The 72,089-nt window shown below is 47.7% G+C and overlaps 1 protein-coding gene across 4 annotated transcripts; it reads right to left on the bottom strand.

Moving 5' to 3' along the window:
* Nucleotides 1–13,475: 13,475 nt before the first annotated feature.
* On the bottom strand, nucleotides 13,476–41,136 carry LOC134945185 (fibroblast growth factor receptor substrate 2-like). Of its 4 annotated transcripts, none has more exons than XM_063934315.1 (6): nucleotides 41,073–41,136; nucleotides 39,595–39,665; nucleotides 36,481–36,667; nucleotides 34,085–34,198; nucleotides 15,252–15,391; nucleotides 13,476–15,164 (listed from the first exon to the last, which is right to left on the bottom strand). In XM_063934315.1, the coding sequence occupies exons 1-6, from the start codon at nucleotides 41,119–41,121 to the stop codon at nucleotides 14,298–14,300; spliced, it is 1,428 nt and encodes a 475-aa protein (XP_063790385.1). In that variant the 5' UTR covers nucleotides 41,122–41,136; the 3' UTR covers nucleotides 13,476–14,297. The 4 variants fall into 4 exon arrangements, with proteins under 4 accessions (XP_063790385.1, XP_063790386.1, XP_063790387.1 ...); XM_063934316.1 differs by lacking the exon at nucleotides 41,073–41,136 and adding an exon at nucleotides 40,120–40,236; XM_063934317.1 differs by lacking the exon at nucleotides 41,073–41,136 and adding an exon at nucleotides 40,002–40,065.
* Between the last annotated feature and the right edge of the window lie 30,953 nt (nucleotides 41,137–72,089).

Here is a 72,089-nt window from a genome sequence, read left to right as displayed (position 1 = left end):
GACAAAGAGATCCCTCTTTGTTTGATACGAAGGGTCAGACAAGGGTTATACAGTGGTGTTTAGTATCCATCGGAAGAGTATTTGATTAGCAATATTCCGGTGTTGGTTTGAAGCGGATTAATCGCTCGTGCGAATAGTTATGGACATAAGAAGTTTATGGACTTTTACTATTATTTGCACTTTATTATCCATGCGGCGGAAAACTTAGTTTCCCACCCACCTGAGCAGTTGGAAATAGTCACAGCCCACCTGTATGAATCAACCTATGACCTTTTGTTATAATGCGAAGACGAATTCCTGTGTCCAATGAACAATGAGATTGTAGGGACCATTGTATTGTATTGTATTGTATTGTGTGTGGTGCATAAATAGACAAGCCGATCTGATCCAGCTCATTCTCTTCAACGGTTCTCACCACTGATAATCGGGAGCTGGATATCCAGAGGCGCATGCGATTGTTTCCTTTGTGCGTAAGTTTTCTCCGCAATCATATTGTCTTTATTGTTATTGTGAGCCATATCTCTCTCCTCTCCTCTTTCTCTCTCATTTTCCCTTAAACGTAATTGTATTGTATTGTATTTCATGTGTAGTTATCTGGTTAGTTAGTCTATGTTATATTGGTAGTGTATGACTTGTATTGTATTATTCTTTTGCAAATATAACGTTCATATAGGGTGTTAGAACCTAAGGTCGGTATCAGTGTATTTCTTATATTTCTAAGTATTCTCAGAGCGTCGGAGACGCTCGAACAGCTTTTAAGTTAATAAGGTTACACTGTGTTACATTTACACTTTATCACTACACCAAGGTTTACTGCATAATACACTGTTTTATGGTATAAATATAAAGGTTTTACACTGTGAGCGTCAGCGCCGCTTGTGATCTCCTCGTGGTCCCGAGCGTTCGCTACGCTAATAGCGTATCATTACGTTAGTCGGCAGCCAATAGCGTGCCTGCCTGTGATCTCTTGGCCGTGAGCGAACGTGACGCTTGAGCGTCTCGACTACGGCTAAGCGATTGTTACGCAACGTGCGTACCCTTACGGTATTCCATACGTCAATAGTGTACAGTGTTCTTAGACCTCTTAAAGGGTTTTAAGTAAGATAAATATTTAGCTTTAACACAGTACTTCTGACAGGCTGGCAGCTGCTGCCCAATGCCCTGCAGAGGCCACGCCATTATTAAAAATAAACAGACTGCACAAGAGGAGCAACATGCTCCTCCACCTCCTCCTTGCCTGGCACAGTGACTGAGAGAGCGCGGGGCGGGCGGGCGACGTGACGTCAGCGCGTCACATCGGAGCAGACATAGAAAGACACTGAGGCGGAGCCAGAAGGTTGAGCTGCAGCCATGATTGACTCAGTCACTGCAGGCGTGTATGAAGAGGGGACCGGCGCCGGTGTTTTGCTGATGCAGCGGGGAGCCCCCCCCGGCTGCGGGGATTGAGGGTTAGGATTAAGCAATAAGTGAGAAAGGTTAGGGCTTCGGGGAGGGTTAAGGGAGTAGGGTTATAATACTCACCTAGCAGGTGTTGGTATTCTGACTGCCAGCATTCCAATACCATCCCTTTATATGAACGTCTGGACAATGGCCTAATTAAATGGGATTCATTTTGATGGATATTCCTTGCGGGTATTGGTAAGTTATTTTAACTAATGAAGTAAAAGTTATATTTTAGAAGTAATTTATACTAAAATAGTACCTCAAATATGAGTCTTTTTTTTATCCTTAGACTTACTTGTATAATACAATTGACTCTAGGTGTACCAACAACTGTAGCAGAATGCTCTGTTACTAAGTTAAGGACTTATTACCTAATTATTGTTCCTCCTGAATAATAAATGCTAAATGTTCAACTGATCCTTTTGGGTTTCATTTGAGGTCTTGTGTGGTACAACCCTTCTTCACCTACAGTATCAGACAAAGGGGGTCATTCCGAGTTGTTCGCTCGTTATGTTTTTATCGCAACGGAGCGATTAGTCGCTACTGCGCATGCGCAATGTCCGCAGTGCGACTGCGCCAAGTAAATTTGCTATGCAGTTAGGAATTTTACTCACGGCATTACGAGGTTTTTTCTTCGTTCTGGTGATCGTAATGTGATTGACAGGAAGTGGGTGTTTCTGGGCGGAAACTGGCCGTTTTATGGGTGTGTGCGAAAAAACGCTACCGTTTCTGGGAAAAACGCGGGAGTGGCTGGAGAAACGGAGGAGTGTCTGGGCGAACGCTGGGTGTGTTTGTGACGTCAAACCAGGAACGACAAGCACTGAACTGATCGCACTGGCAGAGTAAGTCTTGAGCTACTCAGAAACTGCACAGAGAAGTCTTTTCGCAATATTGCGAATCTTTCGTTCGCAATTTTGATAAGCTAAGATTCACTCCCAGTAGGCGGCGGCTTAGCGTGTGCAAAGCTGCTAAAAGCAGCTTGCGAGCGAACAACTCGGAATGACCACCAAATATAGCAGTGAAGGGGTATGGGTCGTTGGGTCGACATGCATTGGGTTGACCACTAATGGTCGACATGCACTAGGTGACAGGGTCGTTAGATCGACATGTGCAAGGTCGACAGGACAAACGGTCTACATGGTTTTTTTTACTGTTTTTGGTGTCGTTTTCTTTGTACAGTGACGGGGAACCCCAAATAGTGCACCGCTTCACTCGCCATGCTTCGGGCAAGGTGCCTCGCTGCGCTCAGCACAGATTACCCTTCCCATTAGTAGTCCATGTGGATCGTAAAGTATGACAAAGGTCAAAAAATGAAAACAAAAATAGTGAAAAACTCATGTCGACCTTTTGACCTGTCGACCTTGCACATGTCGACCTAATAAACCTGTTGACCTAGACACCCTGTCGACCTAGTGCATGTCGACCTTTAGTGGTCGATTCAATGCATGTCGACCTAACCCCAGTGAAGTTGCCTTTTCTTTGTCAGCAATTACAATTATAATGTGGGCGAGGGTAGCCAAAGTAACACTGAGTGACAGTGTCATTATAAGTATTTAAAATGGGGTGGGTAATTACAATGTTGACCACAAAGTAATGCATTTTCCGCACACTGGAGGAGGCATAAGTCTTGCGCCATCTCTGGCTTTATTAGTGATGAATAATTACAGGTTGAGTATCCCATATCCAAATATTCCGAAATACGGAATATTCAGAAATACGGACTTTTTGGAGTGAGAGTAGATAGTGAAACCTTTGTTTTCTGATGGCTCAATGTACACAAACTTTGTTTAATACACAAAGTAATTAAAAATATTGTATTAAAAGACCTTCAGCCTGTGTGTATAAGGTGTATCTGAAACATAAATGCATTCTGCGCTTAGACTAGGTCCCATCACCATGATATCTCATTATGGTATGCAATTATTCCAAAATACGGAAAAATCCGATTTCCAAAATACCTGTGGTCCCAAGCATTTTGGATAAGGGATACTCAACCTGTATTTCTCTGACGTCCTAGTGGATGCTGGAAACTCCGTAAGGACCATAGGGGAATAGCGGCTCCGCAGGAGACTGGGCACAAATAGAAAGCTTTAGTACTACCTGGTGTGCACTGGCTCCTCCCCCTATGACCCTCCTCCAAGCCTCAGTTAGATTTTTGTGCCCGAACGAGAAGGGTGCACACTAGGGGCTCTCCTGAGCTTCTTAGTGAAAGTTTTAGTTTAGGTTTTTTATTTTCAGTGAGACCTGCTGGCAACAGGCTCACTGCATCGTGGGACTAAGGGGAGAAGAAGCGAACTCACCTGCGTGCAGAGTGGATTGGGCTTCTTGGCTACTGGACACCATTAGCTCCAGAGGGACCGATCACAGGCCCAGCCTTGGAGCTCGGTCCCAGAGCCGCGCCGCCGGCCCCCTTACAGAGCCAGAAGCAAGAAGAGTCCGTCAAAATCGGCGGCAGAAGACATCCTGTCTTCCACAAGGTAGCGCACAGCACTGCAGCTGTGCGCCATTGCTTCTCAGCACACTTCACACTCCGGTCCCTGAGGGTGCAGGGCGCTAGGGGGGGGCGCCCTGAGCAGCAATAGAAACACCTTGGCTGGCTAAAAATACATCACATATAGCTCCTGGGCTATATGGATGAATTTTAACCCCTGCCAGATTTTCACAAAAAGCGGGAGAAAGGCCGCCGAGAAGGGGGCGGAGCCTATCTCCTCAGCACACAGGCGCCATTTTCCCTCACAGCTCCGCTGGAAGGACGTCTCCCTGACTCTCCCCTGCAGTCCTGCACTACAGAAACAGGGTAAAAAAGAGAGGGGGGCACTAATTGGCGGGTTATTAACAATACAGCAGCTATAAGGGAGAAACACTTATATAAGGTTGTCCCTATATCTATATATAGCGCTCTGGTGTGTGCTGGCATACTCTCCCTCTGTCTCCCCAAAGGGCTAGTGGGGTCCTGTCCTCTATCAGAGCATTCCCTGTGCGTGTGCTGTGTGTCGGTACGTTTGTGTCGACATGTATGAGGAAGAAAATGATGTGGAGGCGGGGCAATTGCCTATAATCGAGATGTCACCCCCTAAGGAGTCGACACCTGAGTGGATGGCTTTATGGAAGGATTTACGTGACAGTGTCAGCTCCTTACAAAAGACGGTTGATGACATGAGACAGCCGACTAATCAGCTAGTCCCTGTCCAGGCATCTCAGAAACCATCAGGGGCTCTAAAAAGGCCGTTACCTCAGGTGGTGGATACTGACGTCGACACGGATACTGACTCTAGTGTCGACGGTGAGGAGATAAACGTGACTTCCAGTAGGGCCACACGTTACATGATCACGGCAATGAGAGAGGTGTTAAACATTTCTGATACTGCAAGTACCACTAAAAAGGGTATTATGTGGGGTGTGAAAAAACTACCTGTAGTTTTTCCTGAATCAGACGAATTAAATGAGGTGTGTGATGAAGCGTGGGTTTCCCCCGATAAAAAAACTGATAATTTCTAAAAAGTTATTGGCATTATACCCTTTCCCGCCAGAGGTTAGGGCGCGTTGGGAAACACCCCCTAGAGTGGATAAAGCGCTCACACGCTTATCAAAACAAGTGGCGTTACCGTCTCCTGATACGGCCACCCTCAAGGAACCAGGTGACAGAAAACTGGAGAATATCCTAAAAAGCATATACACACATACTGGTGTTATACTGCGACCAGCAATCGCCTCAGCCTGGATGTGCAGCGCTGGGGTGGCTTGGTCGGATTCCCTGACTGAAAATATTGATACCCTGGATAGGGACAGTATATTGTTGACTATAGAGCATTTAAAAGATGCATTTCTATATATGCGAGATGCACAGAGGGATATTTCCACTCTGGCTTCAAGAGTGAGTGCGCTGTCCATTTCTGCCAGAAGAGGATTATGGACGCGACAGTGGTCAGGTGATACGGACTCTAAACGGCATATGGAAATATTGCCTTATAAAGGGGAGGAGTTATTTGGGGTCGGTCTATCGGACCTGGTGGCCACGGCAACTGCTGGGAAATCCACATTTTTACCCCAGGTAGCCTCTCAACATAAAAAGACGCCGTCTTATCCGGCTCAGTCCTTTCGTCCCCATAAGGGCAAGCGGGCAAAAGGTTCCTCTTTTCTGCCCTGGGGCAGAGGAAGGGGAAAAAGACTGCAACAGACAGCCACTTCCCAGGAACAAAAGCCCTCCCCCGCTTCTGCCAAGTCCTCAGCATGATGCTGGGGCCTTACAAGCGGACTCAGGCACGGTGGGGGCCCGTCTCAAGAATTTCAGCGCGCAGTGGGCTCACTCGCAAGTGGACCCCTGGATCCTGCAAGTAGTATCTCAGGGGTACAAATTGGAGTTCGAGACGTCTCCCCCTCGCCGGTTCCTGAAGTCTGCTTTACCAACGTCTCCCTCCGACAGGGAGGCAGTATTGGAGGCAGTTCACAAGCTGTATTCCCAGCAGGTGATAATCAAGGTACCCCTCCTGCAACAAGGGAAGGGGTATTATTCCACGCTGTTTGTGGTACCGAAGCCGGACGGCTCGGTGAGACCTATTTTAAATCTGAAGTCTTTGAACACTTACATACAGAGGTTCAAATTCAAGATGGAGTCACTCAGGGCAGTGATCGCGAACCTGGAAGAAGGGGACTATATGGTGTCTCTGGACATCAAAGATGCCTACCTCCATGTCCCCATTTACCCTTCTCATCAAGGGTACCTCAGGTTTGTGGTACAAAACTGTCACTATCAGTTTCAGACGCTGCCGTTTGGATTATCCACGGCACCTCGGGTCTTTACCAAGGTAATGGCCGAAATGATGATTCTTCTTCGAAGAAAAGGCGTTTTAATTATCCCTTACTTGGACGATCTCCTGATAAGAGCAAGATCCAGAGAACAGTTAGTAGTCGGAGTAGCCCTATCTCAAGTAGTGCTACGGCAGCACGGCTGGATTCTAAATATCCCAAAATCGCAGCAGATTCCGACAACACGTCTTCTGTTCCTAGGGATGATTCTGGACACAGTCCAGAAAAAGGTGTTCCTTCCGGAAGAAAAAGCCAGGGAGTTATCCGACCTAGTCAGAAACCTCCTGAAACCAGGGCAAGTCTCAGTGCATCAATGCACAAGAGTCCTGGGAAAGATGGTAGCTTCCTACGAAGCGATTCCATTCGGCAGATTCCACGCAAGAACGTTCCAGTGGGATCTGCTGGACAAATGGTCCGGATCGCATCTTCAGATGCATCAGCGGATAATCCTGTCCCCAAGGACAAGGGTGTCTCTTCTGTGGTGGTTGCAGAGTGCTCATCTTCTAGAGGGCCGCAGATTCGGCATTCAGGACTGGGTCCTGGTGACCACGGATGCCAGCCTGAGAGGCTGGGGAGCAGTCACACAAGGAAGAAATTTCCAGGGCTTGTGGTCAAGCCTGGAGACATCACTTCACATAAATATCCTGGAGCTAAGGGCCATCTACAATGCTCTAAGCCTAGCATGACCTCTGCTTCAAGGTCAGCCGGTGCGGATTCAGTCAGACAACGTAAACAGACAGGGCAGCACAAGAAGCAGGAGGGCAATGGCAGAAGTTGCAAGGATTCTTCGCTGGGCGGAAAATCATGTGATAGCACTGTCAGCAGTGTTCATTCCGGGAGTGGACAACTGGGAAGCAGACTTCCTCAGCAGGCACGACCTCCACCCGGGAGAGTGGGGACTTCATCCAGAAGTCTTCCACATGATTGTGAACCGTTGGGAAAAACCAAAAGGTGGACATGATGGCGTCACGCCTCAACAAAAAACTAGACAGGTATTGCGCCAGGTCACGGGACCCTCAGGCAATAGCTGTGGACGCTCTGGTAACACCGTGGGTGTACCAGTCAGTGTATGTGTTCCCTCCTCTGCCTCTCATACCCAAGGTACTGAGAATCATAAGAAGGAGAGGAGTAAGGACTATACTCGTGGCTCCGGATTGGCCAAGAAGGACTTGGTACCCGGAACTTCAAGAGATGCTCACGGAGGACCCGTGGCCTCTACCTCTACGAAGGGACCTGCTCCAGCAGGGACCCTGTCTGTTCCAAGACTTACCGTGGCTGCGTTTGACGGCATGGCGGTTGAACGCCGGATCCTGAAGGAAAAAGGCATTCCGGATGAAGTCATCCCTACCCTGATCAAAGCCAGGAAGGATGTAACCGTGCAGCATTATCACCGTATTTGGCGTAAATATGTTGCGTGGTGCGAGGCCAGGAAGGCCCCTACAGAGGAATTTCAACTGGGTCGTTTCCTGCATTTCCTGCAAACAGGACTGTCTATGGGCCTAAAATTAGGGTCCATTAAGGTTGAAATTTCGGCCCTGTCGATCTTCTTCCAAAAACAACTGGCTTCAGTTCCTGAAGTTCAGACGTTTGTCAAAGGGGTGCTGCATATACAGCCTCCTTTTGTGCCTCCAGTGGCACCTTGGGATCTCAATGTGGTTTTGGGGTTCCTAAAATCACATTGGTTTGAACCACTCACCACTGTGGACTTAAAATATCTCACATGGAAAGTGGTAATGCTATTGGCCCTGGCTTCAGCCAGGCGCGTGTCAGAATTGGCGGCTTTATCCTATAAAAGCCCTTACCTAATTTTTCCATACGGATAGGGCAGAATTGAGGACTCGTCCTCACTTTCTCCCTAAGGTGGTTTCAGCGTTTCACCTGAACCAGCCTATTGTGGTACCTGCGGCTACTAGGGACTTGGAGGACTCCAAGTTGCTGGACGTAGTCAGGGCCCTGAAAATATACGTTTCCAGGACGATTGGAGTCAGAAAATCTGACTCGCTGTTTATCCTGTATGCACCCAACAAGCTGGGTGCTCCTGCTTCTAAGCAGACTATTGCTCGTTGGATTTGTAGTACAATTCAGCTTGCACATTCTGTGGCAGGCCTGCCACAGCCAAAATCTGTAAAAGCCTATTCCACACGGAAAGTGGGCTCATCTTGGGCGGCCGCCCGAGGGGTCTCGGCTTTACAACTTTGCCGAGCAGCTACTTGGTCAGGGGCAAACACGTTTGCTAAATTCTACAAATTTAATACCCTGGCTGAGGAGGACCTGGTGTTCTCTCATTCGGTGCTGCAGAGTCATCCGCACTCTCCCGCCCGTTTGGGAGCTTTGGTATAATCCCCATGGTCCTTACGGAGTTCCCAGCATCCACTAGGACGTCAGAGAAAATAAGAATTTACTTACCGATAATTCTATTTCTCATAGTCCGTAGTGGATGCTGGGCGCCCATCCCAAGTGCGGATTGTCTGCAATACTTGTACATAGTTATTGTTAACTAAATCGGGTTATTGTTGTAGTGAGCCATCTTTTCTAGAGGCTCCTCTGTTTATCATACTGTTAACTGGGTTCAGATCACAAGTTATACGGTGTGATTGGTGTGGCTGGTATGAGTCTTACCCGGGATTCAAAATCCTTCCTTATTGTGTACGCTCGTCCGGGCACAGTATCCTAACTGAGGCTTGGAGGAGGGTCATAGGGGGAGGAGCCAGTGCACACCAGGTAGTACTAAAGCTTTCTATTTGTGCCCAGTCTCCTGCGGAGCCGCTATTCCCCTATGGTCCTTACGGAGTTCCCAGCATCCACTACGGACTATGAGAAATAGAATTATCGGTAAGTAAATTCTTATTTTAGTACCCTCCTAAAGCTGAGTACACACTAGACATTATAATGGATGATGTGGCGGATTCAGACACATCGTTCACAATATCGTCTAGTACATATGCACTTTGTCGCTGATGATGCGCACTCCTGCACGTTGTCAGCAGCCGTTAGCTGTGCATGCAGCTCAATCCAGCGATATTGCCAGCGAGGCACCTGCCATAGTTCGTCGCTGCTGACATACACACTTGCCGATGCCGGCCCTGCTGCTGTGTCCCATCACTAATGAGATTGTGCTGGGTATACATCGTCTAGTGTGTACCTAGCATAGTGCACCGTTTTTGCCCCATCAACTTATCCATGGTTGAAACTATACTTCTGTCACCCTGGGCAAAGGCTCAGCTATCAGACCATCCAGATGCCCTTTATTTGCTATGAGACTCCTCCATATGCCCTCACACTGTTCTACGTGCCCCTTATATACCATCACACTGCCTGGTGCTGAAAATGATCAAGGGACTATAGCAGGCATGTCCAAACTGCGGCCCTCCAGCTGTTGAGAAACTACATATCCTAGCATGCCCTGACACAGCTTTAGCATTCTCTGACAGCAAAACTGTGTCAGGGCATGCTGGGATATGTAGTTTCACAACAGCTGGAGGGCCGCAGTTTGGACATGCCTGGACTCAGAGGTGGATTGGCCATAGGGCTTACAGGGAAGATCCCCGGTGGGCCGACGCACCCACGGGGCCTGTTTTGTTTGAGGACATGTGGTCCTATTTATAGACATAATGAATAAGAGGCAAAATAATTTGCATATATGAGAATGATTTTGCCACTTAGCCTGTGATTGCAGATGATCTAGTGCAGTGGTTCTCATACTCGGTCCTCAGGACCCCACACAGTGCATGTTTTACAGGTAACCCAGCAAGTGCACAGGTGTATTAATTACTCACTGACACATTTTAAAAGGACCGTAGGTGGAGCTAATTATTTCACTGGTGATTTTGTGAGGAGACCTGCAAAACATGCACCGTGTGGGGTCCTGAGGACCGAGTTTGAGAACCTGTGATCTAGTGTATGCTCTGTCTGCCTGCTTGGCTGACATATAAGACTGAGTGAATAGTGATTGGGATACGCGGTTTGTGTAATAAGCAAGAAAATATATATTTCTATAGAATTATATAGTTTCCTAAATTCTGAAGGTGTATCATATAATGTGCTCATAATATTTAATTTTATTTCCTTTTAACTTCCCGCTTGATGCTGGACATCCCTACTATCTGGAAAGTCTTGGGGGGAGGATGCTGCTGCCATGGCCCATGAGTAGGCCTTACACCTCTGGTGCTGCCCAAGTGGGGCCACTAATACAAATTTTTCCAGGGCCACTTTTTGTTCCCAATCCGCCCCTGCCTGGACTATAGTGAGAAGTGGAGGAGCTGTGGAGACCAGTGTGGAGTGGGTGTGGTCGGTATTTTGACTGCCAGTATCCTGAACGACTCCCCCTCCCAACTTCTGGCTTCCTGAAAACAGGACTGTTACGTGCAACACTGAAAGAGGGGCAAATTTTGGGGGTGATCACAGGCACTCCCAACCTCCCCTTCCCTGCACACTGTGACCCATGGGTGGGACAGCAGGACAGTATCCGAATAGCGGGACTGTCCCCCTGGAATCTGAACAGTTGGGAGGTATGTAGCTCCTTCTAGAAAAGGGATGGGGAACCTTCGGCCCTCCAGCTGTTGTTGAACTATACATCCCAGCATGCCCTGCAACAGTTTTAGCATAGCCAAATAGCAAAACTGTAGCAAGGCTTGCTGGTATGTATAGTTCAACGACAGCTGGAGGGCCAAAGGTTCCCCACCCCTGTTCTAGAAGATAAAAGCTAGAATCTGATTGAGTGCTATGGGCAACATCTCCAATCTGAAAACCCACACCTCACTCTCTAACCTGATGTACTTCCCTTGTCTTGATGTAGGACTTCCCTTTAGCTTCTGTAATGACAGACTACAGTAAACTCTTTAGACTGACAGCACTTAGCGTTGCAGCATCTCAGATCTTTTATAGGAATGCATAGCAGTGCCATAGATTAGCCTTTGCTTTTCACTGGTTTCCACAGCTTGCCTCTTGGGAATTATTTATTAACAGTTTATTTATTAACAGGAATTAAACAAGTATATCTCCCTCTCGAAACCTCCACTGGTCACACAGTGGATGTCACTCTATAGTCCAAAAGGTGTCTATCCGTAGAAATACATTATTATATACACTGCTCAAAAAAATAAAGGGAACACTAAACAACACAAGTCAATCACACTGTCCACTTAGGAAGCAGCACTGATTGACAATCAATTTCACATGCTGTTGTGCAAATGGAATAGACAACAGGTGGAAATTATAGGCAATTAGCAAGACACCCCCAATATAGGAGTTGTTCTGCAGGTGGTGACCACAGACCACTTCTCAGCTCCTATTCTTTCTGGCTGATGTTTTGGTCACTTTTGAAAGCTGGCGGTGCTTTCACTCTAGTGGTAGCATGAGACGGAGTCTACAACCCACACAAGTGGCTCAGGTAGTGCAGCTCATCCAGGATGGCACATCAATGCGAGCTGTGGCAAGAAGGTTTGCTGTGTCTGTCAGCGTAGTGTCCAGAGCATGGAGGTGCTACCAGGAGACAGGCTAGTACATCAGGAGACGTGGAGGAGGCCGTAGGAGGGCAACAACCCAGCAGCAGGACCGCTACCTCCACCTTTGTGCAAGGAGGACCAGGAGGAGCACTGCCAGAGCCCTGCAAAATGACTCCATAAGGGTGGTATGAGGGCCCACCGTCCACAGGTGGGGGTTGTGCTTACAGCCCAACACCGTGCAGGAAGTTTGGCATTTGCCAGAGAACAACAAGATTGGCAAATTCGCCACTGGCGCCCTGTGCTCTTCACAGATGAAAGCAGGTTCTCACTGAGCACATGTGACAGACGTGACAGAGTCTGGAGACGCCAAGGAGAACGTTCTGCTGCCTGCAACATCCTCCAGCATGACGGGTTTGGCAGTGGGTCAGTAATGGTGTGGGGTGGCATTTCTTTGGGGGCCACACAGCCCTCCATGTGCTTGCCAGAGGTAGCCTGACTGCCATCAGGTACCGAGATGAGATCCTCAGACCCCTTGTGAGACCATATGCTGGTGCGGTTGGCCCTGGGTTCCTCCTAATGCAAGACAATGCTAGACCTCATGTGGCTGGAGTGTGTCAGGAGTTCCTGCAAGACGAAGGCATGATGCTATGGACTGGCCTGCCCGTTCCCCAAACCTGAATCCAATTGAGCACATCTGGGACATCATGTCTCGCTCCATCCACCAACAGACATTGCACCACAGACTGTCCAGGAGTTGGCGGATGCTTTAGTCCAGGTCTGGGAGGAGATCCCTCAGGAGACCATCCGCCACCTCATCAGGAGCATGCCCAGGCATTGTAGGGAGGTCATATAGGCACGTGGAGGCCACACACACACTACTGAGCCTCATTTTGACTTGTTTTAAGGACATTACATCAAAGTTGGATCAGCCTGTAGTGTTTTTCCACTTTAATTTTGAGTGTGACTCCAAATCTAGACCTCCATGGGTTAATAAATTTGCTTTCCATTGATAATTTGTGTGTGATTTTGTTGTCAGCACATTCAACTATGTAAAGAACAAAGTATTTAATAAGAATATTTCATTCATTCAGATCTAGGATATGTTATTTTAGTGTTCCCTTTATTTTTTTGAGCAGTGTATTTCTAACAGCAGCAATGTCTTATGGTTATTGAAATATGCCCATGCAAATGTGTGTAACAAATGCATAACCTAAACGGACAGTAAACATGGCCAATCCAAGTAGGTGCCACAGTATCCATGGGTAAGCAGTTGGCTTCCCTACGGATGGGATCCTGTTGGTCAATATACCGACGCTGGGATCCCAAAGGAGGATGCGATGCCGGCATACACATACCAACGCCACTCGGGATGCTGGCATCACATTATCGACAGCCGGCATCCCAAGGATGTCCGCAAACAGGGGGGAGGTGAGGTTAGGCAGGAAAAGGGAGGTTAGTGATCAAGGATGGGAAGGTAGCGGTTAGGGAGGGTTAGGTTTAGGCATGAAAAGGGGGAGGTTAGGGATCAAGCACGGAAGGGAGGGTTAGGATTAGGCACCAACGGAGAGAGTTAAGGACCCCCAAGGGAGGGCTAGGGTATAGAAAAGGTGAGGGTTAGGGGCTGTTGGGATTCTGATGGACGGGATGCCACTGTCAGTATACTGAATAGCAAAAAAATTTGCTAAGCATTTCTCCTAACTTTTTTTTTTTTTTTTTTTGAGTAGTATGGTAAATGTATGGTGGGGAGAGTGCTGTCCAATAGCAATAAAGAACATTTTACAATACTTTTTCTGAATGTTTATATTAAAATGAAACACATTATGTATAGACACTAAAATTAAACAAGTTATGTATAGACTTTGTCATGTGGACTGAAAAAAAAAAATAATGTTATCTAGAAGCAGCCATTATTAAAATTCTTTACATAAACCTTAAAAATGGGGAGGAAGGTGTTGGTTGTACACTTGTTATCTACAGACTGGAGGCAGCAAGGAAGTTGGTTGAACCAATATTTATGAGCGCAACCTATCATTTCACCATTAACCAGTTCTTGAAATATTAGTACAAAAGCAGACTCAGCAATGAGGCTACTTCTGTTCTTAGTGAATAGATAGTGCTGCCTATCAGGAGGATTGGATCAGGCAACAAAATGCTTGTAGTCACAGCCTGTAGACAATACTGTAAGAGCTTTGGAAAAAAAAAAATCTTATTAATATAAAAAATAGTTCATGGATTTTGCAAATTAACGCAAGCTGTAAATATAGTTTCTGGTGGTACATTCCAAGTAAAACACCAGACCCTAAAAAAGGTACCAAGCTGACCAACAGAAAGATGTAATCCATCATGTCCTCCTGAGGTCTTGTTCACATCTACTGCTCATCTCTTGGCTAGGTGGGGTGGGGGGAGGGGATGTGTCAGGCTCATGCATGATGTCAGGTGACTCACCAGAGTGAGTGAGCAAAAAAGACACTAGTCAAGAAGTTCTGGGTAATAGCTTACAAGTGACTAAACAGGACCAAGACTGTGCTAAATCCAAACTAGTTTTTGCCAAAATTAAATGTAATTAAAATCAAAAACCTTGGGGGATGGGGAGGGTGTGTGTGGTCAAACTGGGAAAGGTTTGCCATTATGTCTGGTTTTCCTAGTGCCTTCATCTTTTGCCCACTGCCTTTGAATAAGTGACAGAGCAGCTGTTTTCTTCAAGTCCAGCTCTGTATAAAATTCAGACTGGGGACCTTTGGTCCCCAGTAAAGAGCAGTCAGGGCTCTGAGGCGTCTGAGGGTTGTCAGAATCACAGCCACCCTCCATCTCTACCTGGATGTAATTGAGAGTCTTTGATTCATGGGTTGCTTGTCTCATATCATAGTTTGATTCAGGGGTTACTTGTCTCATATCATAGTTAAAATAGGTAGGCATGCAGTCTTGACAAGTCATTGAGTCTCTCCCTGAAGAATATGGTTTGACTGCATGCCACAAATGACTTCCTTCATTCACATGTGGAGTTTTCAGATCTAAGCTATATTTTTCCTCAAAGAGAGATGGAGAAGAGGGCTGACTAACAAAGCAGCCTGTTGGCACCCATGTTGAAACACAGTTATTACTTTGGGAATCTGAGCTACTCACTGAAACCAACATGCTCCGTGACCTAACACACTCTCTTGGAATGGCTGCAACATTTTCATATCCCATTTTTCGGATACACAAAGCCTCACACCGGTCATCACTGTCATAGCCAGTGTCCCAAATGGCACAGTTTAAATCTCCAGAGTGAATGCTGCTCAAATTTTCCATATCTTCTCGTCCAATTACATTCCTAAATAAAGATATCGGGTAAGCTTTTACTCCATGATACTCCTCTCCCTCAAAACAGCTGGAAGCTTGGCTGACATGACCATCGGAAACCTTCTTTACTAGTGGTGAGTGGTATGCAGCTTCTATTTTCACCTCTTTATCATCATTGGAAGTATCAGACTGAAAGAGAAAACTAGTCATTAGAACATGTGTAACAGCAAAAGGGTTATTTGGAATGGGATTACAAAAACATGGTAGGAATCTCACTTCTTCTGAGGATCCTGTGAAAGTTGGGTCTGACATAAGCTCACTCCCAATAGGCTCCGGTCTCTGAGATGATAGAACTGAAGAAGCAGCTGGGAAGGAAGGATATGTCTCATATCTGTACGGTAAAGCGTGTTCAGCACCTGGTAAAGAAACAGCTTAAGTTTTTTTTGTTTGTTTCTCTAACGTCCTAGTGGATGCTGGGAACTCCGTAAGGACCATGGGGAATAGCGGGCTCCGAAGGAGGCTGGGCACTCTAGAAAGATTTATGACTACCTGGTGTGCACTGGCTCCTCCCACTATGACCCTCCTCCAAGCCTCAGTTAGATCTTGTGCCCGGCCGAGGTTGGATGCACACTAGGGGCTCTCCTGAGCCTCTAGAAAGAAAGTATAGAATTAGGATTTTTATTTTCAGTGAGACCTGCTGGCAACAGGCTCACTGCAGCGAGGGACTAAGGGGAGAAGAAGCGAACTCGCCTGCTTGCAGCCGGATTGGGCTTCTTAGGCTACTGGATAGAGATGAGCGGGTTCGGTTCCTCGGAATCCGAACCCGCCCGAACTTCAGCTTTTTTTACACGGATCCGAGCGACTTGGATCTTCCCGCCTTGCTCGGTTAACCCGAGCGCGCCCGAACGTCATTATGACGCTGTCGGATTCTCGCGAGGCTCGGATTCTATCGCGAGACTCGGATTCTATATAAGGAGCCGCGCGTCGCCGCCATTTTCACACGTGCATTGAGATTGATAGGGAGAGGACGTGGCTGGCGTCCTCTCCATTTAGATTAGAAGAGAGAGAGTGAGATTGAGACAGAGACACTTGATTTACTGGAGCTTAGGAGTACTAGAGAGTGCAGAGTTTACTAGTGACTGACCACTGACCAGTGACCACCAGTGCAGTTTTATTTAATATAATCCGTTCTCTGCCTGAAAAAAAGGATACACAGTGACTCAGTCACATACCATATCTGTGCTCAGCCCAGTGTGCTGCATCATCTATGTATAATATCTGACTGTGCTCACACAGCTTAATTGTGGGGGAGACTGGGGAGCAGTTATAGGTTATAGCAGGAGCCAGGAGTACATATTATTAAAATTAAACAGTGCACACTTTTGCTGCAGGAGTGCCACTGCCAGTGTGACTGACCAGTGACCTGACCACACTGACCACCAGTATAGTATACTATATTGTGATTGCCTGAAAAAGTTAAACACTCGTCGTGTGACTTGTGTGGTGTTTTTTTATTCTATAAAAATTAAAAAACTCATTCTGCTGACAGTGTCCAGCAGGTCCGTCATTATATAATATATACCTGTCCGGCTGCAGTAGTGATATATATATATTTTTTATATCATTATTTATCATCCAGTCGCAGCAGACACAGTACGGTAGTTCACGGCTGTAGCTACCTGTGTCGGCACTCGGCAGTCCATCCATAATTGTATACCACCTACCCGTGGTTTTTTTTTTTCTTTCTTCTTTATACATACTACATCTTATTATCATCCAGTCTATATTAGCAGCAGACACAGTACAGTACGGTAGTCCACGGCTGTAGCTACCTCTGTGTCGGCACTCGGCAGTCCATCCATAATTGTATACCACCTACCCGTGGTTTTTTTTTTCTTCTTTATACATACTACATCTCATTATCATCCAGTCTATATTAGCAGCAGACACAGTACAGTACGGTAGTCCACGGCTGTAGCTACCTCTGTGTCGGCACTCGGCAGTCCATCCATAATTGTATACCACCTACCCGTGGTTTTTTTTTTCTTCTTTATACATACTACATCTCATTATCATCCAGTCTATATTAGCAGCAGACACAGTACAGTACGGTAGTCCACGGCTGTAGCTACCTCTGTGTCGGCACTCGGCAGTCCGTCCATAATTGTATACCACCTACCCGTGGTTTTTTTTTCTTTCTTCTTTATACATACTACATCTCATTATCATCCAGTCTATATTAGCAGCAGACACAGTACAGTACGGTAGTCCACGGCTGTAGCTACCTCTGTGTCGGCACTCCATCCATAATTGTATACTAGTATCCATCCATCTCCATTGTTTACCTGAGGTGCCTTTTAGTTGTGCCTATTAAAATATGGAGAACAAAAATGTTGAGGTTCCAAAATTAGGGAAAGATCAAGATCCACTTCCACCTCATGCTGAAGCTGCTGCCACTAGTCATGGCCGAGACGATGAAATGCCAGCAACGTCGTCTGCCAAGGCCGATGCCCAATGTCATAGTACAGAGCATGTCAAATCCAAAACACCAAATATCAGTAAAAAAAGGACTCCAAAACCTAAAATAAAATTGTCGGAGGAGAAGCGTAAACTTGCCAATATGCCATTTACCACACAGAGTGGCAAGGAACGGCTGAGGCCCTGGCCTATGTTCATGGCTAGTGGTTCAGCTTCACATGAGGATGGAAGCACTCAGCCTCTCGCTAGAAAAATGAAAAGACTCAAGCTGGAAAAAGCACAGCAAAGAACTGTGCGTTCTTCGAAATCCCAAATCCACAAGGAGAGTCCAATTGTGTCGGTTGCGATGCCTGACCTTCCCAACACTGGACGTGAAGAGCATGCGCCTTCCACCATTTGCACGCCCCCTGCAAGTGCTGGAAGGAGCACCCGCAGTCCAGTTCCTGATAGTCAGATTGAAGATGTCAGTGTTGAAGTACACCAGGATGAGGAGGATATGGGTGTTGCTGGCGCTGGGGAGGAAATTGACCAGGAGGATTCTGATGGTGAGGTGGTTTGTTTAAGTCAGGCACCCGGGGAGACACCTGTTGTCCGTGGGAGGAATATGGCCGTTGACATGCCTGGTGAAAATACCAAAAAAATCAGCTCTTCGGTGTGGAAGTATTTCACCAGAAATGCGGACAACATTTGTCAAGCCGTGTGTTCCCTTTGTCAAGCTGTAATAAGTAGGGGTAAGGACGTTAACCACCTCGGAACATCCTCCCTTATACGTCACCTGCAGCGCATTCATAATAAGTCAGTGACAAGTTCAAAAACTTTGGCCGACAGCGGAAGCAGTCCACTGACCAGTAAATCCCTTCCTCTTGTAACCAAGCTCACGCAAACCACCCCACCAGTGTCAATTTCCTCCTTCCCCAGGAATGCCAATAGTCCTGCAGGCCATGTCACTGGCAATTCTGATGATTCCTCTCCTGCCTGGGATTCCTCCGATGCATCCTTGCGTGTAACGCCTACTGCTGCTGGCGCTGCTGTTGTTGCTGCTGGGAGTCGATGGTCATCCCAGAGGGGAAGTCGTAAGACCACTTTTACTACTTCCACCAAGCAATTGACTGTCCAACAGTCCTTTGCGAGGAAGATGAAATATCACAGCAGTCATCCTACTGCAAAGCGGATAACTGAGGCCTTGGCATCCTGGGTGGTGAGAAACGTGGTTCCGGTATCCATCATTACTGCAGAGCCAACTAGAGACTTGTTGGAGGTACTATGTCCCCGGTACCAAATACCATCTAGGTTCCATTTCTCTAGGCAGGCGATACCGAAAATGTACACAGACCTCAGAAAAAGAGTCACCAGTGTCCTAAAAAATGCAGCTGTACCCAATGTCCACTTAACCACGGACATGTGGACAAGTGGAGCAGGGCAGGGTCAGGACTATATGACTGTGACAGCCCACTGGGTAGATGTATGGACTCCCGCCGCAAGAACAGCAGCGGCGGCACCAGTAGCAGCATCTCGCAAACGCCAACTCTTTCCTAGGCAGGCTACGCTTTGTATCACCGGTTTCCAGAATACGCACACAGCTGAAAACCTCTTACGGCAACTGAGGAAGATCATCGCGGAATGGCTTACCCCAATTGGACTCTCCTGTGGATTTGTGGCATCGGACAACGCCAGCAATATTGTGTGTGCATTAAATATGGGCAAATTCCAGCATGTCCCATGTTTTGCACATACCTTGAATTTGGTGGTGCAGAATTTTTTAAAAAACGACAGGGGCGTGCAAGAGATGCTGTCGGTGGCCAGAAGAATTGCGGGACACTTTCGGCGTACAGGCACCACGTACAGAAGACTGGAGCACCACCAAAAACTACTGAACCTGCCCTGCCATCATCTGAAGCAAGAAGTGGTAACGAGGTGGAATTCAACCCTCTATATGCTTCAGAGGTTGGAGGAGCAGCAAAAGGCCATTCAAGCCTATACAATTGAGCACGATATAGGAGGTGGAATGCACCTGTCTCAAGCGCAGTGGAGAATGATTTCAACGTTGTGCAAGGTTCTGATGCCCTTTGAACTTGCCACACGTGAAGTCAGTTCAGACACTGCCAGCCTGAGTCAGGTCATTCCCCTCATCAGGCTTTTGCAGAAGAAGCTGGAGACATTGAAGGAGGAGCTAACACGGAGCGATTCCGCTAGGCATGTGGGACTTGTGGATGGAGCCCTTAATTCGCTTAACAAGGATTCACGGGTGGTCAATCTGTTGAAATCAGAGCACTACATTTTGGCCACCATGCTCGATCCTAGATTTAAAGCCTACCTTGGATCTCTCTTTCCGGCAGACACAAGTCTGCTGGGGTTGAAAGACCTGCTGGTGAGAAAATTGTCAAGTCAAGCGGAACGCGACCTGTCAACATCTCCTCCTTCACATTCTCCCGCAACTGGGGGTGCGAGGAAAAGGCTCAGAATTCCGAGCCCACCCGCTGGCGGTGATGCAGGGCAGTCTGGAGCGACTGCTGATGCTGACATCTGGTCCGGACTGAAGGACCTGACAACGATTACGGACATGTCGTCTACTGTCACTGCATATGATTCTCTCAACATTGAAAGAATGGTGGAGGATTATATGAGTGACCGCATCCAAGTAGGCACGTCACACAGTCCGTACTTATACTGGCAGGAAAAAGAGGCAATTTGGAGGCCCTTGCTCAAACTGGCTTTATTCTACCTAAGTTGCCCTCCCACAAGTGTGTACTCCGAAAGAGTGTTTAGTGCCGCCGCTCACCTTGTCAGCAATCGGCGTACGAGGTTACATCCAGAAAATGTGGAGAAGATGATGTTCATTAAAATGAATTATAATCAATTCCTCCGCGGAGACATTGACCAGCAGCAATTGCCTCCACAAAGTACACAGGGAGCTGAGATGGTGGATTCCAGTGGGGACGAATTGATAATCTGTGAGGAGGGGGATGTACACGGTGATATATCGGAGGATGATGATGAGGTGGACATCTTGCCTCTGTAGAGCCAGTTTGTGCAAGGAGAGATTAATTGCTTCTTTTTTGGGGGGGGTCCAAACCAACCCGTCATATCAGTCACAGTCGTGTGGCAGACCCTGTCACTGAAATGATGGGTTGGTTAAAGTGTGCATGTCCTGTTTTGTTTATACAACATAAGGGTGGGTGGGAGGGCCCAAGGACAATTCCATCTTGCACCTCTTTTTTCTTTTATTTTTCTTTGCGTCATGTGCTGTTTGGGGAGGGTTTTTTGGAAGGGCCATCCTGCGTGACACTGCAGTGCCACTCCTAGATGGGCCCGGTGTTTGTGTCGGCCACTAGGGTCGCTTATCTTACTCACACAGTCAGCTACCTCATTGCGCCTCTTTTTTTCTTTGCGTCATGTGCTGTTTGGGGAGGGTTTTTTGGAAGGGACATCCTGCGTGACACTGCAGTGCCACTCCTAGATGGGCCCGGTGTTTGTGTCGGCCACTAGGGTCGCTTATCTTACTCACACAGTCAGCTACCTCATTGCGCCTCTTTTTTTCTTTGCGTCATGTGCTGTTTGGGGAGGGTTTTTTGGAAGGGACATCCTGCGTGACACTGCAGTGCCACTCCTAGATGGGCCCGGTGTTTGTGTCGGCCACTAGGGTCGCTTATCTTACTCACACAGCGACCTCGTGCAAATTTTAGGACTAAAAATAATATTGTGAGGTGTGAGGTATTCAGAATAGACTGAAAATGAGTGGAAATTATGGTTTTTGAGGTTAATAATACTTTGGGATCAAAATGACCCCCAAATTCTATGATTTAAGCTGTTTTTTAGGGTTTTTTGAAAAAAACACCCGAATCCAAAACACACCCGAATCAGACAAAAAATTCGGTGAGGTTTTGCCAAAACGCGGTCGAACCCAAAACACGGCCGCGGAACCGAACCCAAAACCCGAAAAATTTCCGGCGCTCATCTCTACTACTGGACACCATTAGCTCCAGAGGGATCAACCGCAGGCCCAGTCCTTGGTGTTCGGTCCCGGAGCCGCGCCGCCGTCCCCCTTACAGAGCCAGAAGCAAGAAGAGGTCCGGAAAATCGGCGGCAGAAGACATCCTGTCTTCACCAAGGTAGCGCACAGCACTGCAGCTGTGCGCCATTGCTCCTCAGCACACTTCACACTCCGGTCACTGAGGGTGCAGGGTGCTTGGGGGGGGCGCCCTGAGCAGCAATAATAACACCTTGGCTGGCAAACATACATCACATATAACCCCCAGGGCTATATGGATGTATTTTAACCCCTGCCAGAATCCATAAAAATGCGGGAGAATAGGCCGCGGAAAAGGGGCGGAGCTATCTCCCTCAGACACACTGGCGCCATTTTCTCTTCACAGTGCAACTGGAAGAAAGCTCCCCAGGCTCTCCCCTGTAGTTTTCAGGCTCAAAGGGTTAAAAAGAGAGGGGGGGCACTAAATTTAGGCACAATATTGTATATACAAGCAGCTATGGGGGAAAATTCACTCAGTTATAGTGTTAATCCCCACATTATATAGCGCTCTGGTGTGTGCTGGCATACTCTCTCTCTGTCTCCCCAAAGGGCTTTGTGGGTCCTGTCCTCAGTCAGAGCATTCCCTGTGTGTGCGGTGTGTCGGTACAGCTGTGTCGACATGTTTGAGGAGGAGGCTTATATAGTGACGGAGCAGATGCCGATAAATGTGATGTCACCCCCTGTGGGGCCGACACCAGAGTGGATGGTTAGGTAAAAGGTATTAACCGACAGTGTCAACTCCTTACATAAGGATGACGTAACAGCTATGGGACAGCCGGCTTCTCAGCCCGTGCCTGCCCAGGCGTCTCAAAGGCCATCAGGGGCTCAAAAACGCCCGCTCATTCAGAAGGCAGACACAGATGTCGACACGGAGTCTGACTCCAGTGTCGACAAGGTTGAGACATATACACAATCCACTAGGAACATCCGTGACTTGATCCCGGCAATAAAAAATGTGTTACACATTTCTGACATTAACCTATAAAAATGGGTTTTTATGTTTGGGGAGAAAAAGCAGGCAGTGTTTTGTTCCCCCATCAGATGAATGAATGAAGTGTGTGAAAAGCGTGGGTTCCCCCTGATAAGAAACTGGTAATTTCTAAAAAGTTACTGATGGCATACCTTTTCCCGCCAGAGGATAAGTTACGCTGGGAGATATCCCCTAGGGTGGATAAGGCGCTCACACGGTTGTCAAAATAGGTTTGGCACTGCCGTTTTAGGAACGGCCACTTTGAAGGTACCTGTTGATAAAAAGCAGGAGGCTATCCTGAAGTCTGTATTTACACACTCAGGTACTAGACTGATACCTGCAGAGCGTGCTGCTGCAGCGTGGTCGGTGACCCTGTTAAACATACTAGTTTGCTAACATGAGAACATATTAAAGAAGACGTCGTCTTATATATGAGGGATGCACAGAGGGATATTTTACCGGCTGGCATCCAAAATGAATGTAATGTCCATTCTGTCAGGAGGGTATTAGAGACCCGTCACTGGACAGGTGATGCTGCCTTTAAAAGGCGCATAGAGATTCTGCCTTATAAGGGTGAGGAATTATTTGGGGATGGTCTCTGGGACCTCGTATCCGCAGCAACAGCTGGAAAGAAATATTTTTACCTCAATTTTCCTCACAGACTAAGAAAGCACTGTATTATCAGGTACAGTCCTTTCGGCTTCAGAAAAGCAAGCGGGTCAAAGGCGCTTCCTTTCTGTACAGAGACAAGGGAAGAGGGAAAAAGCTGCACCAGTCAGCCTGTTCCCAGAATCATAATTCTTCTCTCGCTTCCTCTGAGTCCACAGCATGACGCGGGGGCTCCACAGGTGTAGCCAGGTACGGTGGGGGGCCGTCTCAAAAATTTCAGCGATCAGTGGGCTCGCTCACAGGTGGATCCCTGTTTCATTCAAGTAGTATTTCAGGGGTACAAGCTGGAATTCGATATGTCTTCCCCCCACCGTTTCCTCAAATATGCCTTGCCGACAACTCCCTCAGGCAGGGAGGCTGTGCTAGAGGCAATTAATAAGCTGTATTCCCAGCAGGTAATACTTAAAGGTGCCCCTACTCCAACAAGGACGGGGTTACTATTCCACACGGTTTTGGGGTACCGAAACCGCATGGTTCGGTGTGACCCTTTTTTATATTTAAAATCCTTGAACACATACATAAAAAATTCAAGTTCAAGATGGAATCGCTCAGGGCGGTTATTGCAAGCCTGGACGAGGGGGATTACATGGTATCCCGGAACATCAAGGATGCTTACCTGCATGTCCCTATTTACTATCCTCGCCAGGAGTACCTCAGATTGTGGTACAGGATTACCATTACCAAGTCCAGACTCTGCCGTTTGGACTGTACATGGCACCGAGGGTGTTACCATGGTAATGGCCGGAATGAGGATACTCCTTCGAAAAGGGGAGTTTTTAATTATCCCGTACTTGGACAATCTCCTTATAAGGGCGAGGTCCAAGGAGCAGTTGCTAGTCGGGGTAGCACTATTTTGGAAAGTGCTACAACAGCAAGGTTGGATTCTAAACAGTCCAGAGTCACAGCTGGTTCCTACGACACGTCTACTGTTCCTGGGGATGGTTCTGGACACAGACCAGAAATAAGTGTTTCTCCAGGAGGAGAAAGCCAAGGAGCTGTCATCTCTAGTCAGAGACCTCCTGAAGCCAAAACAGTTATCGGTGCATCATTGCACGCGAGTCCTGGGAAAAATGATAGTTTCCTACGAAGCAATCCCATTCGGCAGGTTCAATGCAAGAACTTTTCAGGGGGACCTGTTAGACAAGTGGTCCGGGTCGCATCTTCAGATGCATTAGGCTGATAACCCTGTATCCAAGGACCAGGGTATCTCTACTGTAGTGGCTGCAGAGTGCCCATCTTCAAGAGGGCCGCAGGTTCGACATACAGGACTAGGTCCTAGTGACCATGGATGCCAGCCTTTGAGGCTGGGGGGCAGTCACACAGGGAAGAACCTTCCAGGGACTTTGGTCAAGTCAGGTGACTTCCCTACATAACTGGAACAGAGGGCCATTTACAATGACCTGAGGCAGGCAAGGCCTCTGCTTCAAAACCAGCCGGTCCTGATCCAATCAGGCAACATCACGGCAGTCGCCCATGTAAACCAACAGGGCGGCACAAGAAGCAGGATGGCGATGGCAGAAGCCACAAGGATTCTCCGATGGGCGGAAAATCATGTGTTAGCACTGTCAGCAGTGTTCATTCCCGGAGTGGACAACTGGGAAGCAGATCTTCTCAGTATCACTGACCTGGTTTGGGAGTGTTGTGGACTCGGGGCTTCTTCCGATGACCGGGAAGAGGAACCGCCACTGGGTCGCAGTAGGGATGGCCGGATGTAGGTCTTCCTCATGCAGGACTACGTCGGCAGGCGGGAGGCACAGAGGAGTTCTTGACGGTCTCCTGTAAGACAAGACTCGTAGAAATACTGAAGGCTGGGGTACTGAGATATTAGAGGTACCGTGATGTCGGAGGCTCCGCGGTATTGGGGTTCTGAGGTGCTGGAAGTACAGGGCGTGCTAGGAGGCCCCTGGAGGTACGGAGATGCTTGGAGGCACGAGGTGCTTGGAGGCACGGAGGTGCTTGGAGGCACGGAGGTGCTTGGAGGCACGAGGTGCTTGGAGGCACGGAGGTGCTTGGAGGCACGGAGGTGCTTGGAGGCACGGAGGTGCTTGGAGGCACGAGGTGCTTGGAGGCACGGAGGTGCTTGAAGGCACGAGGGTACTTGGAGGCACGAGGGTACTTGGAGGCACGGAGGTACTTGGAGGCACGGAGGTGCTTGGAGGCACGAGGTGCTTGGAGGCACGGAGGTGCTTGGAGGCACGGAGTGCTTGGAGGCACGGAGGTGCTTGGAGGCACGGAGGTGCTTGGAGGCACGGAGGTGCTTGGAGGCACGGGATGCTTGGAGGTACAGGATGCTTGGAGGCACAGGATGCTTGGAGGCACAGGACGAGGGAGCTCTGGAATCACAGCTTCCGAAGGAGAAACGAAGATACTCAGGCACCGGATCTCTGCCTGGTATCCGCTTTTAAACTCCCCGCCCCAGCCTGATTGACGGAGCAGGCAGGTGACGTCAGACCTGCTCCGCCTGCTTGCCCTCACTTGCGATGGCGGCGTCCCTGCTTCCGGGAAGCCGCCGGGGAGCAGCGCCGACCCGCCACTGAATCCGGAGACCGCCAGGGGGAACGAGGCGCCGGGCAGACCAGACCACCCGTAGGGACAAGCGCGGCCGCCGCGGCCGCTGCAGGTTTGTAACAGTACCCCCTCCTCCAGGAGTGGCCCCTGGACACTTCCCGGGCTTAGTCGGATGTTTGGAGTGGAAGATCCGAATCAGACGAGGAGCCATTACTTCAGTAGCTCCAATCCAACTTCTTTCCTCAGGACCGTAACCCTTCCAGTCCACCAAGTACTGTAATTTTTTATGAAGATAACGGGAGTCAAGAATAGCTTTGATTTCAAACTCTGCTCCGGCTTCTGCCACTACTGACGTTGACCTAGGGAGTGCTGAGTGGAACCGATTCAGAACGAGGGGACGGAGTAGAGAAACATGAAAGGCGTTAGGTACTCGAAGATGGGCAGGCAAACCCAGTTTACAGACCACAGGATTTAAGACTTTTAGCACAGGGTAGGGCCCGATGAACCTTGGAGCGAATTTCATGGTAGGCACCTTCAGCCGGAGGTTCCGTGTGGACAGCCATACCCTGTCCCCAACTTTATATTGAGGTGCAGCTCGCCGTTTCTTATCTGCGAAGAACTTGTACCGAGCCGAAACCTGCTTAAGATTGGCATGAACCTTCCTCCAAATTTGTCCAAAGTGTCGTAGAGTGGATACTACAGCAGGAACCTCTACTAACGGAAGGCTTGGAAATTCCGGAACACGGGGATGGAACCCGTAATTGACGAAAAATGGTGATTCCCCAGTGGAAGAATGAAACAAATGGTTGTGGGCAAACTCCGCCCAAGGCAGCAACTCCACCCAATTGTCCTGTGAAGGAGAGAGGTACAGACGAAGAAAAGTCTCTAGATCCTGATTGACACGTTCCGTTTGTCCATTTGTTTGGGGATGATAAGCAGACGAAAACTTAAGTTTGATTTGCAGAGTCGAACAAAGGGCTTTCCAAAACCTGGCGGTGAACTGTACTCCTCGGTCAGAAACAATCTCTTGTGGCAACCCATGCAAACGAAAATGTTCTCGGATAAACAGTAGTGCCAGTTTCGGTGCTGTTGGAAGACCAGTCAAGGGCACAAAGTGTGCCATCTTCGAAAAACGGTCAACGATAACCCAAACGGTGTTGAAACCTTTGGAACAGGGCAGGTCAGTGACGAAGTCCATGGAAATGTGAGTCCAGGGTCTCACAGGGATAGGCAGAGGACGAAGTAACCCTGCAGGAGGCAAACGAGGAGATTTGTGTTGTGTACATTGGGGACAGGAATTAACGCAATCTTGTACATCCTTCCTCATGGTGTTCCACCAGTAAGATCTTTGCAGGAACTTGTACATCTTCTGAGCGCCGGGATGACCGGAAAACTTGGAGTTATGGACCCACAGTAGTATCCTTGAGCGGAATCTAGCTGGTACGGACATTCTTCCAGGAGGAGGAGCTGGAGTAGTTAAAGCAACAGAGACAGAAACTGGATTCAGAATTAAACCCCGCTCCGGAGGTTCATCCTCGTCAGAGGAAACTTGTGAACGAGAAAGTGCATCTGCTTTAATATTGAGACTCCCGGCCCGGTACTTGATAATGAACGAGAATCGGGAAAAGAAAAGTGCCCATCTTGCCTGGCGAGGATTCAAGCACTGTGCGGATTTGATGTACAGCAAATTCTTGTGATCTGTGTAGATAGTAAACACGTGTTTAGCCCCTTCCAGAAGATATCTCCATTCTTCCAAGGCAGACTTGATTGCCAAGAGTTCCTGGTCTCCAATAGTGTAGTTCCGTTCGGCCGGAGAGAACTTACGAGAATGGAAGCCACACGGATGTAGTTTCTTATCAGAGGAATACTGGGAGAGAACAGCCCCAACTCCGACTGAAGACGCATCAACTTCTAAGAAGAAGGGTTCATCGAAATCTGGTTGTTTGAGAACTGGAGCCGTCATGAAGGCTAATTTTAAACGAGAAAAAGCTAAAATGGCTTCCGGGGACCACAGACTAGGATTGGAACTCTTCCTCGTCAGGGCAGTAATGGGCGCAACAATGGTGGAGAAACCCTTAATGAATTTCCTGTAGTAGTTCGCAAAGCCCAGGAATCTTTGTATTGCTTTCAGGGAAAGAGGTTGAGTCCAGTCACGAATGGCAGATAACTTTTCCGGATCCATGCGAAGCTCCGTCCCCGAGATGACATAACCGAGGAACGGAATAGATGTTACTTCAAATGTACACTTGGAGAGCTTGGCGTAGAGATGATTCTCTCGTAAACGGTGTAGTACTTCTTTGACTTGTAACCTGTGTTCGACAAGATTCTTGGAAAAAATCAATATGTCGTCCAAATATACCACAACGCTCTGATACAGCATATCACGAAAGATTTCATTGACGAATCCCTGGAAAACCGCGGGAGCATTACTAAGACCAAATGGCATCACCAAGTATTCGTAATGCCCATCTCGGGTATTAAAGGCAGTCTTCCATTCATCCCCCTCTCGGATGCGTATAAGATTATAAGCTCCTCTCAAGTCGAGTTTGGAAAAAATGCGGGCCCCACGAACCCTATCAAATAACTCTGTGATTAGTGGCAAAGGGTACTTATTCTTAATAGTAATGTCATTTAGGCCGCGGTAGTCGATGCATGGTCTCAACCCTCCGTCTTTTTTCTTCACAAAAAAGAAGCCTGCACCAGCAGGGGAGGAAGAGGGGCGAATGAATCCTTTGAGCAGATTGGACTTAATATACTCCGACATGGCTTGGGTCTCAGGAAGAGACAGAGGATATGTGCGACCACGGGGTGGCGTCTTCCCTGGGACAAGGTCAATAGAGCAGTCCCAAGGCCTGTGAGGTGGTAATAGGTCCGCAGCTTGTTCCGAAAACACGTCCTTGTACCCTTGATATGCCTCCGGAATGTGCTCTTCATCCGTCTTGGAAGTGACACGGAGCGGACAGACAGGAGTAAGACAATTAGTGTGACAAAAGGAACTCCAGGACAGAATTTGTGACGACTTCCAGTCGATGTGGGGATTATGACTTTTTAGCCAAGGTATTCCAAGAACCAGATCATGGGACATTTCTGGGATTACCAAGAGTTCCAAATCTTCCTGATGTAGAGCCCCGACCTGCAGCTTAACTGGCCCCGTGCGCCACCTTATAAGACCTTTGGCAATTCTAGTCCCATTGATAGCCGTCAGTGAGATTGGCCGCTCGATAGGCCGTAACTTCAAACCCAAACTTTGGGCACAGATGGAAGAAACGAAGTTCCCCGCAGCTCCGGAGTCCAATAGGGCTTCACAAGACTTGGAGACTGAGTTGGAGACTAGAGTTACTGGAAGCAAACAGTCCGAAGTTGGAGAAGCTTTTGTCGCAACTCCCAGCTTGACTCCTCCGGAACAAGCTAGGACTGCCCGTTTCCCGGACGGACTTTACAAGATTTAAGAAAATGATCTGCGGCTCCACAGTAAAGGCAGAGTTTACCCTCACGACGACGCTGTCGTTCTTCTGGAGACAGTCGGGAGCGGTTAATTTGCATGGGCTCATCTGAGCTAGGTGAGGCCACCGGCCTAGGAGTAGGATTCCGGAGCCTGGGACGATCTGAATGGCTACGTTCTCTTCCACGCTCTTGCATCCGAAGATCCACCTTGACGCACAGAGAAATCAAATCTTCTAATGGATCCGGCAGATCTCTAGTAACCAGCTCATCTTTCAGCCGGTCGGAAAGACCGTTCCAGAAGGCAGCTCTCAGGGCGTCATTATTCCAGCGTAGTTCGGAAGCAATGGTCTGGAAATGAACCACATACTGGCCCACGGAACGGGCGCCTTGCCGAACATGGAGCAAATCGGAAGAAGCCGTGGTCATTCTGCCGGGTTCGTCGAAAATCCTTCGAAAGGACGAGATGAAGTTGGTATAGTTGGAAACCATGGGATCGGACCGTTCCCATAGTGGAGACACCCAATCCAGAGCAGAACCTTCCAATAAAGAAATGATATATGCTACCTTGGACCGGTCTGTAGGAAAGTTGTGTGCAAGTAGCTCGAAATGTACCTCGCATTGGTTCAAGAAACCGCGGCAATTTTTGGGATTCCCATTATAGCGGGACGGAGTAGGCAACTGAAGACGTGGAGTGATACCAGCCGATGGTTGAACATTACTGGCAACGACAACTGGTGCGACCACTGGAGCAGGAGCCGGAATTACTGAAGCCAGAGACGCCTGGATCTGATCCAGACGTCCGGACAACTGCTGGAGGTACTGCATCACCTGGCCTTGCGCCGCCTCCTGACTTTGTACTCGGGAAGCCAGGTTCTGGATGGCACTCGAGTCCGTGTTCCGAATCCCCGAGTCCATTAGGCCTGAGTATACTATCACTGACCTGGTTTGGGAGTGTTGTGGACTCGGGGCTTCTTCCGATGACCGGGAAGAGGAACCGCCACTGGGTCGCAGTAGGGATGGCCGGATGTAGGTCTTCCTCATGCAGGACTACGTCGGCAGGCGGGAGGCACAGAGGAGTTCTTGACGGTCTCCTGTAAGACAAGACTCGTAGAAATACTGAAGGCTGGGGTACTGAGATATTAGAGGTACCGTGATGTCGGAGGCTCCGCGGTATTGGGGTTCTGAGGTGCTGGAAGTACAGGGCGTGCTAGGAGGCCCCTGGAGGTACGGAGATGCTTGGAGGCACGAGGTGCTTGGAGGCACGGAGGTGCTTGGAGGCACGGAGGTGCTTGGAGGCACGGAGGTGCTTGGAGGCACGAGGTGCTTGGAGGCACGGAGGTGCTTGGAGGCACGGAGGTGCTTGGAGGCACGGAGGTGCTTGGAGGCACGGAGGTGCTTGGAGGCACGAGGTGCTTGAAGGCACGAGGGTACTTGGAGGCACGGAGGTGCTTGGAGGCACGGAGGTGCTTGGAGGCACGAGGTGCTTGGAGGCACGTGGAGGCACGGAGTGCTTGGAGGCACGGAGGTGCTTGGAGGCACGGAGGTGCTTGGAGGCACGGAGGTGCTTGGAGGCACGGGATGCTTGGAGGTACAGGATGCTTGGAGGCACAGGATGCTTGGAGGCACAGGACGAGGGAGCTCTGGAATCACAGCTTCCGAAGGAGAAACGAAGATACTCAGGCACCGGATCTCTGCCTGGTATCCGCTTTTAAACTCCCCGCCCCAGCCTGATTGACGGAGCAGGCAGGTGACGTCAGACCTGCTCCGCCTGCTTGCCCTCACTTGCGATGGCGGCGTCCCTGCTTCCGGGAAGCCGCCGGGGAGCAGCGCCGACCCGCCACTGAATCCGGAGACCGCCAGGGGGAACGAGGCGCCGGGCAGACCAGACCACCCGTAGGGACAAGCGCGGCCGCCGCGGCCGCTGCAGGTTTGTAACACTCAGCAGACACGACTTCCACCCGAGAGTGTGGGGACTTCATCCAGAAGTCTTCCAAAGGATTGTACACCATTGGGAAAGGCCACAGGTGGACATGAAGGCGTCCCGCCTCAACAAAAAGCTATAAAAGATATTGCGCCAGGTCAAGGGACCTTCAGGCGATAGCTGTGGACGCTCTGGTAACACCGTGGGTGTACTAGTCGGTTTATGTGTTCCCCTCTCTGCCTCTCATACCAAAGGTACTGAGAATAATAAGAAGGCGAGGAGTAAGAACGATACTCGTGGTTCCGGATTGGCCAAGAAGAGCCTGGTACCCAGAACTTCAAGAAACTATATATCAGAGGACCCATGGCCTCTGCCGCTCAGACAGGACCTGCTGCAGCAGGGGCCCTGTCTGTTCCAAGACTTACCGCGGCTACGTTTTGATGGCATGGCGGTTGAACGCCGGATCCTAAAGGAAAAGGGCATTCCGGAGGAAGTCATTCCTACGCTGATTCAAGCCAGGAAAGATGTTACTGCAAAACATTATCACCGCATATGGCGGAAATATGTTGCTTGGTGAGGCCAAAAAGGCCCCAACAGAGGAATTTCAACTAGGTCGACTTCTGCATTTCCTACAAGCAGGAGTGTCTATGAGCCTAAAATTAGGCTCCATTAAGATACAGATCTCGGCTCTGTCGATTTTCTTCCAGAATAAATTAGCTTCAGTACCTGAAGTTCAGACATTGTAAAAGGAGTGCTGCATATTCAGCCCCCAGTTGTGCCTCCAGTGGCACCTTGGGATCTCAACGTGGTGTTGAGTTTCTTAAAATCACATTGGTTTGAACCACTAAAAACCGTGGATCTAAAATATCTCACGTTGAAAGTGGTCATGTTATTGGCCTTGGTTTCGGCCAGGTGTGTGTCAGAATTGGCGGCTTTGTCATGTAAAAGCCCTTATCTGATTTTCCATATGGATAGGGCAGAATTGAGGACTCGTCCCCAGTTTTTCCCTAAGGTGGTATCAGTTTTGCACTTGAACCAACCTATTGTGGTGCCTGCGGCTGCTAGGGACTTGGAGGATTCCAAGTTACTGGACGTAGTCAGGGCCTTGAAAAATTATGTTTCCAGGACGGCTAGAGTCAGGAAAATTGACTCGCTATTTATCCTGTATGCACCCAACAGGCTGGGTGCTCCTGCTTCTAAGCAGACTATCGCTCGCTGGATCTGTGACACGATTCAGCAGGAGCATTCTGCGGCTGGACTGCCGCATCCTAAATCAGTGAAAGCCCATTCCACTGCGAAGGTGGGCTCATCTTGGGCGGCTGCCCGAGGGGTCTCGGCTTTACAACTTTGCCAAGCTGTTACTTGGTCAGGTGCAAACACGTTTGCAAAATTCTAAAAATTTGATACCCTGGCTGAGGAGGACCTTGAGTTCTCTCATTCGGTGCTGCAGAGTCATCCGCACTCTCCCGCCCATTTGGGAGCTTTGGTATAATCCCCATGGTCCTTACGGAGTTCCCAGCATCCACTAGCACGTTAGAGAAAATAAGATTTTACTCACCGGTAAATCTATTTCTCGTAGTCCGTAGTGGATGCTGGGCGCCCATCCCAAGTGCGGATTGTCTGCAATACTTGTAAATGGTTATTGCTAACTAAAGGGTTATTGTTGAGCCATCTGTTGAGAGGCTCAGTTGTTTTCATACTGTCAAACTGGATATAGTATCACGAGTTGTACGGTGTGATTGGTGTGGCTGGTATGAGTCTTACCCAGGATTCAAAATCCTTCCTTATTATGTCAGCTCGTCCGGGCACAGTGTCCTAACTGAGGCTTGGAGGAGGGTCATAGTGGGAGGAGCCAGTGCACACCAGGTAGTCATAAATCTTTCTAGAGTGCCCAGCCTCCTTCGGAGCCCGCTATTCCCCATGGTCCTTACAGAGTTCCCAGCATCCACTACGGACTACGAGAAATAGATTTACCGGTGAGTAAAATCTTATTTTTTTAAATCTCCACCCTCAGCCAAAGTGGCCATTGTCAGTGAACTGTTTAGTTGTTCAGTATATTCTTGTATAAAAGATTTAGGAGTATTGTTGGCCGCAGTTCAGAATATATGTGAGAAAGCTATTTTCCTGAGTATCCAATCACTAAGCATATGGGTGGGAAAGCAAATTGGCTAAAGATGGCTCTCCCCCATAGGTCACAAGAGCTTGTGACAATTTTTGTGAGTACCATAGGGGCAGAACATGTGATTATTTGCAATACCATAGAGGTGGATGACAAAAATTAAAAACTCCACTGCAAGTATTCCTATTTGGTATCCCCATAAACATTAGTAGACACAGGAACATTTCATGGGTTAAATTAAGATACATGGGTAAATGGACCACATGTTACCATTTAACACATGGAGGTCGATGCAAAATCTGTTTTGTGGATGGATCGTGTGATTTATTTATTTTACTCTACATGGTCCATAGCGGAGCATACATATTCCCAGTCATACATATCTTCTCCCCTTGTGGTTGACTGGGAGTAACTGAGCATTCACTCATAGGCTAATGAGTAACAAGAGTGTGCAATAGAATTGTCAGGCTATGTGGAATTGTCAGTATGAAGAGAACTGCCCGATTTCAAATGGAGCTTTTGCACCGGGTATAAGGTTGATGCAAGTGCATGCTGATAGCAGTAACCAGGGGTGCTGAGAAGAGTGGGGAGGGTTTTTTTTTTTTTTTTTTACCTGCGCCAGTTGCTGAGGGGGTCATTGCCCCTCTTTGTAGCGCTGTTCAGGAGCACAAATGTCCCCCTTTGTGGCTCACATTGCCCCCCTTTGCTCCGCCTCTGCTCCAGTATCCGGACCTTTCGGCAGGCCCTGATGGTAATTGTTATTTAAGTATTAGATAGGAGCAGTGTAGTAGCTTAGATATGTATAAATTGGCAGCTGAAGATCTGCTTTTAGTACCATGCACGCAGTACAAATGTAATTGTGCCCAACTTGTGTACAACTCTGAATGAGCTCCATTATTCTTAACAAAAACCAGTGTTAAAAAGTTTTATTACAAAAAAAGAAAACCTCCTAAAATCAACACATTCTACTCACCCATGTGAGCTTCACATTCTGTATCAGAGATGACACTGATTCTGTTATTCTGCATGCACCTTTGTAATACGTTAAATAGGTCTTCAGCATGGTTACACTTGAAACCAAATATTCCTAAACATTTAATAAAATAAAGTTAATTACTGGACATCTTCCTCTCCCCCCACCCATTTTCTCTCCTCGTATGTCCCCCCCCCACCCCACCCCACTTCCTTTATTTTACTTATTTGTTCATAAAATAGACTCTGCTCAAGGATAATTACAATGTTTCTTTGATCCTGTAACACTCTAGCTTTCATGTTACTCATTTTAGGATGTTATAAGCTCTATTAATTTTCAAGAATATTTATAGTTTTTAGAGACAACAAAATAATTAAAAAAATTAAAATAAATATGTAAATATACGAATATAAATTCTAAGAGCATGAAGTAAAACAGTAACATTGGCTACACTAGTGCAAGGGTCTGTAACCAAGGACCTAATTCAGCATGGATCGTTAATCTGAGAAAGTGCAGTTGTCTGTGAGTAGAAAGGCGCCTCTCTAACAGAAAGAAAAAACGCCCCCTGGGGCCCACAACGCACACATTTTTAAGACTTACCTTCTGAAGTGCAGCGTCACTCGCTGCAGTCATGGTAAAAATTGCAGCCACAATGGCTGCCGCGCATGCACAGTAGACACCAGCACAATGCCAGAAACTAGAGGTGGGGGCCCACCGAGAGGTGCACATGGACCCCCTCCGCTGTTAAAACGCCCCTGACGAGAAATCACCATCTACAAACAGATGTCTGACCACTTGGCGGAGCAAGGCCATCCAGTCACATTATGGAATGAGGCAGTTTGTGGCAGCACCAATAGAAACTTCATATTAATCCTAAGGTCATCCTCCTCTCATGACGCACTACTTTATTGACCGCTGAGGAGTTGCAGCTCTCTCTTGAGGTAATTAGGAGAGGGCAGCAAAGGGCCACACGGTAACGAGTGGTGTGTGACTGCTGCCATCATGCAGGGCACTGGGGTAGTATCATCACTGGCCCATGGCCCTTGCTTAAGGCTAGTAGGGTGCCTGGAACTTCCTATGGACAGTTTGTAAGGTCACGTAGAGCGTCCGCTCCCGGCACTGTTGCACTTCCTGGCACACTGCTGCCCTGTTACGCAGCTAGGGCAGCACATTCTACTCCTGAGACTGTACTCCCAGTGTGTCACAGCATGTATGAGCAGCAGTCATCAGCTTCATAAGTAAAAAAAAAACACAACAAAAAAGTGCCAGCTAGTGCTCCTCCCTGTTAGCACTGGTGCTCAGAATGGGGGTACCAAATCTGTGGCCAAGATGACCACTTAAGTTCCCAAATAGCAGCACCAGCATGTCTAGTTGTCAACTTTCACCATGTGATATTATTTCAAAGCTACAGCATTTAAGATTTAACTGTGTGTTCTTGTTATCACTTCAGTATAGTTATATCATGTTTGCATGAACAGGGTAATGGGATGGATAAAGATTGCCAAGCAAAACAGATTGCAAATATAGGGATCAAGTTAGTATAATTTGACATTAAATCTTCAGGGAGACTTACACCCCAAAAAAAAAAGCATGGGGTCAGCCCGCCACGTTCGAGCAGAAATAAAAAGGAGATTAGCTTTTGAATATTACCCATGATATAAATATCCTGTGCAACAAATAAAGCCATTAAGATAAACTGAGTTACTAAGAATGAGTCCACAGTAGATGAGGGGGGGGGGGGGTGACCACAAAGCATTTTACTCTGTGGGCTGCACCAGCGCCACCCCATGGCCCTTATTTCTGGCTGGCAGGATTATAGGAATGGCACCCACAGCCAAGGTCTCTGCTGTAGCATGTCCTTTAGATGCTCCAGACAGGATCTGGTCAGGATCCAGGCTATCAGGGTCCCGGCAGTCAGAATCCTGATGCAGCCATCCTGAATAGGGTCACCATCCCGGCACCGCAATTCCGAACAGCCATCCACGAGGATGCTGGACAGGTAAGCCGTGGGGGGACGGTTGGGGGTTAAGGGTTAGGATTAGGCACCACCAGTGAGGGCAGGTTAGGGGGCCAGGGGGTTGGGGATTCCTATCATCAGGATGCCACGGTTTGTATTCTGACCGCCAGCATCCCAAACACCAGCAAATCAATCCCAACCTGCTCCAGGCAATCATCCTGCAACCTGGTCAACCAATCAGAGCTTTTTCTTTACTGCCATCATTCCAACTGTTCTGCAACGTAAAGGCTATAAAACATATACTGTATGTATAGGGGTCATATCTGGTCTTTAGCGATGCACCCTGGCCTCTAAATTAAATTAGGTCACTAGAACTAGAGTTAATAAATGACTTAGTCAGGAATTTACCAGCAAAAATAAACAAAACCACAAAAAGTACCTTCTCCAGTCTGACATCTTCTTCCACAGACAAATGAAAAGAGATTAGAATCATAACCATATTTCACCAGGCTGATGTACGGCCATTTCACAAACCCTCCTCTTTTAATGTGAAAAATTAAAGAAGTTTCTGTAAGTTCCATAACTCCCGGACAGATCTTCTCACCATTGTCATTCACATTTACAACCTAAAAGAAAATAAAGTTTTGAGATGGTAGACTCTAGTTTCATACCAAACAGTAAGGGCTCTACATCAAATAACTACACTAGTAACAGGTTCACTATTCACCATTAGTAGAATAGCAAGATGTCCAAGTCTGACAGCTGTTGTTTAAGGTATCCAGAGGTGTAGCTAGGCCCCATGGTGCCCGGAGCAAGGGTACATTTTGCCACCCCCCTCCCCTGTACTAAACTGGGGGCTTAGCCAACATGTGGTGGCATGTTACATTTGAAACAAAACAATATATAAAAATCCTAAATTGGTAACAGGGCCTTTCTTTGGGCGCCCCCCCATGTTTAAAATAGGGAGTGTGTGTGCCGGAGGCTTGCAACAACAATATAGGGGCATGGCAGTACGGACGATGTAAAGGTTAGCATTGCTGCCTCAAAGAACTAAGGTCATGGTTTTGATTCTCACCATGGCCCCAACCACGTGGAGGCTGTATATTTTCCTTGCACTTGCGTGGGACTAATGTGAATGGCGGAATATACTCTGTAAAGCACTGCGGAATAGTATATATATTTTTTTTTTATTAATTATTATTATTATTATTATTATTATTATTATTATGGCTTCATTGGGAAGATGCGTGGCCACAGAATAGTACCAATTAACATTACACCGGACAGTGGTGTCTGTTATTCGCATTACACCACACAGTAGAGCCCCTTATATTCGTTACACTATGGTTGAATCCCTTATACACATTATACCATGGTAGAGCCGCTATGGAAGTAGTTGTATTTTACCATTTACTTGTTTAATTCAAATAAATAAAAAAACACTATATACTGTATGCAGCTACTAACCTGACGTCACTACCCCCTAATACCTCAATGAAAATAAAACCCCACAGACCTGAACCCCCCCAAACTCTCATTATATTCTCAATGAAAATAATGCATCAAAATTGCTCCCCCCTCCCAACTTTAATAATCCCTCGATGCGTAAATAAAAATATACCCTGGAACTGCCAGCATCAATTAAGAGAGGTGCTGCAGCAGCCGGGACAGCGAGGGGAGCTACAGCATCTGGGCCAGAGAGAGTTTCTGCAACATAGAAGAGACATGTGCTGCAGATTCCAGGAAAGAAAGACCTGCTGCAGCAGTAGGGGGTAGGGGGGGGGGGGGGGGGGGGCAGGGAGTGGTGCTGCAGGACAACATAAGTAAACCTGTTGCACAGCTACAAGCAGACAGTGAAACATATAAAGAGGGCAGGCAGAGCTCCGGCATGTTCCTGTTATCAGCGTCTCCTGCTGCCGCCTCTGGCCTGCCCTCTCTGCATCTGCCAATACAGTGGCCCGCGAGAAGGGGGGGGGGGGGGGGGTGTTCTGCAGCACGCCCCTCTAACTTTTTCGTGCCCGGAGCTTGCGCTCCACCGAAGCCACCCTCGCTACACCCCTAAAGGCATCTACGATTACCAAGTGACAGTATCAGCTCTCTTCTTATGCAAACAAATGATTATCCATAATGAATAGTAAACACAAATAAAATTAATCGAATGCATAGAGCAACTGATTAAGGGGCCCTATTTATCACCATCCGCATCCAGGATGCGGATGACAGGTGATAAAATCGCCCAAACTCACACTGCGATAATTGATTACATCGCAGGGATGTATCAATTATCGCATGCAGGAACAGAGCTTGCGGTCAAGCTCTGTCCCTGCGATGCCTCTTCGCAGCATCATCAGGGTATTTTTCGTTAAAAATACCCAGAGGTCCTGCTGCGCATACGCCGCCCCCGCTGACATCGCCGCTACCTGGTCGACCCCCCTGTCACAACTACCCCCGCGCACCGCGGACCCCCCCCCCCCTCTAGCAGGATACTACACTCACCTGTCCAGGGAGCTGGTCCGTGCTGCTTCAGAAGACGGACGGGCACCGGGCTGCTGTGACCCCCGATGCTGTAAAGTGTGCTGCCGTTTTGCAGCATCACTTTACTGCAGCGAGGTCACATTGCAGCATATGGAGGACCGGCGCCCGGCAGCGCTCACCAGAGCAGCGGACACCGGCTCCCTGGACCGTTGAGTATGGTTCGTTTGTTTTTTTAACTTTTTTATTTTTACACTGATCAGCTTGTGTGTCCATCAGACACAGAGAGCTGAACACTGGAGCCTGGTCCCGCTCTGCTTTCTCTGCCAGCAAAAGGGTGTATATCGCAGTGCTGCCCTGTGAACTCGCCAGCCTGAGCTGGCGACATTATCACAGAGCACACTGCAGTATTTTTTTACATTTTTTTTTTTTTTTTTAGTAAATCTGGTCAGATCGCATTTCCCATTATAAGTATGGGGAATGCGATGTGGCTTACAAAAAAAAAAAAAAAAAAAAAAAAGTGAATAAATGGGGTTGGAGCAGTTTTTCATGAAAACTGCTCCAAAAGCCCTTTAATACATTCAGATGATACTAAAATAATGTAAAAAGGGTGTGAAAACACCCATTTTCACAACATTTTAGTAAAAATACTGTTAATAAATAGGCCCCGATGTCTTCTCTTAAGTTACTAAAAAAAAGGGACCTTGTTCCCCATCACAATAAAATATACAAGTTTCCATACAACAGATGCAGATCATTTGTACTACTTAAAACGAAAAAGGAAAAACCTTTTACATGGGGCATATGTACTAAACCATGCAAGGAGAGATAAAGTACCAACTGATCAGTTCCTGTCAGATTACAGGCTGGGTTTTAAAACGAAGAGTTAGAAGCTGATTAGTTAGTACTTTATCTCTCTCCAAGGCTTAGTGCATTACATATACCCCATATGCTGGAGGGGCTAAAGATAGAGGATTTACCATCATACACAAATAGGTTACTTCATGTTTATATTACTGTAATAATTCCAACTTTAACTGGCATCAGTATTTCAAATATTAAATCTGTGATATGAACTTACCAGAAACCGGTTTGCCCCATATTCAAATTCGCCATGTTTGGCTCTGGTGCAGAGACAGAGACCCATGTCTTCTGGGAGGAAAATAAATCAGATATAAATCCACCGTATAAGAGTTTAATGTGTTACACTTCCATGAATCATTAAGTGTTCACCTATCTTCCCAACAAAACAACCTCCACACAGCAGTACATTGTACAATGTAAGAGTGTATAATACACCACACACAGTCTAGCGTACATATCAATCATTAATTTCAGGGTTAGCTTTATAATATATTTTAAACATAGATTATAAATAATCAGTCAGAAAGACGAAGTTAATATTCCAACATAGACAATTTTATGTTAAATCTACTAGTTTCTGTTAACACAAAACTCAAAAGATTTCAACTGAATTTCAGGATTCACCTCATCAGCTAGCATTTCTTTTAACAACCAGTCTGCACATGTTTATTTAATTGAGGACCTAAGCCCACCCATAGAAAATAATTAATTAGATGACTAACCAATTGAAAACTGCACTTACTATCAACTCTGCAAAGCTGCTTTCTTTTGCACAATGGAGAGAAAAGAAATGCATTTTAACTAATGTCAGAAGGGCACTTTGCTCACTAGGGCACAGGTTCTCAAACTCGGTCCTCAGAGTCAGGACCCCACACGGTGCATGTTTTGCAGGTCTCCTCACAGAATCACAAGTGAAATAATTAGCTCCACCTGTGGACCTTTTAAAATGTGTCAGTTAGTAATTAATACACCTGTGTACCTGCTGGGTTACCTGCAAAACATGTACTGTGTGGGGTCCTGAGGACCGAGTTTGAGAACCCCTGCACTAGGGGGTTTATTTACGAAGAATCGTTTTGTAAAACCCACCACTTCTGATCATGTTTATGACTGATATTTAAAAGGGTGTTGTTTTTACTAGCAAGACATGGGATGCAGTTGGCATACTGACGCTCAGGATGCTGGCAGCCGGAATCCTGGCACTGGTGAGAAAACCAACGCCGGAATCCTGATACCGCTCACAACGCCTACACCAGATTGCCGATTGTCAGCATCCTGAACGTAAGGATGCCGGGGAGGGTTAAGCTGCGCGGGAGGTTAGGTTTAGGCACTACAGGGGGGGGGGTTAGGGTTAGGCCCTAAGGGGGGACGGTTAGGATCAGGCTCTAAGGGGGGACGGTTAGGATCAGGCTGCAAATAGGGAGGGTTAGGTAGGGACTGGGAGAGAGTTAGGATACTTACCTACGAGGTGTCGGATTCTTGGTTAGCAGGATGCTGCTGTCGGTTTTCTGACCGCCAGCATCTTAAGCGCCAGGATCCCATACCCAACCCCAAGATACAGCTAGTAAAGCATTGCCCTTTTAAATGTCTGGTATAAATACAAAACAACTCGACGCTTTGTAAGTAAACCCCTTAGTGCTTCATTAGCTAGGAGAGCAGTAGTTGTCAAAGCACACTCCTGTCAATGCTTTTGCATACCTCCTAAGATTTTAAAGTCGAGACAGTGGGACAGGAGGCATGGCCACATATTGCGTGGGGGTAGCTGTGCCCAGGTAGGCGTGCGTCTTAATTTGCAAGGACTGAGATGCATACTTTGAAAGACCAATTGGTGTGACGAATCATAAAAATTTGCCCCAGCCTCATTTCTGAAAACATGTGTCTCAATCTCAACTGTGACTCTGGGGATCTGGATACATGTGCAGTATGACAGATGCATTGCCAGTCGAATAAAATGATCAAATGCATGGGATATTTTTATGTATCTGAGCGGTGACTGGGAGGTGACTCCAGTCTTCCTGCTCTCCAGGTACACTATCCTAAAATGGCCACTAAGATCTCTACTGAGCATGTGCAGAGCCATCTTGAAACTAAGTGAGAATGTGTACAGTGACATGGTGGGAGATATAAGTTTCCTGCTTAGCCACTTATGAGAAACCTGCTTATTACCTGATATGAAGCTGTTCCAGCATCCCAGCACCGCTACCCGTTTGCAGTATACACTCACTGGCTGGTGATGAAGTATGAAGTACACAGGTTTTCATTCCCTTTCCTTTATTGTGCAAGTGCACAAGTAGCAGTAGGAAGACCTGCTGAAAAGCATACCTCCCAACTGTCCACTTTCAGGGGCACAGTCCCGTTTTTCTGGGACTATCCCACCCATGGGCTGCAATGGGTGAATAGATACCGTACAATGCACACTAGGCTCCATGCCCTTTTCAGCAAGGCTCCGCCCCCTTTTCAGGCACTTGCTGCTTTCAGATCCAGTAGGCCATTTGACAATTTGGTTAGTCATTTAGGGGACAATGCTATTTCAAAATACAAATATTTATACCATGTACAGTATACAGGGACTGGATTACTGGTCTGGCAGTGTACACACTTGCTTAGGGCCTGCCAGCTGCCCTAATTACAATTTTTTTTGTTTTATTTTTTTAATTTACTAAATGGCCTTTGGGGCCAGAAAGACAAGGATTCATGTAGGAATGGTGTGGTTTCTGCTAGTAACCTAGAGGGTTACTAGTAGGTTGGCTGCTATATTCACAATAGCAGTGCAGCACGGGTGGTCCTTCCCTATTGCTCTGTGTGAACTCATTCAACCTCAGTCATGTTAGGCTGAGCACCAAGGGTCAGAGGAGTGTGACCTGACTAGAGGAACCCCAGTACTTACCAGTGGGATATGTCGGGATTCCACTGTCGGTCTTCTGATCCTGACTGCAGCCCGCTGGAATATATGGGCCTGGGTTATATTGGGTTCATTGTATAAAAACCCATTAAGGACCCCATACACTAGAGCAATATTGTCACTGAACTAGCGCTAGATGCTTGTGCACTTGGGGATTCGTCCGATGTCCGGGACGGGGAACTGAGGCTGGGACGGAACAAAGAGGGTCGGATATAAGCCCTCCTCATGCAGGTACCCCGACGTAGGAGGGGTGGTGTTCACCGTGGTGATTGAGGTCTTGGTAGAAGTCTGGTGGTGCGTGACCATGTCGGGTACTGTTGTATAACTGGAAGCGTGACAGTGATCTGGGCAGGTACCGGGTATGTATATACGTCGGGCTCGCAACAATGATCTGGGCAGGTACATGGTATAACGGGTTTGCAGCAGTGTTCCGGGCTGGTACCGGATATAATGGGTTTTCAGCAACGATCTCTTCTCTTAAATAGATACAACAGAAACAATACAGAGACCGGTGCTGGCTGTGCGGATATAAATAATCTGGACGGTTTGTTAAATTAAAAAAAAACATTTATTTACCAATGAACATTCAAAAAATATATATATAAAAGGGTATGCATATGGATAAAAGCTAGTAAAATGTAAACAATGCCATAGAAATGGTTTGAATTAAGCTGCCAACCAATTGAAATATTTTTGAATTCAGCCGATCCACCAAAAAGGTTCCTGTAAATGAGTCCTCATAGGCTGGGACCACCACCAAATAATAACAGTCAGCAATAAACACTGGATATAATACTGGATGTCTTGTAGCCAGCGAAATGCGTAGAGCCTGAATTTGATAGCCGATACCACACCAGCGATCTTGGATTCCTGATATCGACCTTTGGCATTTATTGGACACTGCAACTCCACCACCTGGATTATCAGCACAATGTGTGTATATTTTAGGTGCTAAGGGGTAGCAAATGAGTTTGGGGCGTGTTTGCATTAATGGGTGCTGGCGTGTATCTGTGCTGTGATGGGTGCTGGGGGTATATGCAGTATTGGGTGCTGGGCTTGTATGCAATGATGGGTGCTTGGTGTGTATGCAGTGATGGGTGCTGGGTGTGTATGCAGTGATGGGTGCTGGGTGTGTATGCAGTGATGGGTGCAGGGCATATATGCAGTGATGGGTGTGTATGCAGTGATGGGTGCTGGGCCTGTATGCAGTGATGGATGCTGGGTGTGTATGCAGTGATGGGTGCTGGGCGTATATGCAGTGATGGGGGGGGTATGCTGTAATAGGTGCTGGGTGTGAATGCAGTGATGGGACTATATGCAGTGATGGGTGTGTATGCAGTGATGGGTGCTGAGTGTGTATGCAGAGATGGGTGCCTGGTGTGTATGCTGTGTTGGGTGCTGGGTGTGTATGCAGTGATGGGTGTTGGGCGTGTATGCAGTGATGGGTGCTGGGTGTTTATGCAGTGGTGGGTGCTGGGTGTGTATGCAGTGATCGGTGCTGGACGTATTTGCAGTGATGGGCGCTGGGTGTTTATGCAGTGATGGGTGTTGGGGGTAAATGTATTAACGCGTGTGCGTCCAACTCAGAATCAGGTCCTCTGACAAGAGAGTATCCAGCCCCCTTAACAAGCCACACCCCTTCAACAGGCCCAGTCTTCATTAGGGCTGATCCCAAAATTTTCCCGGGCTGGTTTTCCATCCCAATCCGCCCCTGATTTTAATTGATAACAGTGCAGAGCGGCATAGAACAAATTTTTTTTAATACATGTGACGCACACATCCATACAGCACACACAGCATACTTGCATTAATGCACATAGCATACATACAGACACATACACACAATACTTAAAAACACCCAGAGGGTTTACACACACACACACACACACACACACACACACACACCATGCATGCACATAACATACTTACGCTCACATACATACAGACACACACATATACATACATAGCATGCAGTACATTACATATAGCATAGTTATACACACACAACATACACAAATATTACACTTGCAAACAGAGAGCACACAGCATACTTACATACACAACTTGTCCGTTGTGGGGGCTAAGCTGCTATAGGAGCTGCGGACCTCTTTCGTAGCCCTGCTGGGAAGCAGGGCTGCACAGATCTTCTAAAGTCCCTCTCTGTGATTGCGGCGCGCTGCCCGGCCTCCCACTGCAGGTTCGGCTATCAGCGCTCTGCATCAGGTATATGAAAGCTACCTGACGCGGAAGCGCTGACAGCTGACCCGGCAGTGAGAGACCGGCAGCTCTCTGATCTCCTCTGCCTGGTGCCCGCGGCTGCTGCAGAGACGGAGACATGACCCTCTCCAGGAGAGACACAATGCTCTGCTTCTGGACTTTTCACTTAATGTATGATTGCCGGCACCTGTTTTGAACAGGGTAATGGATAAGAAAGGTGTTTCAGCAAAGGTGATGGCAATTATATATTAAGAGGGAAGTCCAGGAGCAGAGCATTCTGTCCCTCCTGGAGATGGTCATGTTGGGAGGTATGGTAACACACCCCTAGCAACCCTAGGGGTGTCCCAGCAGCAAAGACTATGGGGCTAATTCAGTAAGGACCGTAAAAAGTACAAATTAGCAAAAACTGCAACCAATCGCAAAATTGCTAAAGCATGCCCAAACGGAAAATCTGCAACACTAATTTAATGTTCCAAAAAAAGGTGGACTTATCAAATTTGCAAATTTTGCGATGAGATTTAAAATTCTGCATTTTTTGCGAAAAAACTTACACTTAGTCACATTTTTTGCTTAACGGTTTCTGATGTCACAATTTAACATTAGCCACACATAACATTGAGCCAACCATGCCTACTAACAGGATGCGTCGAACAACAAGACGAACTACTTCCGCTGGTGAATCCACAAACGCAGGCGGAAAGAGGGAAAAAAAATAGTTTTTTTTAATTTACATACATGACATATTAATGTTTGTTTGTTATTATTAACATTCCTTATGTTATTGTTTAATGGGAAAATATATATATTTTTTAAAGTGGTGCATAATTAAAATGTCAACAAAATCACAATTATTGTGGTGATGTTATTGAACATATGTTTCTTTGTCAGGGGGGGGGGAACCTTACACATGTACAGTATGTGGTTATGATTTTTGAAGATAATAATTGTTTAGGTCTGCAAACTCATTCTTCTTTACCCCACACAGTGCATGTTTTGCAGGTCTCCTCACAGAATCACAAGTGAAGTAATTAACTCCACCTGCGGACCTTTTAAAATGTGTCTGTGAGTAATTAATACACCTGTGCAAAATGGGTTACCTGCAAAACATGCACTGTGTGGGGTAGCCCGGGAATTAGCATAGTTTGAAAGGGTTCTAAAGCAATATCCCAGATCGAACGTCCTGGCATTTAATCCCAGGTCACGACCTGGGTTGAAGCCGGAATCGACCCGGGATGCATGCGGTGTGAAAGGGTAATCCGGGTCAAGGCGACCTGGCACCCGTTCTCTGCATAGGAGGAGGCGGCGCTTGGAGATTATCTCCAAGCGCCGCCTCCTGTAGCATCAGTGGTAACTTCACCAATCCGGCAATATGCCGGGTTGGGCTGCAAGTCTGAAAGGGGTCTCAAGCCGGGTCACACCCAGGAAGCACCTGTGTACACATTCCCGGGTGCGACCCGGCTATGTAAGTCTGAAAGAAGTATTATTGGTATGAGCCTGATAATGGTTGCTTCCTCATCAACTTCTCAGCCTTCTCTCTGGGGACTTCTCCAATGCTGTGCACAGCCACAGCAGAAGGTACAGTTCAATGGTACAGTACAGTTCAATGTAAGTAACTTCCCTTTTACTCTTTGTGTCTACGCCTGACTCCATTCCATATTTGCCTTACCCTCTGTTTATGTCTGCAGTTATCTGTCCCACCCACTGTGTGTCTGTCTCTCCTTTATATTATTCTCTGCTGTTACTGACCCTTGCTTTGTATCTCTGTCTCCACTTTTGTTAGTTTGCCTGTCAACAATTGTGTCCCTGCACTTTTATTTCTCCCTTTTGTGTGCATGTCTCCCATTGTCCTCCCATCCCATTTCCTCTCTTTTTTTTCTTCCATCTGCGCCCATAACACTCTGTCTTCTTGGTGGCCAATCTGAAGTAAAGTGGACAAACGGATGCATGACCACTTACATACAATGCTACATAAGTGAATATACAATTTATCCTAGTGCACATTTTAATACGTTTTTTTTTTTAAATATATTTATTGGGTTTTTTCCACAAAAGACATAGAAAAACCATGCAGTACAGTACAATACAAAGTGCAGATGAAATATATGCCTGGTACAGGTAGGCAACAGAGGGTAAGACTAAGCATTGAGAACCACCACTGACGCTGTGGGTAAATGTAAACAGCGTGGGAAACCGTGTCAATGCAGCTTCACACCAACAGTAGTACATATTGTCAAAAGTCCAGACCCAAAGTGCAATATACAGTATAAAATCTGCACACTAATACATACTAACGAAATGAATAATTCAGCAACAGAGAAAGAAAGAAAAATAGCAGAACAACAGAGACATGGATATGAATTAATAGGGAGGAGGGGGGGGGGGGGGGGGTTACAGATGCTAAAACCTCTGAAGCACGGCACACACATAAGTAGCGAAGGGACCATCCCGCTCCGTGCCAATGGGAAGGGAACGAGTGTCACCTAGGGGCCAGAAGGGGATTATCACCAATAGAAATACATAATTTGCGATAAGAATCCCAACTAAGGGAGTCAAATATTTTTAGAACATGGAGTTGTTGGGGAGATGGCAGAGAGTCAATGGTGGTCATTCCGAGTTGTTTGCTCGGTAATTTTCTTCGCATCGCAGCGATTTTCCGCTAATTGCGCATGCGCAATGTTCGCACTGCGACTGCGCCAAGTAAATTTGCTATGCAGTTAGGTATTTTACAAGGTTTTTTCTTCGTTCTGGTGATCGTAATGTGATTGACAGGAAGTGGGTGTTTCTGGGCGGAAACTGGCCGTTTTATGGGAGTGTTTGAAAAAACGCTACCGTTTCTGGGAAAAACGCGTGAGTGGCTGGAGAAACGGAGGAGTGTCTGGGCGAACGCTGGGTGTGTTTGTGACGTCAAACCAGGAACGACAAGCACTGAACTGATCGCACTGGCAGAGTAAGTCTCGAGCTACTCAGAAACTGCACAGAGAAGACTTTTCGCAATATTGCGAATCTTTCGTTCGCAATTTTGCTAAGCTAAGATTCACTCCCAGTAGGCGGCGGCTTAGCGTGTGCAAAGCTGCTAAAAGCAGCTTGCGAGTGAACAACTCGGAATGAGGGCCAATATACGGTCCCCACTTCTTGTAGAAATGCAGAGCATTACGGTCAAGGTCTGGGAGAGTAGATTGACGCTCAAAATATAACGTAGTAGTAAGAAGGGACTTGAGGTTAGCAAGAGAGGGAGAAGGCAGAGAGTCCAATGATTTAAAATTAATTTCTTTCCCCAAGTAAGCAAAACATACAGAAACGGGACATAATGAGCTTGAGAGGGGGGTAAACACCAGGCTGTAGTGTTAAGGCCAAGGACCGCTGTTGGGTCCAGAGGGAGCACAATCTGGAAAGTAGATCTTACATACCACAGTATCTTATTCCAGAACCTTTTAATCTTTGGACAGTGCCAGAAATTGTGCATAAAAAGGGCATTCGGTGCTTTACACTTGAGACAGTGTCCAGAGTCTGTGGAGACCATATATTTATGCTGTCCTGAAGCAATATAAGCCCGATGTAAGAATTTAAAGTGGATTTCCTGAAGCTGAGCAGAATGCAGGGCTTTCAGGATAGAGGGGAGGGGGTAAAGGAAGCAGTTCACCTCCGGATCCCAGGACCACTCACTTGACCATTTAGATAACATAGGGGGCCAGAGAACATCAGGCTTGCTAGGTAACAAATCCTGGTACAACCAGCTGACTTTGTATGAAAGAGTCGGTAACGTGACCAATAAGGGGGACAGAGGGTCCATCCTCCGCTCGTGCACAGGAGGGATGGGGAGAGATTGTACAAAATGACGAACTAGGAGAAACATAAAGAAATCAGATGAGGGCACACCGTGTCTCTCGGCTAATTCCGCAAATGACAGCACAAGTCCACCCGGGTCAAATACGTCACGAATAAGGGCAATGCCCCTAGACTTCCACGCAAGGAATTTGGTATTGTCAAAAGGTGGAGTGAAACAGGGGTTTCCGCAAAAAGGAATAAAAGGGGAATATTCTGGGTTTCAGTGTAGAGCTTTGTTTATGGCTCCCCAAGAGCGGTAAGTATCCCAAAAAAGAATATTAGAACGCACCAGAGATGGGAGGAGGGGTTTTGGGGTGTGTAGCAACGCTCTGAGATCATAGGGATACACAAGATCTTGCTCTACATCATAATTAACATATGAGGAGGTGCCTAATAGCCAATCCGAGATATATCTAAAATTCACAGCCCGGAAGAATGCCAAGAGGTCAGGGACAGCCAGCCCACCCTTAGCGCGAGGAAGCTTAAGCTTAGGAAGGGAGATCTGAGATCTCTTATGGTTCCAAAGGAATTTAGAAAACAGTTTATCATATAACAATAAATCTTTGCTAGGGGGCTGGATAGGGATCATCTGGAGGAGATAAGAGATTTTAGGGAACACAATGCTCTTCAGGATGGCTACTCTCGCTAATAGAGAGACAGGTAGAGAGGACCAGGTGGACAGCAACTGTGACACCCTGTTAAAAACCTCTGTATAGTTGGCCGAATATAAATCTGAGATATTTACTGGAAAATATATACCCAAATATTTAAGTTTCGTAGTATTCATCTGGAATTGAGTAAGGACAGGTGAGGAGGTGCGTGTACAAGCAGCCGGAGTGAGGGGGAAGAGTTCAGACTTGGAAGCATTAACACGATACCCTGCAAAGGTACCAAACTCAGTAATGACTTGCATAATTGGTGGGATAGAGGTTTCAGGATTTGAAATAAAGAGGAGCATATCATCCGCGAATAAACTCACACGAAGCTCATGGTCACGGACCAGAACTCCAGAGTATCCGGGAAGGTGACGCAACTTAATAGCCAAGGGCTCTATGGCGATGGCAAATAAGAGTGGGGAGAGGGGGCAGCCCTGTCTGGTGCCCCTGTGAAGGGGAATGGGTGCAGATAAGTAGCCATTACACATAATACGGGAAGAGGAGGGGGAATATAAATTTCGGAGCATGTTGATCAGGTCCAGCGGAAACCCAAACTTCTCCAGCGTGGTATACAGGTGATCCCAAGTAACAAGGTAAAACGCCTTCTCCGCGTCCAATGAAAGGACGTATTGGGGGTCTGGGTCTCCGCTGGAGTGCAACCAGCTAGCCGCTGCAAGAACTTTACAGATATTATTAGTGGAATGCCTACCCGAGATGAAACCGGTTTGATCTGGATGAATAATTGAGGGAAGCACTCCCTTTAATCTGTCAGCAATAATTTTTGTAAAAAGTTTATAGTCAACATTGAGGAGAGAAATGGGGCGGTAGGAGCCGGGGAGATGGGGATCTCTCCCGGGCTTGGGAAGAAGACGGACCAGAGCATCATTTAAGTATAAAGGGAGGGAGAGGTTAGAATTGCATTAAACACCAGAACCAAAATATCCAGCAGTTTAGGCTGGAGCATTTTATAGAATTCGCCAGAGAACCCATCAGGTCCAGGGGCTTTTAAGGGTTTTAAATGTTTGATAGCAGCCTCCACCTCCCGAGCAGTAATTGGGGAGCAGAAGCCCTCAGCAGCCGAAGGCGGGATTTGGGGTAGGGAGACAGAATGCCAGAAAGAAGTTTTAGTGGGGACATCAACAGGGGAATGGGCATAAATGTCCGTGTAAAATTCTGAGAGGAGTTGCGCCATATCTACAGACTTAGTAGCCAACGAGCCATCACCGCGTTTAAGCGACTGGATCACAGAGGAAGGCACAGATCCCCGCAGAAGATTAGAAAGGAGATGGCCTGTTTTATTGCCAAATCTGTAAAAACTGTGGTTTTTGTGAAAGGTATGACGATCTCCCACTAGTGCTAATACAGTGTTAAATTGGGATTTACATTCTAAGTATGTTTTCTTTGAGGCAGGAGAGGGAGACTGTTTAAATTGTTGGTAAGCATCCGTTAAGCATCGTTGAGATGTTTTAAATTCAGAAAGAAACTGCTTTCTCGAGGAAACATATTCCACAAGCCTACCCCGGAGAACTGCCTTGGAGGTCTGCCAAAACAGTAAAGGATCAGTCTCAAAAGTGCTTGCATTATCCAGTCTGAACTCCTCCCAAAATGCCTCCAACCTATTCCGAAATTGCAATGAGGAGGTGAAGGAAGTCGGGAAACGCCAACACTTAAAAGAGCCGCGATCTAGCGAAGTAGTTAAGCAAACCTAGACCAAGGCATGATCAGAAAGGGATATCATTTCCATCTGAGCCTCCCTACTTTGAGGGATCAGAGAATCCGACAGCAATAAAAAATCAATTCTGGACAAGATGCCATGGGCAGCCGAGAGACACGAGTACTCCCTATCAGTAGGGTGAAGGAATCTCCAAGCATCAGTCAGATGTAATTGCTGAGCAAAGAAGGGGACACCTAGGGCAGGGGGAGGGCGTGCACGAGCGGAGGAATTCGAGTCCATATAAGCGGAGACCACAACATTGAAGTCTCCGCCCACAATCATTGGGAGAGACATAAATGGGCACAGTTTAGTAATGAGACTCTTGAAAAATACCTTCGAATAAGAATTTGGGGCATAAACAGTACATAAAACATATTTGGTGTTATGAAGTAAAATCTCAAGAATAAGGAATCTACCAGCAGGATCACACAAAGAGGTGAGAACCTCTATATGCAGGTTGTGTTTAGCAAGGATAAGTACACCCCTCGCCTTAGAGGAGTAAGGAGCATCAGAAAGCACCTGCCAACCGAGGACACCCAGCTTTTGGGCCTCCGGGGAAAGAAGGTGCGTTTCCTGCAAAAACATTAGATTCATATGCATTTTATTTAAATAAAGCAGTATTTTCTTCCGTTTGATGGGAGAGTGAATACCCCCCACGTTCCACGTACCCACTTTAATGGCAGACATAAGACATATGACTGGGGGCAATCACAAATGAATACATCCTACAATCCCACAGGTAATGGAGAGGAGAGAGAGACACAGGAGGGAGGGAGGGAAGGGGTAGACAAAAAGGCAATATAGACATAGAAATGAGAAAAAGAAACAAGACCCACCGGGGGGTCCCGCAATAACAATGAGAATGTGACTTCACGGTAAGTCAACTGGGGCAGTAACCGTATACAGCGAGGAGGACATTGCTCCTAGCAAATACCACTATATCGAGCAGCACAGGGGAGGGGGGGGGGAGGGGATGGGAGGAGAAGGGAGGGGGAGATGGGGGCATGGAGGTGAGGGCCAAGATAATATCAAACAGGTGGAGGTTGGACACAAAACAGGTAGCATGGACATATAACTTCACAAGAACAAACATGTATACATGGGAATGCATAACAGAGAATGCACTTATGTTACTCCAGAGGTACATATACATCACCTATAGGACCAGCATGGATGTGGTGAACAAGTCCAAATAGACCAACAGAGGATCACATAGTCCACAAGTTTAGGGAAAGAAAAATATGCGGCAACAGAGCAACAAGGGGAGAGGAGAGTTCAAGATCAGATTCAGGAGAGCACAACTATTCAAGCGATGGGTCAGAGGTGGCGGCTTCCGAAAGATAAGCAGCAGCATCCTCTGGGGTATGAAAGTCCTTAAAGGATGTGCCGTCAAATATCCTCAGGCGCGCAGGGTAGAGCAGTGCGAATTTTCGGCCCTCCTGGACCAATTTAGAGCATACAGGTGAGAATGCCTTGCGGAGTCTGGTGAGCTCCGGAGAAAAATCCTGGAAGAGTAACAATTTGGCATCTTCCCAAACAAGATCCCGTACACGACGGGAAGCCGACCAGAGAGCCTCTTTATGGAGAAAGTTGAGACACCGGCACAATACAGCACGCGGTCGTGTTGAAGTGGAGGAGGGGCGGGTGGGGCCCGTTCTATGTGCAAGTTCCACCACTAGGTCCGAGCAGACATCTGGTATTCCAAGAAGATCAGGAAGAGCACGTCGGATGAACTGATAAAGAGCCTGTCCCTTAACCGACTCTGGAAGCCCGATAAGCCGAAGGTTATTGCGAAGCAACCTATTTTCCAGGTCGTCGATCTTTGACCATACCAGGTTTTCAGATTTCTGCAGTTTAGCAGAGATGCAGAAAGATACCAGCGATAGGAGTTGTATCACCAATTATTCAATAAATCAGATAACAATGGATCAGTTATAATATTTAATAATAAACATGATTATCACACACATTAAAAAATGTAAGAATAAAAGTATTAAAAAGTAATAACCATACAAATGAAGATTGGCTCTGAGGTATTAATTGATTCAAATTGCTAATAAGGACCCAACCATTATTTTAGTGATCCTGGACTTAATAAGGTGCAAATGTCCTCCTCCTTAGAGTTATTTATGCAGTCAGCTGGTAATACCCTTAATAGTACCTCTCACACAGTTCCATAGAGAGATGGTAACAATTGCTCGTCTGTGCAGATAGTTCAAGGGGTTTCCATGATCTTGCTGGTTGTGCTGAAAAGGAGTGGTTTGAAGGTCTGGTCCTTGGAAATCCAAGTAGACAGAAAAGTCCTTATCTGGATCAAGCTGGACAAAGGTTGGGATTCCACAGAAGTGCCTTAACGCGTTTCTCTGAGCCAGGTCGCTCAGCTTCTTCAGAATTTGCACCTTATTAAGTCCGGGATCACTAAAATAATGGTTGGGTCCTTATCAGCAATTTGTTATCTGATTTATTGAATAATTGGTGATACAACTCCTAGCGCTGGTATCTTTCTGCATATTGTTTATCTTGTTGTGGGGTCTGACAAACCCCTTCCAGCTGCTGTGGTATTTCCAGTGGGTAGTATACCTAATTTCTTTTTTTCACTAAGTAGTTTAGCAGAGATATCAGAAAGTTCGGCGATTTGTTGGAAATTCTCACCAGCAGTATGTTCCACTTGCAAAACACGTTTAGACAGCTGTTTGTATTGGCTTTTGATATCCAGGACAGCCTGCTGTAATGCAGCAGCATGCAACTGTGTTTGTTCCTGGAATAAAGGCTGGACAGTTTCTTTTACCGCCTTGACAATGTCAGCATAGGATAATGGGTGCCCAGGTACATCTAAGGGCGATGGGGTCCCCGCAGCCGTGGAGCCCACCAGGGCAGGAGAGCTCGAGGGGGGAAGGGCTGCAGAAGCAGCGGGTGCAGCGGCTGAGCAGGTTCCGGCGTCTATGGAGGCCGCGGCGGCCATTTTAGAAGCTGAGCCGCGGACCACAGACCTGGCGCGGGAGTTCTTTCCCTGCATCACGGGGGCCAGAAACGGTCCATACAGGGTGGCCGGAGCTGCAGGGGGTGAGCGAGTATGGCAGGCCGCTCAATGGACGCCCAGAACGGGCGGTATGAGGTTGTTAGTGGCGGCAGGCACCGGAGCTACACGAGCTGTATGTCACTCCATGCAACGCCGGAACCGGAAGTCTTTAATATGGTTTTTAAGTGCTGCTGGTCAGGGATTCCTCACTGGAGATGATAAATGGAATGAGTAGCTGATTTATTTAAGAGTGAAAAGCTATTCTATAAATCAATAGGTCTTTTTCTCTCTTCAAATGTTTACCGCCAGTGGTAACTCCCATCAGAAAGATTGTGTATGCATGTTGAGGTCTATTTAACAACGACTGTTCTGTTATCGCCATCTCTGTCATTGGGCTGTCTTACCACTGCTGTGGCTAGCATTAATAGAGTGCTAATCCCACCTATTGTGTGGTGGTTCTTTTTGTCCCGACTTAATTTGTTCCGGTATCACTTTACGCTTCCCAGCTCAAATCATTATATGATGTAACTTAAGAGTCAGCACTGAAGGAAGATAATGTCTCAATATATCTGCCACGTAATCATGGAAACACAGATAACACAAATATACATCTAGGGATGGGAACTGAGGAAAAACCGATCTTATCAATTTTCCCTGTTCGATAGACACATTTTTCTGATATTCAATACAGTTCGATTGGCTCCAACTGCAGAGGCCGACAAGCCCCAGACCACCCCCAGGCTAGGGTTGCCACCTCTCCCGGATTTCCAGGATTCTCCAGGATTTGGTGGCAACCCTCCAAGATGCTTTTTCCCTCACCCGGATTCCAGGATTCTCCCGGAACTAGGGGACCTGGGAGCGGAGGCGGGACTGGGAGCAGAATAAAAGGACCTGGGAGCGGAGACAGGTCTGTGTCAGTCACAGCCGTCCCATCCCCTATGTGCGCGACACACGCCCCGCCCCTAGCAGTCCCACTGGTTTGTGGTCTGCTAGAGGTGAAGCTCTGCTAAGACTGACAGGTCTGCCGCCCCCAGCAGTCCCATTGGTTTGTGGGCTGGTGGAGGCGGAGCTCTGCTAAGACTGACAGGTCTGTCCCCCTTAGCAGTCCCACTGGTTTGTGGGACCTGTCAGTTTTCTGCTAAGACTGACAGGTTTGCAGACCTGTCAGTCTTAGCAGAGCTCTGCCTCCACAGGCCCACAAACCAGTGGGACTGCTGGGGGTGGCAGACCTGTCAGTCTTAGCAGAGCTCCGCCTCCACCAGCCCTCAAACCAGTGGGACTGCTGGGGGTGGCAACGGCGTCGGTGCGTGCTGCTCGTGGGACGGCCATGAATGGTTTAATTTCGCTGCTCCATGGAGTTTGATTATAGAAGTTTATGGAAGATTAGACCATTTGTGTTGGTGTAGTGGGATAAATTTTGTGTGTTCTGGATTTGTTGTCTGTGATATTCTAAAGGGGGTTATTTGTGATCTAAGTAGATTATTTAAATGCACTCACTTAGGCTAGTGCGGCACTAGTAATGCCCAGTGTCGCTCAGCGTGGCAGAAAGACAGTGCCAGCCTGGCACTGTCTGCTGCGCTGAGCGACACAGGGCACTACTAGTGCCACACTAGCCTAGGTGAGTACATTTAAATAATAACTGTAATGTAATTAATAAATGCATTGAAAAAGTTATTTTTGAAGGAGGTCACTGACGTGACAGCCAGGGTACATCATTTTATTTACATGAACATTGCTTGGTGTCGGGTGGGTAGTTGGGATTGGGGGGTGGATCTCCAGGAATCGATGATGCATGAGGTGACAACCCTACCCCAGGCCCTTCCTTCCCGCCCAGGAGGACTAAACTAGCCATACAGTGCCACAATAGTGCAACCGACCAGCTAAAAGGGAAGAAGGCTGTAGTAAATGCCAGATAATCTGCATGCCTCCATACAGCATGTCACAACTGAGGGCCTGAGCTGACGGGAGGCAGCCTCAGTTGTAGGGGCTGAGATGTACCGGAACCTGGGAGGTTGTATCAGACCCCTGGACATGTAAGTAACATGAATAATAACTGCCCGAAGGCGTGACCATGACAACTTGGATAAAAGTCAATGATGTTTATTATGACAACTCCGCAACACAGCAGCAGTAAAAAAAAACGTAAAAGTCAGCAAAGAATAAATACAGTTCCTGGGTACTACAGGATGGCAGGAGCCACAGGGCACTGGTAGTGTGAGATAGTTCTTATGATCTTCTAGATGGAAAGTCCTTACCAGGCCCGACTGTAGCAATGGAGATAACCCAGGATTGTGCCAGCTGGTGTTCCAGGAAAAGCTGGGTTGCTGAAGATAAAACAGCTGCTGTGGATACTGGCTGGAACCAGACTGTTGTTAGCATGGAGTGGATACTGGCTGGAACCAGTTAAATAATAAATGAACTTGGGAGCGATGAAATATGAACTGAAATGTAGAACTTGAGAGCGGAGAAATAATAATACCGGTGGAGAGTGGTAAAGTGTAGAAAGGACACCGGCCCTTTAAGGGAAGCTGTACTCTGCTGGAAGCTGAGCTGGAAGCAGGTAATGTTGTAGCTGGAAACAGATGAATCCACAATGGATTGGAGAGTCAGGCTACACCGCAGGTGGAATGCTGGTGCGGGTCTCTATGGTGGAAGTCTTGAGACAGGAGCTGGAACCTGGAAGACAATCACAGGAGAGAGACAAACAGGAACTAGGTTTGACAACCAAAGCACTGACGCCTTCCTTGCTCAGGCACAGTGTATTTATACCTGCAGCAAGGAAGGGATTGGCTAGGCAATTATGCAGATTAACAATACTGACAACAGATTGGAGGAAATGATCAGCTGACAAAATCCAAGATGGCTGCGCCCATGCAGACACTTGGAGGGAAGTTTGGTTTGTAATCCATGTGGTAATGAAAACAGTAATGGCGGCGCCGGCCACTGGAGACAGGAGACGCCAGGCTGACAAGTGCACATCCAACCACGCGGACACAGCGGAGGCCGCGGCTGACGTAATCGCCACTCTGACACTCTGCATGCAGAAGCTCAGGGACGGCGGCGGAGGCCGCGGGAGACGCCATGCCAGATGTAATAAGGCGTTACTGTGACAGCGTCTCAGAGAGACAGGAGAGGATGCAGGAATGTGAACATTAGGATAACAGATGGGATCCGGTCCTGGAGCGCTGAGCCAGCCTTAGGAGGCATCTGATGGGTAAGAAATGGCGTCCAGATACCCGGATCGTGACAGCACCCCCCCCTTTAGGAGTGGCCCCAGGACACTTCTTTGGCTTTTGAGGAAACTTGGAATGGAATCTCCGGACCAAGGCAGGAGCATGGACATCAGAAGCATTGGTCCATGAACATTCCTCAGGGCCGTAACCCTTCCAGTCAATAAGATACTGTAGTTGACCGTAACGGTGACGTGAGTCCAGGATCTTGGCCACTTCATACTCAACGCCTCGTTGAGTTTGGACTTTCGGAGTTGGAGGAAGTGAGGAATGAAACCGATTCAAGATCAGCGGTTTCAACAGGGAAACATGGAATGTCCTGGGTATTTTTAAGAAGGGAGGCAACTGAAGTCTGTAAGCAACAGGATTGATGACTTGTTCAATCTTGAAAGGACCGATATAGCGAGGTGCAAACTTCATACTGGGAACTCTTAACCTCAGATTCTTCGTGGATAACCATACCCGATCACCCACCTTGAGAGCAGGAACTGCTCGACGCTTCTTATCCGCAAACTTCTTGTACCTGAACGATGCCTTGAGCAGAGCTGATCGTACGCTCTTCCAGATATTGGCAAACTGATGCAAGGTGATATCCACTGCGGGAACAGAAGTTGCTGGAAGCGGTTGGAACTCAGGGACTTTAGGGTGGAATCCAAAGTTAGTGAAGAATGGTGTTGAAGCAGATGAAGAATGATACTGGTTGTTATGACAGAACTCGGCCCAGGGAAGTAATTGAACCCAGTCATCTTGAGAGGAGGACACATAGATGCGGAGGAAGGCCTCCAAGTCCTGATTCACCCTCTCGGTTTGACCATTGGTCTGAGGATGGTAAGCCGTGGAAAACTTTAGCTTGACTTGGAGGACTTGACATAAACTTCGCCAGAATTTGGCTGTGAATTGAACTCCTCGATCTGAGATAATTTCTTCAGGAAGACCGTGGAGTCGGAAGATCTCTTGTATGAATACTTGAGCCAACTTGGAAGCTGACGGAAGACCGGTGAGAGGAATGAAGTGTGCCATCTTGGTGAACCGGTCAACTACCACCCAGATGGTATTGAACTTGTTGCACATGGGTAAGTCTGTAATGAAATCCATCGACAAGTGGGTCCATGGTCGACGGGGAACGGATAGTGGAACCAGTTGCCCCGCAGGCGACTGGCGGGATACTTTATGTTGGGCACACTTTGGGCAAGATGCAATAAACTCCAAGACGTCCTTTTTCAGAGTTGGCCACCAATAGGACCTAGAGATAAACTCCAGGGTTTTTTGGATACCTGTATGTCCGGCAAAACGGGAAGCATGGGCCCAATGCATGAGCTTCTTCCTTAGCATCGGCTTCACAAAACTTTTCCCTGATGGGGGCGTAGAGTCCATCCCTACCGTGGAGAATGCCAACGGATTTATAATAGGATGCTTGTCTGAAGACTCTGACTCATTTTCTTGCTCCCATGAGCGGGAAAGGGCATCGGCCTTGCGATTCTGAGAGCCCGGACAGAACTGGAGTTTAAAGTCGAACCTGGAAAAGAAAAGTGCCCATCTGGCCTGACGAGGGTTGAGACATTGTGCGCCCTTCAGGTATAAAAGGTTCTTGTGGTCTGTAAGTATGGTGATTGAATGAGAAGCTCCCTCCAACAGATACCTCCACTCTTCTAGAGCGAGCTTGATGGCTAGCAACTCCTGGTCGCCAATGGCATAGTTGCGCTCAGCTGGGGAGAACTTCCGGGAGAAGAAACTGCAAGGGTGTAAATGGCCATCTTTAGCCCTCTGAGATAACACCACTCCTACTCCAACGGAGGAGGCATCCACCTCTAAGATGAAAGGAGAGTCGATGTCAGGCTGTTTCAGAACAGGCGCAGAGATGAACCTTTGTTTTAAAAGATGAAATGCTTGCATGGCTTCTTCAGACCACTTGGACGGGTTAGCACCCTTCTTAGTGAAAGCAGTAATAGGCGCCACAATGGTGGAAAAGTCTCGTATAAACTTTCGGTAATAGTTGGCGAACCCTAAGAACCTCTGGACCCCTTTGAGGGTTAAGGGTACCGGCCAATTTTGGATTGCTTGTAGTTTCTCAGGATCCATCTCTAGTCCGGAACCGGACACAATGTACCCTAGAAACGGAATGGACTTGACTTCAAAGACGCATTTTTCTAATTTGCAATAGAGATGATTGACACGGAGACGGGACAGAACCTCTTTAACCCAAAAACGATGTTCCTCTAAATCGTTGGCAAAAATGAGGATATCGTCTAGATAGACCACGACATGACGGTATAGAATGTCTCTGAAGATCTCATTGACAAAATGCTGGAAGACAGCTGGAGCATTGCTCAATCCGAAGGGCATGACGAGGTACTCATAATGTCCGTCACGGGTGTTAAAGGCGGTCTTCCACTCGTCACCCTCACGGATCCGGATGAGATTGTATGCACCTCGCAAGTCCAGCTTTGTAAAGATGGTAGCTCCGCTAACTCTGTCAAAGAGCTCAGTAATCAGGGGTAAAGGATAACGGTTCTTGATGGTAATGTCGTTCAAACCTCTGTAGTCGATGCACGGCCGCAGACCGCCATCTTTCTTTTTTACAAAAAAGAAGCCTGCGCCGGCTGGAGAAGAAGAAGGTCGAATGAACCCCTTTGCTAGGTTCTCTTTAATATATTCCTCCATAGAATGCGTCTCAGGCAGAGACAACGGATAAGTTCGGCCTCGAGGTGGAACCTTCCCTGGAACGAGATCAATCGGACAGTCCCATTCTCTATGAGGAGGAAGGATATCAGCAGAAGCTTTACTGAACACATCCGTGAAATCTTGATATGGAGGAGGTGGAACATCAGACGACCTGGGGGAGGAAGAACAGACAGGCAATACTTTAAACAAACATGTCTCAGCACAGGAGGAACCCCATGCCGGGATTTGCGTAGTCGTCCAATCAATTGTAGGATTGTGAAGACGGAGCCATGGAAGGCCCAGGACCACAGGATGTGTGGCTCTTGGAATCACTAAAAAAGAAATAAGTTCGGAATGAAGAACTCCCACTCTCAGACGAACTGGTAGAGTCCTTAAAGAAATAACTGCATCAAAAATTTTGCTGCCATCCACGGCAGTTAAAGAAATGGACGAAGGAAGTCTCTCGGTGGGTAGGGACCACCGTTTAACATAGGCTTCGGTAATAAAGTTCCCAGCTGCTCCGGAATCAAGGAGGGCAATGACGTTCCGATAACGTTGAGCAACTTGAAGCGAGACTGGGAGATTACAATCTTGAGGAGATGGAGAGGAGATCATTACTCCTAGCCGGCCCTCTCCTTGGCGAGCTAGGATTTGGAGTTTCCCGGACGTTTGGGACAGGCATTAATGGTGTGAGACGGAGCTGCACAATAGAGACAGAGAAACTCGGAGAGACGTCTTCGGCGCTCAGCAGGAGTTAAACGGGAACGGCCAAGTTGCATGGGCTCATCTTTAGATGGTGACAGTTGACGAGGAGGAGGAGCAGAAGATTTTGGAGCAGATGATCTTCCACGCTCAGTTGCTCTCTCTCTGAAACGTAAATCAACTTTCGTGCAGAGTGAGATTAGCTCATCTAACTTAGAAGGTAAGTCTCTGGTAGCTAACTCATCTTTAATACGCTCAGATAAGCCATGCCAGAATGCAGCATACAGGGCCTCGTCGTTCCATGCCAGTTCGGATGCCAGGATCTGGAACTGTATCAGATATTGTCCTACAGTACGTGACCCCTGGCGTAAACGGAGAATCTCGGATGAAGCTGAGGTTACCCGGCCTGGCTCGTCGAAGATGCGCCTGAATGTTGACACGAAGGCAAAGTAGGAAGATAGCAGGGTGTCGGACCTCTCCCATAACGGTGATGCCCAATCAAGGGCTGAGCCACTGAGAAAAGAAATAATGTAGGCAATTTTTGTACGGTCACTGGGAAAATTGCCAGGTTGTAGCTCAAACTGAATCTCACACTGGTTGAGAAATCCCCTGCAGAATCTTGGAGATCCGTCAAATTTTGCTGGCGTTGGAAGATGAAGACGTGGAGCAGAAATGGGTAAGGTGGGTGGGGTTATAGCTGGAGTCACTGTGGTTGACGCACCAGACGCGCCTGATCCACGGAGAGTTGTCTGAATCCCATCCAGCCGAGTAGAGAGATCCTGGAGACAGCGGATGATGTGGCCCTGTGCAGCCTCCTGATGTTCTAGTCGGGCTGCCAGTTCTTGCATCGGCCTGGCCGCTTGATCCTGGTCTCCGGCTGGATTCATTAGGTCAGTGCTTACTGTCACAACTGAGGGCCTGAGCTGACGGGAGGCAGCCTCAGTTGTAGGGGCTGAGATGTACCGGAACCTGGGAGGTTGTATCAGACCCCTGGACATGTAAGTAACATGAATAATAACTGCCCGAAGGCGTGACCACGACAACTTGGATAAAAGTCAATGATGTTTATTATGACAACTCCGCAACACAGCAGCAGTAAAAAAAAACGTAAAAGTCAGCAAAGAATAAATACAGTTCCTGGGTACTACAGGATGGCAGGAGCCACAGGGCACTGGTAGTGTGAGATAGTTCTTATGATCTTCTAGATGGAAAGTCCTTACCAGGCCCGACTGTAGCAATGGAGATAACCCAGGATTGTGCCAGCTGGTGTTCCAGGAAAAGCTGGGTTGCTGAAGATAAAACAGCTGCTGTGGATACTGGCTGGAACCAGACTGTTGTTAGCATGGAGTGGATACTGGCTGGAACCAGTTAAATAATAAATGAACTTGGGAGCGATGAAATATGAACTGAAATGTAGAACTTGAGAGCGGAGAAATAATAATACCGGTGGAGAGTGGTAAAGTGTAGAAAGGACACCGGCCCTTTAAGGGAAGCTGTACTCTGCTGGAAGCTGAGCTGGAAGCAGGTAATGTTGTAGCTGGAAACAGATGAATCCACAATGGATTGGAGAGTCAGGCTACACCGCAGGTGGAATGCTGGTGCGGGTCTCTATGGTGGAAGTCTTGAGACAGGAGCTGGAACCTGGAAGACAATCACAGGAGAGAGACAAACAGGAACTAGGTTTGACAACCAAAGCACTGACGCCTTCCTTGCTCAGGCACAGTGTATTTATACCTGCAGCAAGGAAGGGATTGGCTAGGCAATTATGCAGATTAACAATACTGACAACAGATTGGAGGAAATGATCAGCTGACAAAATCCAAGATGGCTGCGCCCATGCAGACACTTGGAGGGAAGTTTGGTTTGTAATCCATGTGGTAATGAAAACAGTAATGGCGGCGCCGGCCACTGGAGACAGGAGACGCCAGGCTGACAAGTGCACATCCAACCACGCAGACACAGCGGAGGCCGCGGCTGACGTAATCGCCACTCTGACACTCTGCATGCAGAAGCTCAGGGACGGCGGCGGAGGCCGCGGGAGACGCCATGCCAGATGTAATAAGGCGTTACTGTGACAGCGTCTCAGAGAGACAGGAGAGGATGCAGGAATGTGAACATTAGGATAACAGATGGGATCCGGTCCTGGAGCGCTGAGCCAGCCTTAGGAGGCATCTGATGGGTAAGAAATGGCGTCCAGATACCCGGATCGTGACACAGCACACAATGTATGGAGAGGATTTATTATTTATTTATTAGCAGTTTCTTATATAGCGCAGCATATTCCGTTGCGCTTTACAATTAGAATAACAGTTATAGAACAAAACTGGACAAAGACAGACAGACATAGAGGTAGGAAGGCCCTGCTTGCAAGCTTACAATCTGTAGGGAAATAATAAGAATTTACTTACCGATAATTCTATTTCTCGTAGTCCGTAGTGGATGCTGGGGACTCCGTCAGGACCATGGGGTTTAGCGGCTCCGCAGGAGACAGGGCACAATAATAAAAGCTTTAGGATCAGGTGGTGTGCACTGGCTCCTCCCCCTATGACCCTCCTCCAAGCCTCAGTTAGGATACAGTGCCCGGACGAGCGTGCATAATAAGGAAGGATATTGAATCCCGGGTAAGACTCATACCAGCCACACCAATCACACCGTACAACCTGTGATCTGAACCCAGTTAACAGTATGATAACAACGAAGGAGCCTGTGAAAAGATGGCTCACAACAAGAATAACCCGATTTTTGTAACAATAACTATGTACAAGTATTGCAGACAATCCGCACTTGGGATGGGCGCCCAGCATCCACTACGGACTACGAGAAATAGAATTATCGGTAAGTTAATTCTTATTTTCTCTAACGTCCTAAGTGGATGCTGGGGACTCCGTCAGGACCATGGGGATTATACCAAAGCTCCCAAACGGGCGGGAGAGTGCGGATGACTCTGCAGCACCGAATGAGAGAACTCCAGGTCCTCCTCAGTCAGGGTGTGCCCCTGACCAAGTAGCAGCTCGGAAAAGTTGTAAAGCCGAGATCCCTCGGGCAGCCGCCCAAGATGAGCCCACTTCCTTGTGGAATGGGCTTTTACTGATTTTGGCTGTGGCAAGCCTGCCACAGAATGTGCAAGCTGAATTGTACTACAAATCCAGCGAGCAATCGTCTGCTTAGAAGCAGGAACACCCATCTTGTTGGGTGCATACAGGCTAAACAGCGAGTCAGATTTTCTGACTCCAGTCGTCCTGGAAACATATATTTTCAGGGCCCTGACAACGTCAAGTAACTTGGAGTCCTCCAAGTCCCTAGTAGCCGCAGGTACCACAATAGGTTGGTTCATGTGAAAAACAGAAAACACCTTAAGGAGAAATTGAGGACGAGTCCTCAATTCTGCCCTGTCAGAATGAAAAATTAAGTAAGGGCTTTTATATGATAAAGCCGCCCATTCTGACACACGCCTGGCTGAAGCCAGGGCTAATAGAATCTTCCCCTTTCATGTGAAATATTTTAATTCCACAGTGGTGAGTGGATCAAACCAATGTGACTTTAGGAAACTCAAAACAACATTGAGATCCCAAGGTGCCACTGGGGGCACAAAAGGAGGCTGTATATGCAGTACCCCTTTTACAAACTTCTGAACTTCAGGCACTGAAGCCAGTTCTTTCTGGAAGAAATTTGACAGGGTCGAAATCTGAACCTTAATGGACCCTAATTTTAGGCCCATAGACAGTCCTGTTTTCAGGAAATGTAGGAAAACGACCCAGTTGGAATTCCTCTGTAGGGACCTTCTTGGCCTCACACCACGCAACATATTTTCGCCAAATGCGGTGAAAATGTTTTGCGGTTACATCCTTCCTGGCTTCGACCAGGGTAGGGATGACTTCATCTGGAATGCCCTTTCAGGATCCGGCGTTCAACTGCCATGCCGTCAAACGCAGCCGCGGTAAGTCTTGGAACAGACAAGGCCCCTGCTGGAGCAGGTCCTTTCTTAAAGGTAGAGGCCACGGTTCTTCCGTGAGCATCTCTTGAAGTTCCGGGTACCAAGTCCTTCTTGACCCATCCGGAACCACGAATATCGTTCTTACTCATCTCCTTCTTATGATTCTCAGTACGTTTGGTATGAGATGCATAGGAGGGAACACATACCCTGACTGGTACACCCACAGTGTTACCAGAGCGTCCACCGCTATTGCCTGAGGGTCCCTTGACCTGGCGCAATATTTGTCTAGTTTTTTGTTCAGGCGGGACGCCATCATGTCCACCTTTGGTTTTTTCCAACGGTTTACAATCATGTGGAAGACTTCCCGCTGAAGTCCCCACTCTCCCGGGTGGAGGTTATGCCTGCTGAGTGTCACAACTGAGGGCCTGAGCTGACGGGAGGCAGCCTCAGTTGTAGGGGCTGAGATGTACCGGAACCTGGGAGGTTGTATCAGACCCCTGGACATGTAAGTAACATGAATAATAACTGCCCGAAGGCGTGACCACGACAACTTGGATAAAAGTCAATGATGTTTATTATGACAACTCCGCAACACAGCAGCAGTAAAAGAAAACGTAAAAGTCAGCAAAGAATAAATACAGTTCCTGGGTACTACAGGATGGCAGGAGCCACAGGGCACTGGTAGTGTGAGATAGTTCTTATGATCTTCTAGATGGAAAGTCCTTACCAGGCCCGACTGTAGCAATGGAGATAACCCAGGATTGTGCCAGCTGGTGTTCCAGGAAAAGCTGGGTTGCTGAAGATAAAACAGCTGCTGTGGATACTGGCTGGAACCAGACTGTTGTTAGCACGGAGTGGATACTGGCTGGAACCAGTTAAATAATAAATGAACTTGGGAGCGATGAAATATGAACTGAAATGTAGAACTTGAGAGCGGAGAAATAATAATACCGGTGGAGAGTGGTAAAGTGTAGAAAGGACACCGGCCCTTTAAGGGAAGCTGTACTCTGCTGGAAGCTGAGCTGGAAGCAGGTAATGTTGTAGCTGGAAACAGATGAATCCACAATGGATTGGAGAGTCAGGCTACACCGCAGGTGGAATGCTGGTGCGGGTCTCTATGGTGGAAGTCTTGAGACAGGAGCTGGAACCTGGAAGACAATCACAGGAGAGAGACAAACAGGAACTAGGTTTGACAACCAAAGCACTGACGCCTTCCTTGCTCAGGCACAGTGTATTTATACCTGCAGCAAGGAAGGGATTGGCTAGGCAATTATGCAGATTATCAATACTGAGAACAGATTGGTGGAAATGATCAGCTGACAGAATCCAAGATGGCTGCGCCCATGCAGACACTTGGAGGGAAGTTTGGTTTGTAATCCATGTGGTAATGAAAACAGTAATGGCGGCGCCGGCCACCGGAGACAGGAGGCGCCAGGCTGACAGATGCACATCCAACCACGCGGACACAGCGGAGACCGCAGCTGACGTAATCGCCACTCAGACACTCTGCATGCAGAAGTTCAGGGACGGCGGCGGAGGCCGCGGGAGACGCCATGCCAGGTGTAATATGGCGTTTACTGTGACAGCGTCCCAGAGTGACAGGAGAGGATACAGGAATGTACACATCAGGATAACAGATGGGATCCGGTCCTGGAGCGCTGAGCCAGCCTTAGGAGGCATCTGATGGGTAAGAAATGGCGTCCAGATACCCGGATCGTGACAGCACCCCCCCCTTTAGGAGTGGCCCCAGGACACTTCTTTGGCTTTTGAGGAAACTTGGAATGGAATCTCCGGACCAAGGCAGGAGCATGGACATCAGAAGCATTGGTCCATGAACGTTCCTCAGGACCATAACCCTTCCAGTCAATAAGATATTGTAGTTGACCGTAACGGTGACGTGAGTCCAGGATCTTGGCCACTTCATACTCAACGCCTCGTTGAGTTTGGACTTTCGGAGTTGGAGGAAGTGAGGAATGAAACCGATTCAAGATCAGCGGTTTCAACAGGGAAACATGGAATGTCCTGGGTATTTTTAAGAAGGGAGGCAACTGGAGTCTGTAAGCAACAGGATTGATGACTTGTTCAATCTTGAAAGGACCGATATAGCGAGGTGCAAACTTCATACTGGGAACTCTTAACCTCAAATTCTTCGTGGATAACCATACCCGATCACCCACCTTGAGAGCAGGAACTGCTCGACGCTTCTTATCCGCAAACTTCTTGTACCTGAACGATGCCTTGAGCAGAGCTGATCGTACGCTCTTCCAGATATTGGCAAACTGATGCAAGGTGATATCCACTGCGGGAACAGAAGTTGCTGGAAGCGGTTGGAACTCAGGGACTTTAGGGTGGAATCCAAAGTTAGTGAAGAATGGTGTTGAAGCAGATGAAGAATGATACTGGTTGTTATGACAGAACTCGGCCCAGGGAAGTAATTGAACCCAGTCATCTTGAGAGGAGGACACATAGATGCGGAGGAAGGCCTCCAAGTCCTGATTCACCCTCTCGGTTTGACCATTGGTCTGAGGATGGTAAGCCGTGGAAAACTTTAGCTTGACTTGGAGGACTTGACATAAACTTCGCCAGAATTTGGCTGTGAATTGAACTCCTCGATCTGAGATAATTTCTTCAGGAAGACCGTGGAGTCGGAAGATCTCTTGTATGAATACTTGAGCCAACTTGGAAGCTGACGGAAGACCGGTGAGAGGAATGAAGTGTGCCATCTTGGTGAACCGGTCAACTACCACCCAGATGGTATTGAACTTGTTGCACATGGGTAAGTCTGTAATGAAATCCATCGACAAGTGGGTCCATGGTCGACGGGGAACGGATAGTGGAACCAGTTGCCCCGCAGGCGACTGGCGGGATACTTTATGTTGGGCACACTTTGGGCAAGATGCAATAAACTCCAAGACGTCCTTTTTCAGAGTTGGCCACCAATAGGACCTAGAGATAAACTCCAGGGTTTTTTGGATACCTGTATGTCCGGCAAAACGGGAAGCATGGGCCCAATGCATGAGCTTCTTCCTTAGCATCGGCTTCACAAAACTTTTCCCTGATGGGGGCGTAGAGTCCATCCCTACCGTGGAGAATGCCAACGGATTTATAATAGGATGCTTGTCTGAAGACTCTGACTCATTTTCATGCTCCCATGAGCGGGAAAGGGCATCGGCCTTGCGATTCTGAGAGCCCGGACAGAACTGGAGTTTAAAGTCGAACCTGGAAAAGAAAAGTGCCCATCTGGCCTGACGAGGGTTGAGACATTGTGCGCCCTTCAGGTATAAAAGGTTCTTGTGGTCTAGCTCCCTCCAACAGATACCTCCACTCTTCTAGAGCGAGCTTGATGGCTAGCAACTCCTGGTCGCCAATGGCATAGTTGCGCTCAGCTGGGGAGAACTTCCGGGAGAAGAAACTGCAAGGGTGTAAATGGCCATCTTTAGCCCTCTGAGATAACACCGCTCCTACTCCAACGGAGGAGGCATCCACCTCTAAGATGAAAGGAGAGTCGATGTAAGGCTGTTTCAGAACAGGCGCAGAGATGAACCTTTGTTTTAAAAGATGAAATGCTTGCATGGCTTCTTCAGACCACTTGGACGGGTTAGCACCCTTCTTAGTGAAAGCAGTAATAGGCGCCACAATGGTGGAAAAGTCTCGTATAAACTTTCGGTAATAGTTGGCGAACCCTAAGAACCTCTGGACCCCTTTGAGGGTTAAGGGTACCGGCCAATTTTGGATTGCTTGTAGTTTCTCAGGATCCATCTCTAGTCCGGAACCGGACACAATGTACCCTAGAAACGGAATGGACTTGACTTCAAAGACGCATTTTTCTAATTTGCAATAGAGATGATTGACACGGAGACGGGACAGAACCTCTTTAACCCAAAAGCGATGTTCCTCTAAATCGTTGGCAAAAATGAGGATATCGTCTAGATAGACCACGACATGACGGTATAGAATGTCTCTGAAGATCTCATTGACAAAATGCTGGAAGACAGCTGGAGCATTGCTCAATCCGAAGGGCATGACGAGATACTCATAATGTCCGTCACGGGTGTTAAAGGCGGTCTTCCACTCGTCACCCTCACGGATCCGGATGAGATTGTATGCACCTCGCAAGTCCAGCTTTGTAAAGATGGTAGCTCCGCTAACTCTGTCAAAGAGCTCAGTAATCAGGGGTAAAGGATAACGGTTCTTGATGGTAATGTCGTTCAAACCTCTGTAGTCGATGCACGGCCGCAGACCACCATCTTTCTTTTTTACAAAAAAGAAGCCTGTGCCGGCTGGAGAAGAAGAAGGTCGAATGAACCCCTTTGCTAGGTTCTCTTTAATATATTCCTCCATAGAATGCGTCTCAGGCAGAGACAACGGATAAGTTCGGCCTCGAGGTGGAACCTTCCCTGGAACGAGATCAATCGGACAGTCCCATTCTCTATGAGGAGGAAGGATATCAGCAGAAGCTTTACTGAACACATCCGTGAAATCTTGATATGGAGGAGGTGGAACATCAGACGACCTGGGGGAGGAAGAACAGACAGGCAATACTTTAAACAAACATGTCTCAGCACAGGAGGAACCCCATGCCAGGATTTGCGTAGTCGTCCAATCAATTGTAGGATTGTGAAGACGGAGCCATGGAAGGCCCAGGACCACAGGATGTGTGGCTCTTGGAATCACTAAAAAAGAAATAAGTTCGGAATGAAGAACTCCCACTCTCAGACGAACTGGTAGAGTCCTTAAAGAAATAACTGCATCAAAAATTTTGCTGCCATCCACGGCAGTTAAAGACTTGGACGAAGGAAGTCTCTCGGTGGGTAGGGACCACCGTTTAACATAGGCTTCGGTAATAAAGTTCCCAGCTGCTCCGGAATCAAGGAGGGCAATGACGTTCCGATAATGTTGAGCAACTTGAAGCGAGACTGGGAGATTACAATCTTGAGGAGATGGAGAGGAGATCATTACTCCTAGCCGGCCCTCTCCTTGGCGAGCTAGGATTTGGAGTTTCCCGGACGTTTGGGACAGGCATTAATGGTGTGAGATGGAGCTGCACAATAGAGACAGAGAAACTCGGAGAGACGTCTTCGGCGCTCAGCAGGAGTTAAACGGGAACGGCCAAGTTGCATGGGCTCATCTTTAGATGGTGACAGTTGACGAGGAGGAGGAGCAGAAGATTTTGGAGCAGATGATCTTCCACGCTCAGTTGCTCTCTCTCTGAAACGTAAATCAACTTTCGTGCAGAGTGAGATTAGCTCATCTAACTTAGAAGGTAAGTCTCTGGTAGCTAACTCATCTTTAATACGCTCAGATAAGCCATGCCAGAATGCAGCATACAGGGCCTCGTCGTTCCATGCCAGTTCGGATGCCAGGATCTGGAACTGTATCAGATATTGTCCTACAGTACGTGACCCCTGGCGTAAACGGAGAATCTCGGATGAAGCTGAGGTTACCCGGCCTGGCTCGTCGAAGATGCGCCTGAATGTTGACACGAAGGCAGTGTAGGAAGATAGCAGGGTGTCGGACCTCTCCCATAACGGTGATGCCCAATCAAGGGCTGAGCCACTGAGAAGAGAAATAATGTAGGCAATTTTTGTACGGTCACTGGGAAAATTGCCAGGTTGTAGCTCAAACTGAATCTCACACTGGTTGAGAAATCCCCTGCAGAATCTTGGAGATCCGTCAAATTTTGCTGGCGTTGGAAGATGAAGACGTGGAGCAGAAATGGGTAAGGTGGGTGGGGTTATAGCTGGAGTCACTGTGGTTGACGCACCAGACGCGCCTGATCCACGGAGAGTTGTCTGAATCCCACCCAGCCGAGTAGAGAGATCCTGGAGACAGCGGATGATGTGGCCCTGTGCAGCCTCCTGATGTTCTAGTCGGGCTGCCAGTTCTTGCATCGGCCTGGCCGCTTGATCCTGGTCTCCGGCTGGATTCATTAGGTCAGTGCTTACTGTCACAACTGAGGGCCTGAGCTGACGGGAGGCAGCCTCAGTTGTAGGGGCTGAGATGTACCGGAACCTGGGAGGTTGTATCAGACCCCTGGACATGTAAGTAACATGAATAATAACTGCCCGAAGGCGTGACCACGACAACTTGGATAAAAGTCAATGATGTTTATTATGACAACTCCGCAACACAGCAGCAGTAAAAGAAAACGTAAAAGTCAGCAAAGAATAAATACAGTTCCTGGGTACTACAGGATGGCAGGAGCCACAGGGCACTGGTAGTGTGAGATAGTTCTTATGATCTTCTAGATGGAAAGTCCTTACCAGGCCCGACTGTAGCAATGGAGATAACCCAGGATTGTGCCAGCTGGTGTTCCAGGAAAAGCTGGGTTGCTGAAGATAAAACAGCTGCTGTGGATACTGGCTGGAACCAGACTGTTGTTAGCACGGAGTGGATACTGGCTGGAACCAGTTAAATAATAAATGAACTTGGGAGCGATGAAATATGAACTGAAATGTAGAACTTGAGAGCGGAGAAATAATAATACCGGTGGAGAGTGGTAAAGTGTAGAAAGGACACCGGCCCTTTAAGGGAAGCTGTACTCTGCTGGAAGCTGAGCTGGAAGCAGGTAATGTTGTAGCTGGAAACAGATGAATCCACAATGGATTGGAGAGTCAGGCTACACCGCAGGTGGAATGCTGGTGCGGGTCTCTATGGTGGAAGTCTTGAGACAGGAGCTGGAACCTGGAAGACAATCACAGGAGAGAGACAAACAGGAACTAGGTTTGACAACCAAAGCACTGACGCCTTCCTTGCTCAGGCACAGTGTATTTATACCTGCAGCAAGGAAGGGATTGGCTAGGCAATTATGCAGATTATCAATACTGAGAACAGATTGGTGGAAATGATCAGCTGACAGAATCCAAGATGGCTGCGCCCATGCAGACACTTGGAGGGAAGTTTGGTTTGTAATCCATGTGGTAATGAAAACAGTAATGGCGGCGCCGGCCACCGGAGACAGGAGGCGCCAGGCTGACAGATGCACATCCAACCACGTGGACACAGCGGAGGCCGCAGCTGACGTAATCGCCACTCAGACACTCTGCATGCAGAAGTTCAGGGACGGCGGCGGAGGCCGCGGGAGACGCCATGCCAGGTGTAATATGGCGTTTACTGTGACAGCGTCCCAGAGTGACAGGAGAGGATACAGGAATGTACACATCAGGATAACAGATGGGATCCGGTCCTGGAGCGCTGAGCCAGCCTTAGGAGGCATCTGATGGGTAAGAAATGGCGTCCAGATACCCGGATCGTGACACTGAGGAAGTTTGCTTCCCAGTTTTCCACTCCCGGAATTAACACTGCTGAGAGTGTTATCACATTGTCACGATCCGGGTATCTGGACGCCATTTCTTACCCATCAGATGCCTCCTAAGGCTGGCTCAGCGCTCCAGGACCGGATCCCATCTGTTATCCTGATGTGTACATTCCTGTATCCTCTCCTGTCACTCTGGGACGCTGTCACAGTAAACGCCATATTACACCTGGCATGGCGTCTCCCGCGGCCTCCGCCGCCGTCCCTGAACTTCTGCATGCAGAGTGTCTGAGTGGCGATTACGTCAGCCGCGGCCTCCGCTGTGTCCGCGTGGTTGGATGTGCATCTGTCAGCCTGGCGCCTCCTGTCTCCGGTGGCCGGCGCCGCCATTACTGTTTTCATTACCACATGGATTACAAACCAAACTTCCCTCCAAGTGTCTGCATGGGCGCAGCCATCTTGGATTCTGTCAGCTGATCATTTCCACCAATCTGTTCTCAGTATTGATAATCTGCATAATTGCCTAGCCAATCCCTTCCTTGCTGCAGGTATAAATACACTGTGCCTGAGCAAGGAAGGCGTCAGTGCTTTGGTTGTCAA

The sequence above is a fragment of the Pseudophryne corroboree genome, chromosome 7, assembly GCF_028390025.1.
Source record: "Pseudophryne corroboree isolate aPseCor3 chromosome 7, aPseCor3.hap2, whole genome shotgun sequence".
NCBI classification, from domain to species: Eukaryota; Metazoa; Chordata; class Amphibia; order Anura; family Myobatrachidae; genus Pseudophryne; species Pseudophryne corroboree.
The sequence above is the reverse complement of the archived record's forward strand: the minus strand, read 5'-3'. Positions and strand labels throughout refer to the sequence as shown.

Excerpts from the sequence above, each read along its gene's own strand:
- LOC134945185 (XM_063934315.1), bottom strand. The coding sequence starts at position 41,121 with ATGTGGCCATGCCTCCTGTCCCACTGTCTCGACTTTAAAATCTTAGGA. Across the intron at positions 39,666-41,072 it reads CGACTTTAAAATCTTAGGAG|AAGACATGGGTCTCTGTCTC; the intron begins GTATGCAAAAGC and ends TTTTCCTCCCAG. Across the intron at positions 34,199-36,480 it reads AAGATGTCAGACTGGAGAAG|GAATATTTGGTTTCAAGTGT; the intron begins GTACTTTTTGTG and ends TTAAATGTTTAG.